At 42.1% G+C, this 72,089-nt stretch overlaps 1 long non-coding RNA gene across 1 annotated transcript; it reads left to right on the top strand.

Moving 5' to 3' along the window:
* The first annotated feature begins 24,028 nt into the window (after positions 1-24,028).
* On the top strand, positions 24,029-39,908 carry LOC125112855 (uncharacterized). The gene is made up of 6 exons (XR_007131274.1): positions 24,029-24,163; positions 26,110-26,341; positions 28,463-28,545; positions 30,846-31,513; positions 33,658-33,828; positions 39,782-39,908. It is a non-coding gene; the product is annotated as an uncharacterized LOC125112855 (long non-coding RNA).
* The last annotated feature ends 32,181 nt before the right edge of the window (positions 39,909-72,089 follow it).

Genomic DNA, 72,089 nt, shown 5'->3' with positions numbered 1-72,089 from the left:
CTAACATAGGAGCACCTCTATATATAAGGCACCTGCTGACAGCCATAAAAGGTCGACGGCAACACAATAATAGTGGGGACTTTAACTCCCCACTTACATCAAGAGACAGATCATCCAGACAGAGCATCAACAAGGAAACACTGGCCTTAAATGATAATCTAGATGGGATAGATTTAACTGGTATTTATAGCACATTCCATCCCAAAGCAGCAGAATATACATTCTTCTCAAGTTCACATTTTGGGCCATAGATCAACTTGGTAAATTAAAAAAATTTGAAATTATACCATGCATTTTCTCTACTACAATGTTATGAGTCTAGAAATCAACCACAAGAAAAGAAAAAAAAAAAACAGCATAGGAGTTCCCGTCGTGGTGCAGTGGTTAACGAATCCGACTAGGAACCATGAGGTTGCGGGTTCGGTCCCTGCCCTTGCTCAGTGGGTTAACCATCTGGCGTTGCCGTGAGCTGTGGTGTAGGTCGCAGATGTGGCTTGGATCCCGTGTTGCTGTGGCTCTGGCTATGGCTCCGATACGACCCCTAGCCTGGGAGCCTCCATATGCTGCGGGAGTGGCCCAAGAAATAGCAAAAAGACAAAAAACAAACAACAACAACAACAACAAAAACAGCATAAACCACAAACTCCTGGCAGCTAAACAATATGCTACTGAGCAACCAATAGGTCATTGAAGAAGTCAAAGAGGAAATCTAAAGACACCTATAGAGAAATGACAATGAAGATACAACAATCCAAAACCTATGGGCCACAGCAAAAGCAGTACTGAGAGGAAAGTTTATAGCAACACAATCTTACCTTAAGAAAGAAGAAAAAGCTCAAAAACAGCCTAACGCTATACCTAAAACAATTAGAGAAGGAAGAACAGACAAAGCCTCAAATTAGCAGAAGGAAAGAAATCATAAAGATCAGAGCAGAAATAAATGAAATAGAGACAAAGAAAACAATAGAGAAGATCAATGAAACCAAAAGTTGGTTCTTTGAAACGATCAACAAAATTGATAAATCTTTAGCTAAACTCATCAAGAAAAAAAGGGAGAGGGCTCAAATCAATAAAATTAAAAATGAAAAAGGAGAAATTACACTCAACTCCACAGAAATAAAAAGGATTATAAGAGACTACTATAAGCAATTCTATGCCAATAAAATGGACAACCTAAAAGAAATGGACAGATTCTTGCAAAGTTACAATCCACCAAGACTGAACCAGGAAGAAATTGAAAATATGAACAGACCAATCACAAGTATCAAAATTGAAAATGTGATTAAAAGCCTTCCAAAAAACAAATGTCAAGGACCTTATGGCTACACAGGTGAATTCTGCCAAACATTCAGGGAAAGTTAACACTTACTCTTCTGAAACTCTTTCAAAAAATAGTGGAGGAAGGAACACTCCCAGGCTCAGTCTATGAGGCCACCATCACCCTGGTACCAAAACCAGACAAGGAAACCACGAAAAAGAAAATTACAGACCAACATCACTGATGAACATAGATGCAAAAATCCTCAACAAAATACTAGCAAACTGATTCCAAATATATATTAAAAGGATCACACACCATGGTCAAATAGGATTTATCCCAGGGATGGAAAGATTCTTCAATATCCTCAAATCTATCAGTGTGATACACCACATCAACAAACTGAAGAATAAGAACCATATGATCATCTCAGTGGAGGCAAAAAAGGCTTTTGACAAAATTCAACACTCATTTCTGATAAAAACTCTCCAGAGAGTGGGCTTATAGGGGACCTACCTCAACATAATGAAAACCCTATTTGTTTTTCTTTTTCGAAGAAGCCTGGGTAGCTGCAGTCCAGAGGTTTGAAGGTTAGGCACTGTGTTGTCAGTGATACAGAATCTTCTAGAAGTCTACTTCGACTTTTGCCTCAACCCAAGTACTGTTTAAACACCGACTTGTGCCAAACCTCTTCTCCTGTACCACTGAGCTTTTGATTTTTTGAGTGTCCATCATCTAGAATATTTGTGGTGAATCTCATTTCAGAGGACCTTGATGCTTTCAGCCATTTCTCCAGGGATGCCCATTTCTGGGGCTTCTGGCATCTGGCAAGCATCACTAAGAGTTCCTCAGCTGCACAAACTTGCACAAACAGAAACCTGATCTTCAAACTAAATAGTTTTGTTGAAGGAAGGTAACATATTTCTTTTTCCCAGCTGGGGATTTGGGAGGAAATCCATTAGTTATTGCTCTTCTCAGAACTTTCTTGCATCATGCTTTTATTGAGAGTTTGAAAAATACTTTGTCTCCTTCTTGGTTTCCTTTGGAAAAGGCTGTTTTTTTTTTTCCTCCCGAGGTGTTAAACCTATGAAATAACAATGATGGGGGAGGCCCTGGGACTTGAAGAGGCTGGAGAAGCTAGAAAGAGAGTGGTTCTATTTCAGGACAACAGGGGCTCCATGAAGTGATGGGGTTGTCAGGGCAACTGGGTAGCGAAGCTGGGTGTGGACCTAGAAGGAGAGAAATCTAACACTAACAGAAAGTAAGAACTTGTAGCATGAAAAGTCAGGATGGAAAAGACCCAGGTTTAGAAAAAACTGCCCTCAGGGTGCTGGTCAGAGTTGTCCACCTGTGGCAGGAGCAAGTGGGTGTCATCTTCCTGATAATGGATCATGGAGGGAAAGTGTAGGAAGTGCCTTGATACAGGGATTTCTCTCCTGGAAATTGCTCTTAAAGAAATGATCCCATAAAGGGACAAAGCTTTATGCAGTGTGACATTTGTCATAGCATTGACTGTCTTGGAGAAAATCCGAAAATTGCCTAAAAGTCCAATATTAGGAAAGCATGAGGTAAGTTAAGCTCATCAAATCAATGGACTATTCTGTAACCATTAGGAGTTATAATTGAAGACTTGGCAGCGATAGTGGAAAAAATACTTGTGACAAAGTGAAAGAAAATTTACAAATACTGTATCAGAGCTATACCCAACTGAGTAGCATTTATTTTCAGGTATAGGCAAGGATTAGAAAAATGAAAATAGAAACTTTGTGAGGGTGATAGGAATGTAGATTATTTTATTTTATTTTTTGATGTTCTTTACTATAAAACCTGTGCAACTAGAGAATTTTTTTGGTCAATACTAAGGGAGAGGTGGGGATTGAATATGTGAATAAAGGCTTTTAGTGATTCTTACTTCCTGATAAAGGCAACCTAATGGAGATTTTGTTTACTCTGTTCAGTAACTCCTTGCTCTTTTCTTTTGCAAGAGGCTAGGGTCAGTTATTGGGGGGAATTCCAGAGAGTTAAAAACAAATCTCTTGAAAAGCCAAGGAAGTATTTGTGTTTAAATGCAATTGCAGCAGAAAGACACTGAATGTGGGTCAAGGAGCAATTTTCCAACAGAACAAGTTATTACTGTTCTTGGAGATGCTGAGGAAAATACCAGGTCTGCTGGATATCAGTTTTCTCTGGGGACAGTATCACACATGAGGTTGGAATATTTGATCTTGAATGTCCTTGGGAATGTATGGAGACCAAAGGCTGTCCCTGGCTTGATGTGAATGGGAGTTCTTGTGGAGATTTTGCAAAATTCTGGTCATTCCAGTTGTGAAGGGTCACGGTCAGATGTACCTGTGAGCTAAAAGAATATGCCAGCTCAAGGGCAAGATTAGGTGTTAAGGATCCTAAGAAGGGCTGGGCCCCAGCCCTACCAGGAAGTGTTGTAAAAGTCGAAGCATCTAGGGAGTTCCCATCATGGCTCAGTAGTTAGTGACCCCGACTAGTATCCGTGAGGTCACAGGTTCTATCCCTGGCCTCGCTCAGTGGGTTAAGGATCCAGTGTTGTCATGAGCTGTGGTGTAGGTCACAGACGCGGCTCAGATCCCGCGTTGCTATGGCTGTGGTGTAGGCCAGTGGCTATAGCTCTGATTTGACCTCTAGCCTGGGAACTTCCATATGTTCCAGGTGTGGCCCTAAAAAGACAGGAAAAAAAAAAAAAAAAAGGAAGCCTTTAGAAGAGGAAGTGAGAGAAGCTGCTCTGGAGGACAACAGTGGTCCCTTTCATTTAAACGGGTGTAAGTGGAGCAGGCTGAAGTGATCCCTCTTTAGGAAGAGGGTGTGGTAAGAACTCAGGAAAGCATGGAGGTAGCCTAATGGAGGAGGGCTGCTATAATTATTGTATTTCTTGAGGGTGCAATACATGCTCTCAAGGCCTTACATCTTCAGTCTGCACCTTCAGGGTCCCTGGATCAAAGATCTTTGTCTGTATACAGCCTGCACATATATAAGTACACATTTATCTAAATGAATTCCTTCCCCTTTATGTACTTTAATGTGTGTGCCCATTAGGGGAGCAAAGAGGAGGGGTAATTAGAGGTAATCTAACTTAATATCATCACTTCTTTATTTAACAACTTTTAAACTGTTAATTAATTAATTAATTAGGCTCTGCCTGTGGCATGCAGAAGTTCCAAGGCTAGGGATCAGACCTGAACTAAGCAGTGACAAGGCTGGATTCCCTAACACACTGAGCCACAAAGGAACTCCAATATCTTCACTTAAAAAAAAAAAACCACCAAAATCTAGTAAGACAAAACAAAAAGCCCATTTTCTTACTGCCTTGGGTCTCAGGCAAGCCAATCCCCAATCCTTCACCCACCGGCTGTTTGCCTTTGCCAGTTCTGGTGCCAGCCTGACAGCTACCAGTAGGGGCTGGCATCTCTAGTTGTGTTTTCTGATTAAAAATATGGCTTAGCCAGAGTTCTCTTGTGGTGCAGTGGGTGAGGGATCTGGTTTGGGTCACTGCTGTGATGAGGGTTTGATCACTGCCTGGGAACTTCCATATGCTGTGGGTGAGACTCCCAAAAATATGGCTTAGGGAAGACTGGCAGAGGTCTTATGTACTGGGATGAGCTTTGACCAGGGTTTTGGACAGAATGGGATTGTGAAGATTTGTGTTGTCTGGGATGAAGCACAGTGGAGTTCTGGGAGGCAGGCAAATGATCTGGGTTGGGGGACATGGGAGAAATTGAAAGCCTGGTGAATGGGGTTGAGGGTGCTGTGGGGTCAAAGCCTCTATGGGCACATAACGTACTAAAATACTGATTGCTCAGGTTCAGAGAAAATGTAATGATTCTAAAAAGCAAACCTCATATCTCATAGTACAGCCAGATTGTGGTTCTAGAAGCCTGCTTTATAATCCTGAAGACTTCCTCTCTTCATCTGAATTCCTAGGGCCTGGGGTTCTTTTGGGCCCTAGTGATGTATACTGGTCTTCAAAGTGAGAAACATTTCAGGAGTTCCCCTTGTGGCTCATCAGGTTATGATAAGCCCAACTAGTATCCATGAGGAGGATGCGAGTTTGATCCCTGGCCTCGCTCAGTGGGTTAAGGATCCGGCATTGCCACAAGCTGTGGCAGGGGTCACAGACTCGGCTCAAATCTGGCATTGCTGTGGCTGTGGCATAGGTCAGCAGTAACAGCTCTGATGCAGTCCTTAGCCCAGGAACTTCCATATGTTGTATGTTCAGCCCAAAAAAGAAAATTAAAAAAAAAAAAAAAGGAAACATTTCAGACATAGGATCTGATCTTCTTTGTCTTTTAAAAGGAAAACTTTTTCTTTTTCTTTCTTCCTTCCTTCCTTCCTTCCTTCCTTCCTTCCTTCCTTCCTTCCTTCCTTTCTCTTTCTTTCTTTCTTTCTTTCTTTCTTTCTCTCTTTCTTTCTTTCTTTCTTTCTTTCTTTCTTTCTTTCTTTCTTTCTTTCTTTCTTTCTTTCTTTCTTTTCTTTTCTTTTCTTTTTATTCTTAGCCTTGCACCTATTTGTAATTCAGTTGGAGACAGCTACAGACTAGACCAAGATCTGTTGGAGGGAGGAGGCCGGAGTGAATGCAGGGGACCAGGACGGACCTTCTGTGGGAAATGGGGAGCCAGGAAACACAGGCTATGTGTAGCTGGGGTCCCATATCCTGAGTTAGGCCACGGAAAAACATGAAAAGCTAAGTTGCAGACTTAGTGAGAGCCCTTAAAGCCTGGGCTTTTTTAGTTAGGGCAGGACTGAGTTGGCTGTTGGCATAGTTGAAGGGCAGCCTCTAGGAAGTTGATTTTGACAGCAGGAGAGAGAAGGCAGAATGTATTTTGGAGAAGAGAGTAGCTCCTTGAGCTTTGCTCAGAAGGTCTCCTGTGTCTTGAGAAAGCACTTGAATTTTCCCTGGAAATTGATGTGGACCGTCTGGCATCAGCCCGCTGTGTGGGATGGGCAGTGTATTGTATGCCTAAGACAGAGCATAGGGAAGCCAGAGCCAGAGGATGTTGTTAGCAGGCTTAGCAGAAACCTGGTGGGAAGTGCAAAAGCCTGACCTTGAAGTACAAGGCAGCAGAGGGCAAGGGCATCAAGGAGCTTGCTCCAGGGTAAAGGAAGGGAATTTTGGGGCTCACCCTCCCATTGGGGCTCACCCTCCCACAGGGACGAAAAGTTCCTCCAAAATAATTTATTTTTAAGAAACCAAAAACTGAAGAATGAGTAAATGTTATCCCTCTTTCCCAACCTGAAGTCCAGCTGAGTTGGAGGAGAGATGAGAAAGGAAAGCAGAATCAGCCAGGAGGAAGGGCTGTTATTTCTAAGCAACACCCAAGTCTTTGGTGACAAAACCCTTTTGGGATTATGACCACCTTCACCAGGGAGTGAGACCAGGGATGTGGCACAGATGTCCCCTTCCTTAACAAATCAGGTGAGATCTAAGTCTGGGATGCAGCTAAGATTTACTGCAGGCAAGACGGAAACAAAAGGGAAGTAAATACATGGTGACGTGTAAGCAGAGAGTCTGGTTTACATAGTATGTTTGCCTGCCGGGGACCTTGCACCAATCACCTCAATCCCACAGCATCCACATTTGACAGAAGGAGACCCCTAGAGAAAAAGAGGTTGGTCCTGAAGACAATCAGGGTCCTCTCTTTCCATCACCCACCTCTTCCTCTGTGACTGCCACACAGAATGGCGATTTTCTGTTGGGATGACTAGTTAGCTAGCTAGCTAGCTAGATGATGGATAGATGATGGATATATGATTGATAAGTAGATATAAGGGACCTGGAGGAGTTCCTTATGTTTCTTGGCCCTTCTGCGATCTTACCACCAATTCAGGGAAGACCAAAGTCTCAGGGAATAGGTCACTTTGGACAGGGTAAACATCTGTGATGTTTCCCAGTGTCTCAGTGACATCCACCAATTTCAGGAAACAATTTCTAGCATCACTTCTGATATTTGACTGGTTAGTAGAGGCTTGTGGACCAGGGATACTAAGTGACTAAAGGTGAGAAGTGGAAATTCTGCTGGTACCAGTGGGATAGGCTGTGATGGGACCTCATCTATGAGTAGGACATGTGGGGACAGTGAGGATATGGAGCAGCAGGAAGTGAAACACTGAGGGTTGGTCCCACTATGCTCTGCATCATGTCTGAACCCCACTCCTCCTTGTGAATGCAGCTGGCATAGACAGAGAAGTTCTCTAGCTTGCAGAGAAGCAGACCGGTTCCTGGCAGGAACTGAGTTCTCCTAAGGATATAAATCTAACACACCAGGAAAATTATGTTTATTTTCTCTTCTCACCAGCAGGGGAACAGGGAGAACAGCTTTCAATACAGATGGCTAGGACTCTGTTGGAAAGAAGAGACCAATAGTAAGCCATAAAAAGCAATATAGACCTTTTCTTCCCCCTCAGTCCAATCTGGCCCATGAACACTTTTGTAGTACTAACAATAATAATAGCTCCCAATAATTGTTCTCTTAATTTGTGCAATGCTTTTCACCTGTGGTACCTCACATCATTTCACGATAACCTGATAAGGAAGGCCTTATTATCCCAATTTTGCACATGATGCATCAGGCCGAGAAAGGTTCTGGAAGTTGTTCAAGGTCACAGAGGTAGGACATGACCAAGTCGTCTGGCCAGTCTGGCTCCAGAGTCCCTGTTATCTGCCCCAGTGCACAGCCCTGCCTCTCTTGGCCACAAGCAGAGAAGCTCAGTAGGAGCCCAGGGACAGCCAAAGCCCCACTGAGCACTGAGGTGATCGCATACCCCACTACTGGAGCACTGTCTGCACACTTGGTTGCCACACTTCTCAGGGGACCCGGAGACACCAGAGGATGTCCCCATCATTGCAGCTCAGGGATGAGAAAGAGCCCAGAAATCATTCCTAGTGAGGAGTGAGTGAATCAACCTGCAAGTGTTGATGTTGCCTGTGAGAACAGTCAAGAATGAAGCTTGCAAACAACAGAAGGACTTTCCAAGGAGACTAAGGGTTTGTCTCTAGTCTGCTGTCTGGATTTTGCTTCGCTGTTAGAACATACTGTCAAAGAGCTGAGTTGTCAGTGGGGGAGATGGGCGGCCTCTATTCCAGCATTCCGCTGAGCAGATGGAAGGATGATTTACATTATAGGTAAGAATTTTGGGTGGATGGCCTCCAAGGTCCCTCTTGATATTCAGATTCTAGGGTCCAAAGCTGTTGAAGGAGGATCTATGTTTTATGATCCATCTAGCTGAGTGCCTTGCTAGTTTGGTGGCTTGAGTGAATAGATGAGGCTGGCCTCGGGCAGGGGCCTCTACGGTAGCCTGGAGTGGGAGCGCATGCGCAGAGCACATTGTCCCCATCCTCTCCCTGCCGTCTGTGATCTCGCTTCTAAAAGACAGGGCTGAGACTCTCTTGCTCAGCGCAGCCCTGAAGGCCTGCAGGACAGAGGTTTCCTCAGGCATTCATGCAAACTGTGAGGAGAATATCAAAGCAGAAGGGCCAGGAGCGTCTTGCAGCTCCGGAGGGATACACTTTCCTTGTCGGAGGCAGGTTTCTCCCCTTGGGCGGAAGAGAGAAGTGACAGCCTCTAGGTGTCACAGCCAGACTGGCCTGGAAGGAACAGGTGTATGCAAAGACATGTGTATGATGGAAGGTGATGGAGGCGGGGTCAGGACCTTCTTGTCCTTGGGTGATGGCTCAGGTTCTGGAAAGTTCTTTATGGAAATCTTCCTCTCTCCAGCCTCCCAGGAGCTGAAGTAGGTTATGGATGGGAAAAATTGGGCAAAAGATGGGATGATTCTGTACTCTGAAAGGGAAGGGGACAGGCGGCAGGACGACAGGAGTAATTGAGGCTTCTGAGAACTAATTTTTTTCCCTCTTTTTTTTAATTACTCAAATGAATTTATCACATCTGTAGTTGTATAATGATCATAACGATCTGATTCTGAGAACTAATTTTTCTCTCTCACAGCATTGCCTCAGCTAGAGGGAGAGGTGGCAAAACTCCAGCTTGAAAAAGCTCCCATAGGAATGACTAAAGAAGGTAGAATTAAAAAAATACTTCATGTGTCGGGATTTTCTCTGAAATTTTGACACTGTAAACTGTGCCTGAGAGATTTTGGCCAACCCTCAAGCATCTCCTGAGGGATTCTCAAGGGCTCTGTACCCAGAGAGCATCTTCAGTGTTCTTTGCAAAAGCAATGCTCTTTGGCTTCCAAATGCATTCACAGCAGCGTAAGCCCATTTCTTCTGGCTAAGGAACCTCTAAAGCTTCCTGTTGGGTCCAGGTTCTCTCCCTGCTTCTGCTTCTCCCTTTGGAGCCTCTGAAGATGCCAGAGGGACCTTCCTCAAGAAGCACCTACCAAGTGCCAACGGTGGCCTTGCACTGCCCACCAAAGCAAGTTGATAAGCTTGGCCCTGCTGGAAATTTCGATTTCCTTGGAAACTAGAAGTGTTTCATGATAAATTTTCCCCCAAATTTTATTTTTTTGCTTTTTATGCATAGTGGAGTCACAATTTTGGTTTGTGTAGATATGAAAACTACACATAGTAAAAAGTATGATTATATATTTAACCAGTCCTTTTAAGTAACTGGATTTTCAGTTTCCAAATGCATTCACAGCAACGTAAGCCCATTTCTTCTGGCTAAGGAACCTCTAAAGTTTCCTGTTGTGTCCAGTGTTAAGCCCTTAGCTGCTCAGAGTGACAGAAGGCTTCCATTTCTATACTCTAATTCTGCCCTGCCTGAGTCCAGACTCTCCTTCAGATGGCTCTCCTCCACTCTGCTTGGCTTTTTCCTTTATCAAGAACATCATCTTGGAAGTTCCCATTGTGGTGCAGTGGAAACGAATCTGACTAGTATCCATGAGGATGTGGGTTCGATCCTTGGCCCTGCTCAGTGGGTTAAGTATCTGGTATTGCTGTGAGCTGTGTTGTTGGTTGCAGATGCGGTTCAGATCCTGCATTGCTGTGGCTGTGGCATAGGCTGGCAGCTGCGGCTCTGATTTGACCCCTAGCCTGGGAACTTCCATATACCACTTCCATATAGGTGTGACCCTAAAACAAAATAAAACAAAACAAAACACCCACAAAACCCAACTGAACAAAAAACAAACAAAAAAAGATATCATTTTGGAGTTTCTGCTGTGGTGCAATGGGATTGGTAGCATCTCAGCAGTGCCAGGACACAGGTTTGATCCCTGGCTCAGATCTGATCCCTGGCTCAGATCTATTCCCTGACCCAGAAGCTCCATATGATGTGGGGCAGCAAAAAAAAAAAATCAAATATCATCTCTTTCTCTTTTTGCCTTTTTAATTATTCTCATCCCTCTTATCCTGCCTGAGGTCTTCCCCATCTGAGAAGCCTGACTTGAGTTCTTACCATTCCTTCCCCTTTCCTCATTTTTCATCCTAGAGCACTTGCAGTTTTTACCACCCAGGTCAGCTTGACTTTATTTTTTTTTTCTTTCTGGATATTGAAAATTCTAATTGGTCTTCCTGCCTCGGTGGAGCAAGGGCACTTCTAAGCTGGAGCTCTGGACTTGGTACAGATGTAACATTTTCTTCAAAGGGAGGGAGATCTACCAGTCTAACTCCTACCCACCCCTCAGTCCCTTTATTCATCCAGATGTGGGGGATATGATGTGATTTGTCTGATTGCTAAGTTTGGGAAGAGTAAACCAGGTGCAAGGAGCCTAGCTCTCTCTGTACCCAAATCCTTCCTCTCCTCCTTGGGAAGCTTGGCTGCAGAGAATAGTAATTTTCCACTGTTCCTCCAGGAGAAAGTCTTCTCCACTTCTATTGGGAGGTGTGTGCAAATCGGCCTTATTCTCTTTCACTTTCCAGACTATGCGGCTTTGTCACGAAGCTACACCATTCCATTTGGTCTTTATCAATCATGTAAATGATATATATTTTTTTCTATTTTTTTTTTTAGGGCTGCACCTGCAGTGTATGGAAGTTCCCAGGCTAAGGGTCACCATATCTGAGCCGCATCTGTCACGTACATCACAGCTCATGGCAATACTGGATCCTTGACCCACTGAGCAAGGCCAGGGATTGAACCTGAATCCCCATAGGTATTACTCAGGTTTGTTTCCACTGAGCCATGATGAGATCACCCAGAAAGTGATATTTGAACCCCAATCTGCTATTCTTTGTTTTCTTTGGCTACACCCATGGAATTTAGCTATCAGACAGGTCAAAGAGCAACAGTGGCTACTGGGAAAATAGTTCAGCTTCATTCCCTCTGGTATTTCAGGCAGGATAGTAGATTGAATAACCACAGGCCAGCAGATGACTAAGAAAGCCTGGTACCTAGGTTTTGGGAGACTTCCTAGCAGACAGATGGGTCTGTAATTTAGAGTCTCAAGGATGGTTCTTTTAAGAGGTTGTATGGACAGACTCAACTTAGGCTCGCCCTGTGGGATTGTGCCCAAGAAAAGTGACTCTCAGAGGAAGTTTGCACTTGGTGTCTCCACATGTCTCCTGGGCTCAAGTTCTGCATCCCCAGTCTGGGCACAGGTACTAGAGTGACTGACTAATCCCAGTTTGCATGGAGTTTTCCCACTTTTAGACCTGAAAGTCTGGTATCCTGCTGAACCTCTCAGTCCTGGGCAAACCAAGATGACCAGTCACTCTATGGTGTGACATATGAATGAGTGGTCATAAAATGTTTCTTGAGTAGATGGAGTATATGAGTAAGTGCCAGGACACCAATGCAAGTATCATACAGAAGGAAAAGCATAAGCTTTATCCTATCATGGGCCTGGGTTAGAATTCTCACCCCCAGTGCCTCTGTGACCTTTATTCACAGGTACTGTATATAAAGATCTGAGTGAGTGTCTTCATATCAGGTGTTCAATAAATGGTAGTGATTGTATGATTCCAGGCATAAAAGTGATAATTGCAAGAAGGTTGTGATCAGATGCTCCTGATTCTGAAAGATACACAGAGACCTAAAGAGGGTTATAAAACCAGTGTCTTGATATTGAGTATAGTTTTGTGATCTGAGTCTTTCTAGGTGATGTTGATTTGGAGGTATATCTGTCTTGCTCTTCATGTCACTGTGAAGATATTTAGAAGAGAAGGAAAGATAGCAGGTCTCCTCCTACTCTTCCAAAACTTGTCCTTCATGAGTGCCTGTTTCTTGGGGCTCATTTGGTGTGATGTGAATGGGAGGTTAGCAGCCCAGGCTGTGGGAGACATAGTTCATAGGCTTGAAGAATCTTGGAGATTGGATAGGCCTCAATTTACCTAGTTCAATATCCTCATTTTATGTGTGAATTAACTGGGTAGGGCCCAGAGGGATAAAGTGATCTGTCCAACATCATACATGGAGTTAGTGGAGAGCCAGGACCAGAACTAAGGTCTGGTAGCTGGGGTCATGTCCTCCACTATGTGTATTTTTTTCTCTTCCACCATGGCCACATTTTCCTACTTTTTCTTTTTCTTTTCTTTTGCTTTTTGGGGCTGCACCTGTGACATATGGAAGTTCCTAGGCTAGGTGTTGAATCTGAGCTGCAGCTATAAGACTATGTCACAGCCACAGCAATGTAGGATCTGAGCCACCTCTGTGACCTGTACCACAGCTCATGGCAACACCAGATCCTTAACCCACTGAGTGAGGCCAGGGATCAAATCTGCATCCTCATGGATACTAGCCGGATTCATTACCACTGAGCCATGGTGGGAACTCCTTCCTTCATTTTCATTCTTTGTTGGTCGCATACTTTTAGACTGGAATTGGGCTTTGTACTAGTTTTCTATTTTTTATGTAACATTACCACAAATATAGTGGATTAAAATGACACACATTTGTTATCTCATGTTTTTTTTGTGGGTCCAGAGTCTTGGCACAGTGTGCCTAGATCCTCTTCTCAGGGTCCCCCAAGGATGCAGTCAAAGTATAGGATGGGTTATGTTCCTTTCTGGAGCTCAGGGTCCTCTTTCAAGTTCGCATGATCATCCAAAGTTTAGTTTTTTGCAGTTATGGGATTAAATTCTTTTCCCTTGCTGGTTGTCAGCCAGAAGCTGCTTTCTGCAACCCGTGGCTACTCACAGTTCCTTGCTGTATGACTCTCTCACAACATGGTAGCTTGCTTCTTCAAGCCCAGAAGGAGCTTCTTTCCCTTCACAAAGGGCCCAGTCCCTCTGTTCTATGGGCTTGCATCTGATTAATTTAGGCCCACCGAAGATAACTTTTTATTTTTTATTTTATTTTTTTTCCAAAAACCTCTTTTATTTTTTTATGACTGATTTACAATGTTCTGTTAATTTTTTGTACAGCAAAGTGACCCCATCATACATATATATGTATATATATACACACACATTCTTTTTCTCGTATTATCCTCCATCATGTCCCATTGCAAGTGATTAGATATATAGTTCCCTTTGCTATACAGCAGGATCTCATTACCCGTCCACTCCAAATGCAAGAGTTTTCATCTACTAACCTCAGATTTCCAATCCATCCCACTCCCTCCCCCTTCCCCTGGCAAACACGAGTCTGTCCTACATGTCCATCCATGATCTTTTCTGTTTTGTTGATAGATCATTTGTGCCATATTTTAGACTCCTCATATAGGTGATGTCATATGGTGTCTGTCTTTCTCTTTTTTACTTCACTCAGTCTGAGTCTCTAAGATCCATCCATGTTGCTGCAAGTGACATTATTTTGTTCTTTTTATGGCTGAGTAGTATTCCACATATATATGTACCACATCTTAATCCATTCATCCATCAGTGGGCATTTAGGTTGTTTCCATGTCTTGACTGTTGTGAATAGTGTTGCAGGGAACATATGGGTGCATATGTCTTTTTCAGTGAAAGTTTTGTCTGGATATATGCCCAGCTGTGGAATTGCTGGGTCATATGGTAATTCTATATTTTTTATTTCCATACTGTTTTCCTTAGTGGTTGTACCAGTTTACATTCCCACCAACAGTGTAGGAGGGTCCCCTTTTCTCCACTTCCTTTTCAGCATTTGTTATTTGTTGATCTGTTAATGATGGCCACTCTAACTGGTGTGAGGTGGTACCTCATTGTAGTTTTGATTTGCATTTCTCTAATAATGAGTGATGTTGAACATTTTTTCATGTGCCTGCTGGCCATCTGTATGTCTTCTTTAGTGAAATGTCTATTTAGGTTTTCTGCTCATTTTTCAATTGGGTTGTTTGTTTTTTTGTTGTTGAGTTGTATGAGTTCTTTGTATATTTTAGAGGTTAAACCTTTGTCAGTGGAGTCATTTGCAAAGATTTTCTCCCATTCTGTGGGTTGTCTTTTTGTTTTTTTAATAGTTTCCTTTGCTGTGCAGATGCCTTTGAGTTTAATTAGGTTCCATTGGTTTATTTGTGTCTTTATTGTCTTTATTCTAGGAAGTGGATCAAACAAGTTGTTGCTGTGATTTATGTCAAAGAGTGTTCTGCATGTGTTTTCCTCTAGGGGTTTTATAGTATCTGGCTTTATATTTAGGTCTTTAATGCATTTTGAGTTTATTTTTGTGTATGGTCTTAGTGTTCTAATTTCATTCTCTTACATGTAGCTTTCCAGTTTTCCCAGCAATATTTATTTATTTTCAGTGAAAAATTAGTTCTTTAATTCAGGATACTAAAAAATAAGAGATATGGAAAAGAGAATACCTTTGTGCTAATTCACTAAGTAACCATTGAAATATTGACATCTGAAGGTATGCAACAACAGTATCTAATGCTTCATTCAGGGCCTGTGTCTCCTTATTGATTTTCTGTCTGGATGATCTGTCCATTGCTATAAGTGGGGTGTTAAAAGTCCCCTGCTATTATTGTGTTATCGTCAATTTCTCCTTTTAAGGTTGTTTGCAGTTGCCTTATATATTGTGGCAATCCTATGTTGGGTATGTAGATATTTAAAATTGTTATATCTTCTTGGACTGATCCTTTGATCATTATATAATGTCCTTCCTTCTCTCTTAAAATACTCTTTATTTTAAGGTCTTTTTTTGTCTGATACAAATATTGCTACTCCAACTTTCTTTTGATTCCCATTTCTGTGTGGAATATTTTCTTCCATCTTCTCACTTTCAATTTGTATGTGTCCCTAGAAGTGAAATGGGCCTCTTAAAGAAAGCTATACATGGATCTTGTTGTTTTTTTTTTTTTTTTTGGCTTTTCTAGGGCCGCTCCTGTGGCATATGGAGGTTCCCAGGCTAGGGGTCTAATTGGAGCTGTAGCCACCGGCCTATGCCAGAGCCATAGTAACATGGGATCTGAGCCATGTCTGTGACCTATAACACAGCTCCCAGCAATACTGGATCCTCAACCCACTAAGCAAGGCCAGGAATTGAACCTGAAACCTCATGGTTCCTAGTTGGATTTGTTAACCACTGCACTACGATGGGAACTCCTGGATCTTGTTTTTGTATCCATTCAGCCAGTCTATGTCTTTTGGTTGGCGCATTTAGTCCATTTACATTTAAGGTAATTATGGATATGTATATTCTTATTGCCATTTTATTAACTGTTTTTGGATTTGTTTTTGTTGCTCTTTTTTCTTCCCTTCTCTTATTCTTTCCTCTTTTGGTTTGATGACTCTTTTAGTATTGTATTTGAGTTGATTTTTATTATTTGTTTGTGTATCAATTGTAGATTTTTGGTTTGCAGTTACTCTGAAATTTTGATATAAGAGTTTCTCTTTCTATATATACATGAGATTGTTTTAAATTGTTGGTCTCTTAATTGCAAGTACATCTCCAGTGTCCTGCTTTCATACCCTCCTCTTCTCATGATTTCTTATTTGGGTAGCATATTTGTGCATGAATTATTTCCTACATTTACTGTATATATGCCTTTACTGGTGAGCCTTGTCATTTGTGGTATTTTTGTTTTTGGTTGCGGCCTTTTCTTTTCTACCTAGAAAAGTTCCTTTAGTATTTGTTGTAAAGCTGGTTTAGTGTTGCTGAATTCTCTTAGCTTTTGCTTATCTGTAAAGCTTTTGATTTCTCCCTCAAATCTGAATGAGAGCCTTGCTGGATAAAGTAATCTTGGTTGGAGGTTTTTTCCTTTTGTCATGTTAAGTATATTGTGCCACTCCCTTCTGGCCTGCAGAGTTTCTGCTGAAAAATCTGTGATAACCTTATTGGGGTTCCCTTGTATGTTATTTGTTTCTTTTCCCTAGCTGCTTTCAATATTTTCTCTTTGTCTTTCATTTTGGTCAGTTTGATTAATATGTGTCTCAGTGTATTCCTCCTTGGGTTTATTTTATATGGTACTTGTTGCACTTCCTGGATTTGAGTGAGTGGTTCCTCTCCCATGTTAGGGAAGTTTTCGGCTATTATCTCTTCAAATATTTTTCCTGTCCCCTTCTCTCTCTCTTCTCCTTCTGGTACCCCTATAATGCAGATATTGGTGCATTTAATGTTGTCCTAGAGTTCTCTGAGACTCCATTTCTTTTCAATCTTTTTTCTCTTTTCTATTCTGCCTCAGTGATTTCCACTATTCTGTCCTTTACCTTGCTTATTTGTTCTTCTGCCTCCTGTATTCTGCTCTTGGTTGCTTCTAATGAATTTTTTTATTTCAGTTATTATATTTTGTACCTCTTCTTGCTTAAGTTTTAAATCTTGCCTTTCTTTGCTCAGTGTTTCCTGTAAATTATCAGTCTTCGCCTCCAGTTTATTTCCAATGTCTTGCATCATCTTCAGCATCAACAGTCTAAAGTCTTTTTCCTGGAGGCTGATAATCTCTAGATCACTTAGCTGTTTTTCTGGGTTTTTTTCTTTCTCCCTTATCTGAGTTATAGTTCTCTGCCTTTTCATTTTTATAGGTTTTTGGTGTGGTGTCCTTTTTGCAGACAATAGAGTTGTAGCCTTTCTTATTTCTGATGTCTGCCCCCCTTGCTGCTGAAGTTGGTACCAGGGCTTGCTGTAAGCTTCTTGATGGAAGGGACTGGTGCCTGCCACTGGTAGGTGGGGCTGATTCCTATCCCTCTGGTTGATGGGGCTTTGTCTCTGGGTGAGATTAGAGGCAGCTGTATGCATGGGGGGGGCTTTATGCGCCTGTTGACTGATGGGTGGGCTGTGATCCCACCTGGATTATTGTTTGGCCTGGGGCTTCTCAGCACTGTTTGGTGCGGCCAGATTTTCCCAAAATGGCCGCCTCCAGAGAAACACACACTGATGAATATTCCTGAGAGCTTCACCTCCAATGTCCTTCCCCCACAACAAGCCACAATCCCGCACCCCCCGCCCCATCCTGTTTTCATAGGAGATCTTCCAAGAACTGCAGTCAGGTTTGACCCAGATTCCTATGGAGCCTCCACTTTGCCCTGGGACTCAGGGCACATGAAAGCCTGTGTGTGCCTCTCAAGAATGGAGTCTCTGTTCTCCCAGTCCCATGGAGCTCCTGCACATAAGCCCCACTGGCCTTCAATGCCAGATGCTCTGGGGGCTCTTTCTCCCAATGCCAGATCTCCAGGCCTGGGGACTTGACATGGGGCTCAGAACTCTCATTCCTGTAGGTGAGTCTCTGTGATACAGTTATTTTGCAGTCTGTGGGCTTCCCACCCAGCAGGTGTGGGGTTGCTTAGGTCATGTAATTGTGCCTCCTACTTCTTGATGTGGCTTCCTCTTTGTCTTCTGGAGTAGGATATCTTTTTGAAAGTTTCCAGTCTGTTTGGTTGAATGTTGTTCAGCATTTGGTTGTAATTTTGTTGTTTTTATGAGAGAAGTGGAGCTCCAGTCCTTCTATTCTGCCATCTCAATCCCATCCCCAAAGATAACTTTTTAAAAAATTAATTCATAATCAACTCACTTGGGACCTTAATTACATCTGCAGTAACCCTTCACCTTTGCCACATAATAATAATCTAATTACAAGAGTGAGATGCTATCATATTCATGATCTGGGAGGGTGTCCTGCCCACGCTCAAGGAAAAGGGCTTATCCAAGGTGTGTGCACCAGGGGGCTGGGATCTTGGAGGCCACTAAGAATTCTGCCTATCCTGGGGGTTACAGGTCAAGGAAGACTTCTCAGGAGAGGTGATGTCCTAGCCGCTCCCTGGAGGATGGCCTGGAGATTCCTAGTTTCCCCACTAACTTGTGCATTATTGTGGATACATTATATCATTTAAATCCCTGATGCTTAGCACAGTGCCTGGTACATCATTAGGGACTAAGTTTTTGTTGTAGAATTAAATATACATACAAAAGGACCAGCATGAGCATCTCTTGGAGATTTGATAAAGTACTTCATGTTCTAGGAACTACCATAGGGTCAGGTTCAGGAGAAAGCATGAGAGTGATTATAAAGCCTCTAGGGCAGTTTGGCTCACATGATTGTTCCTGGGTTAAGAGACTCAAGTTTCCAGATCTCTTTACTTTATAATGGTAAATAGTATCACTGTTACCATTATATTATTCTTATTGTTTTTTTTTTTTGGTGAGATTACAGTCCACTTTTGCCATATTTCAACACACAGACACACAGACACACACACACACTTATACTCATAGTGTTGAATTGTACAGATATACTCCCCCTAACTCCCTCCCTCCTGCCCCCCCCCCCACCAGGGGGCATTTATTTTCCCTTTGTTGTGGTCTGTCAGTCATGCTGAAATCCATGTTCATATGACCTGACCACAAGGGCATTTGCCCCACGCAGCCATTTGTTTTCTTTGGACTTTGTCTCAGTCTGTGCAGAGATAGGTTTTCGATGGGTCTATGCAGAGATAGGTTTTCTTTCTTTCGTCCTTTCTTTCTGTTTTCTTTCTTCCTTGCTTGCTTGCTTGCTTGCTTGCTTTTTAGGACCATACCCGTGGCATACAGAGGTTCCTAGGCTAGGGGTCCAATTGGAGCCACAGATGCCAGCCTACGCCACAGCAATGTAGGAGCCAAGCTGTTTCTGTGACCTATACCACAGCTCACAGCAACACCAAATCCTCAACCTACTGAGAGAGGCCAGGGATTGAACCTGCAACCTCATGGTTCCTAGTTGGATTTGTTTCTGCTGTGCCACAATGGGAACTCCACCATTATATTATAAATGGCATAAAATATCACTTTATCATGCAACCTGGATACAGTGTTTCCTGCAATCCTTTGGTGAAAGAACCCAAGGTGTCTACTGCTGACCCACTCATTTGTTTGCTGCATGGCCACTGGGTTTTCTTGGTGCCCAGAAGCCTCTGTATCTACTGATGGCTTGGGACATATGGAGTATTATCCCAAGAATCAAATGATGCTGTTTTTATCATTTTCAGAGTGCTTGAAGGAGAGTTAGGATTACAGTTACTATTCTTTAAGTTTAAAATGAGCTTTAATCAAGAGGAGGAAGGAAAATTGCTCAAGTCAGACCCTACAGCTAAAGGTGAAAAAACGCCTGGAGACTCTGCAAACTTTAGTTTGAAAGCATTTCTAAAATGTGTTCAGCTCAGCTAAAGGGAAGGGTGCTTTGTTACAGAATACAATGACAGCTCTGCAAAATAGCAGCCTCTATGGCTTGCTGACACTGGGAACATATATGTAGGAGGAGGAATAGTTTTGTGAAAAGCTACCTTATATGGAAAAAGTCTTGGTTTAAGTAACATAAAAAGGGGCCTTGAGCTTTGTATGTTTAGAAATAAATGGAAATAGATATTCCTCGGCAAATCTATCTAGTGTGTATATGTGGCCAAAGTAAGAAGGCTGAGTGGTACTGTTTTTTTTTCTATAGAGAGTTAAAAATGTCCAATTCTGATGGATATTTAGTTTAGCTGTTTATCCACCTTCCATTTTTTTCTGTGTCCCTTACTCCAAATTCTCTCTTTTTTGGGCCATTTTTCTAGTAACAACTTAGATAAAAATATAATTATAAATGTTGTACTCTCTTAAAACTAGCAACAAAAACATATACACACATCCCACCACCACTATGGCATCACCATCATTTAGGACACTTTTCAAATGTGTGTGTGTGTGTGTATGTGTGTAAACTCATGTGCACATGTACACATACATGTGCACATGTGTATATGTGTTTAGTGGACAGAATATCAGTTATGTCTAGAATTTCATTGGCAGAATCCGTCCCAAATAGGGTTCACTCTGACAAACTGAAGACCTAGAAAATTTTTCTAGACCTAAGATTACACCCACTCAGTCTAGTAAACTAACCTATTGAGATACTCTGTTTCTTTAACTGTTTTGTAGCTGATATTTATTCCAGTTGGAGCTAAAGGACCAAGGGAATCTGGATTTCCCTTCAAATATTGGGGGCTCTGAGTTTCTGGAAGATCAGGGATTTTTTTCATATGATGTTCCTGAAACTTGAATGTGTCAAGGGATCCCATGAATTGCTTGTTGAAAACATAATGAGTAGATCTCTCTGGTCTATAATGATCCATATTTTTAAGAAACACCCCAAAGATTCTGATTCAGGAGATGCATATGGAGAGAAATATGACAGGAACATAATTTACGGGTGCAGACCATTTTTTTAAAGGAAAAAAGAAAAATTAGGGAAGGGTAGTTATGCATAAATAAATAAATATGCATTAGGTTCATTGTGAGAACTTGTATCTGCATGATTATGGAATTACTGCTGCCCATGTTGTTTTTAGATACATGCTATTTTTCTCTATAACTTCAAAAGCAAATGCTCTGAACTTATATTATCAGAAGCCTTTGAAACACCCAGTAAGCTCTAAAACTTTGCTTCAATAATTCTTGACCTTCTTCATTTCCATCTCTGCTGTGCTTTTTCACTTATCCCCCTTTTTTTTGTAGGTCAAATAGTGCTGACTTGAAAGGTCCATTTGCCTAAAGAACAAGGAACTTCCTTTTAGCCTTCTAAACACTTAACTGTCTTTAGGTCAAAACCAAGAGCACTAAGTGAAGTTTTTAGCTTCTTCTAAAGGCACTTTTTTTAATTTTTTTATTTTTTGGGTGGAAGATGCAAAACTTGCCCAGGGCTCTAAATTTAAAGATTTCTTCCTTGGTCCTCCTGCAGTTTTGATCAGATCATCGTTGTCCCCTGAACAGGTGCTCTAGATATCCAAAACTATTTCCACATGAAGAGGAATGAAAAATCTCCTAAGCCTCACCATGGTGTTTGATGACAACCCTTTTTTGAGAAAGAAGAAAGAATGAATTCTTCAAGGACGCTAATGCTGCTAAGGAGTGTATTAACTTCCCCTCCTGGCCCTGGAGAGCTTACCCATCCCATTGACTTCAGTTGACCCACATGGACGCTTCCCAAGCCCATAGCTCTGACCCCACTTTCCTTCTCAACTTCAATCCCCTCTTCCATCTGAGTGCTGGCCATTTCCACTGGCCCCACCTGCCTTAGCTGGGAACCTCAACAAGAATAAAGCACATTTATTGTCTCCCTTTGTGCAAACCAGTCACTCTTCCCTCTGTACTTTTGTTATTCATTCTTACCTCCGAGGCTAAGAAATACAAAGTCATATTTCCCTCTCATTCTTCCAGAATTCTACAGATGGTCACTCACAAAGTTCTGTTTTCCTTCATAACATTTTTGATATACACCTCCCTGTGGCAGCATCCTAACTCAGGCTCTTAATATCGCACATCTGAAATATTACCAGATACCATTAGACCCCTAACATCAATTTCTGCTTTTTTTTTCCTTATTAAGGCTGTACCTGCAGCATATGGAAGTTCCTAGGCTAGGGGTCATATTGGAGCTGCAGCTGCCAGCCTACACTACAGCTGCAGCAATGCCAGATCTGAGCTGTGACTGTGATTTATACCATAGCTCATGACAAGGCTAAATCCTTAAACCATTGAGTGAGGCCAGGGATCGAACCCGCATCCTCATAGATACCAGTCAGATTGTTACTGCTGAGCCACAGTGGGAACTCCCATCAATTTCTACTTGTTAATGACTCTTCTGACACAAGTGCACAAGCCCACATGGGATGAGTGGGCAAAGATCTGGATCTTATTTAGTTCTTGGGAAAAGAATCTCCCCTGAGATTTTGTTAGATTTAAAAAATTCTGACTTGCCAGTTGTGCACATCAGGCTCACCTGTTTACTATATATAACACAGTAAGTATTTCCGCATTTTGAAAAGCTTTCCTTGGCTGCAGCAGCCTCGGCTGCAGTTAGTTTAGCTGTCAGAGGTCATTAGTGTACAAGTCTCCCTGTTCCGAACTTTCCTGCTTTGGGCAAACCCAGCCATTGTTCCTGCCAACGCTGTGGTGGTCCGTGTCCTGGACCAGATCCATCAGACCTCTAGGCAGGAGAGACAAGCAAGTTGGGACTTTTTTTCTTTTTGTAGATAACTTAAAAAAAAATTACACTTGATTTACAATGTTGTATCAATTTCTGCTGTACAGCAAAGCGATCAAATCATATGCATGTGTCATATATATATATATGTATGTGTGTGTCACACACACACACACACACACACACACACATCCCTTTTCTTATATTATCTTCCATCATGGCCTATCCCAAGAGATTGGATATAGTTCCCTATGCGGTACAGTAGGACTTCATTGCTTATCTATTCTAAATGTAATAGTTTGCGTCTACCACCCCCAAACTCCCAGTCCATCCCATTCCCTCCCCCACCCCCTCTTGGCAACCACAAATCTGTTCACTGTGTCTGTCAGACTTTATGTCCTATAGATAGGTTCATTTGTGCCATATTTTAGATTCCATGTGTAAGTGATATCATATGGTATTTGTCTTTCTCTTTCTGACTTATTTCACTTAGTATGTGACTCTCTAGTTGCATCCATGTTGCTGCCAATGACAATATTTCATTCTTTTTTTATGGATGACTAGTCTTTCATTGTGTATATGTACCACATCTTCTGGATCTACTCCTCTGTCGATGAACATTTAGGTTGTTTCCACGTCTTGGCTGTTGTAAATAGTGCTGCTATGAATATAGGGGTGCATGTATCTTTTTTGAATGCAGTTTTGCAGAATGGTCTCTAGAATCTCTGGGAAGCCTTATGAGGGCACATGGTCAAACAGCCATCAACCACTGCACACTGGGGGATGAGAGCCTATAAAACCTGACAAAATTGTATCATCTCAGCCCCATGTAACTCAGATGTTATTGGGGTTCCTGTAACCTTTGTGATCAGAATTAAATTGTCTTGAATCTCTCAATGCCATAGACTGTAGAAGTCCTAATTTCTGCCATATCTTGAGTGGCATCTTGTTTTCCTGGCTGCCATCCTTTGTATTCTGGCCCCTTTGCCTACTGCCTGTGTCATATTCTACATAGAACATCATTGAAACATGCTTCAACCCTCCTCATGTGATGCCTCAGTGATTGGGGGCCAGTTTTCAAGACAGCCCAGTGGGCACAAAGGCATATTTATGCTGTTGAGAACACAAGGTTTGAATCCAAACAGATAGGGATCTGTATTTCAGGATTGGCCCTTGCTGGCTTACAACTTTGGACAAGGGCTTAATCTCTTGAACCTCAGTTTCCATGGCTATAAATGGAGGTAGTGATGCCTACCTCATTGATTAGTGAGTGGGATTAAATGGGACAGCCTATTTACATGAATGCATCTTGCATCCTTAGCTGTCATTTCTTTCTCCCTATGGAACAGAGCTTTTCTAAATGTGCCCTTGGGTTTAGATTTGTGACCTTGGCCCCCTGGGCAGCCCCAGCCACGTGGCCCAGATGATCACTAAGCCACCCATTGTGTCAGATGCATTTCCTATTTTGAAGCATTTTTGTCATGATATTATGTTTGTATTTACCCGCACGAGGCAAAAATTACATATTGGATCATTGTCTTCCCACTCTGATGCAGAAGCAGAAGCTGCCCATATGCCACGGTGTCAACTATGCAGATAGGCCCAGATCAGCCAACATGACACACATCACGTTGAACAGAAACGCCCACAGGAGCCTGGGAGAAGATGCCGTCAGGAATTGACAAGAAGCATTTCGTATGTTTCCAATCATGACTTTCCTACTTCTCCCTCCATCTCAAAACTTAGACCTTAAGTTTTAGACTCATCGGAAAGGGAGCTAAAAAAAAAGGCTGTTAAAGATATTCCAGTTTTGGCCTTCATGTAGGTGAGAGTTCCAAAGTGAGTGGACTTCATGCTCAAATGCTAAAGCAGAGAAAGACCACATTGCTGTAAAAATGATGCAGGAAAAACCAGCAGGTGGCGCTGCTGCTCCGTGCGTCTTTTCTGAGGCCCACAAAATGGCTTGGAAAAGAAAGTTGCCTTTCAAATGAGGGAGAGGGGTTTTAATGACGCCCATGCAAGCGTCTGCTGAAAAGAGTAGCCTCTTATCGTGTCAGTCAGAAGTAAGCTCCTCTGGAAGGGGCTTAGCTCATCTGACCTTGGAAACCAAAGGCTTACTGCCACTAAAAAGAATGGAAATCAGAGGGAGATTTGCAAAGAACAGAGCTTTCCATTCCCCCATAGAGAAATAAGGTTAGTGGTCTGGAGACAGCAAGCAAAAAGCACCACAACTAAAGATATTAGCCTTGGAGAGCCCTGGGGTTAATGTGGTTGATAAGAGCCACAAAACCCGACTACATGCTAATTTGGTTGGTTAACTTATTACATCCTTGAGAGGATTTTTTTTCTCCCTCCTCTGGACTGGATGAAGAATTCCCTTGAGCCACAGAGGTTTTTGTATCAGGCGATTAAGTAGCATAGAAAATTACAGCCCTGCATTTGTGCTGTTGGAGTAAAGGTGGTGTCAGCATTCCTATTTTAAGCCGTTATTTTCAAGGGTGTGAGTTTGCCTGGGACTAGAGATCCAGCCTGGGGAACACTCCAGCACAGGACACATAGGGTGTGGGGCTGGCTCATGCAGATGAGCAGGCTCTCTGCAGGGGAGATGGGTTATCAGAGTTGACTCATTCTTGCTCTTAAACAAACAAATAAACAAAAGGCCACAGAAGGAAGTTAAAAATCCACTGCAGAAATATGTAATGAGTTAGGGGGAAAAAAAAACAAAAACAAAAACCCCCAAACGTTGCAAGATTTGTAGTGCAAAGATGTAGTACTCATGCATGACAACAGAACTGACAAAACACACTCTTATTAGCTTTTAATGATTACTTGGGCCAATGGTCTGTGAACTGAGATAGATTTCTGTGAGACTGTAATGGCCCTAGAGGGTGTCTGGGTAATAAATACATATTTTAAAAATTGGTTACCACACAGCCATGAGCATTCCTCTGGAAGTCCAGCTTGCTGGGTTATGTAATAACATAGTCAAAGTGTCTGACAGTATCTATATCTATTTATCCGTATTCTCATATTCTTTATGTGTGCTCATGTCAGTCATAAAAGAGGAGAGGTAAGAGTTCCCATTGTGGCTCTGCAGAAACAGATCTGACTAGTATCCATGAGGACACAGGTTCGATCCCTGGCCTTACTCAGTGGGTTGAGGATCTGGCATTGCCATGAACTGTGGTGTAGGTTGCTCGGATCTGGCATTGCTGTGGCTGTGGTATGGGCTGGTGGCTACAGCTCCGATTGGACCCCTAGCCTGGGAACGTCTATGTGCTGTGGGTGCTCCCCTAAAAAAGACAAAAGTAAATAAAGAAAGAAAGGAAGGTAGAAAGAAAGCAGGGAGGTAGTACACACTTGCAGAGATTTTTATTATGGTCCCGACTCTGTTACTCCCAGGATGACTCCCACAGTACCCCTTGTATAATAGAATTTATTGTTCCCATTTTAGAGCTGAGAAAACTGAGGCTTCAGTTTCAGGTGAAGCAGCTTCCCTCAAGTATTCCATTGATGGGTACCTGGAATTTAAACTCACGATTATCTGTTCTGAGGCCCATGATCTTTCCACCGTAATACCTTATGTATCTGCTCCTTGGAAGATATTTCATTCCAATTCAATTTATATTTGTTTTCAACAGGGCAGCTTAGTCTCCCTTCTCCTCCTCTCAAGAATAAGGGTGATGTTGTCAGCCTCTCAGATGGTTGAGAAAACGACTTAGCCCAGTGCCTGACACCCAGAAACCACTCCATATAAGCGCCCCATCCCCGTTGCTGTTCCACTGGAGAGAAATGGAAACAAGGCTGTGGTAAACGACATGCTTGGATTGCAGCTAGACCTTGCAGCTTTTCAGGGAATTGCGCCACAGAAATGTGAGTTCCCTCAATTTTCTCAGATTCATGAGGTGCAAGAATAGAGTGCATACATTGATTTTGCAGCCAATAAATAGACAAAGACCAGGAAAGGAAAACAGGCATGGAAAATTGCACGTCGATCGTTGGAGAAACAAGGTGCTGGCAGTAATTGGGTGGAACCAGAGGAAGTCATGTCTGTGATTACCGGCTGCCCTCCGGGTATCAGTACCTCTCCGGTCTTCGTGAGCTTTGAATGGGCCAGGAGGGGTCATGTAGGATGACACCTCATCTCAAATCAGTAGCCTCCATTCTTAAATGGGCTGTTACACACATGCGAGGAAGTGGTTTCAGAGAAACAAAACTGCTACTAAGCATTTTGATACTAAGTCTACGTAGTAACGGTGGTCCAGCCTTCCAGAAGGCCAATCTCCCTCTCGGGGCTGTCATCATGACAGGAGGTCCTTCAGGCTCTGGACTGTGGAGGTCACCAAGATACTTTGGGGACAGAGAGTCTCTGACTGGGGGCTTCTTTGTCCCCAAAGCATCTTTGTCTGAAAGGAGGAAGCATTTGGTGGGGAGAGGAGGAAAGGAGAACAGAGATGAGGAGAGAGAAAAGGACAGGGAAGGAAGATAGAAGATCCAGGAGAGAAACAGGTGTTCCAAAGTGGATGCTTTCAGAGAATGAAGAGGGGCCCAAAGAAAACCTGCTCAGGTCTTATGCTTTTGGTCAGTCATGGATGAGAATTTTGTGCATAGTAGTTTCCAGCTCATGTGTACTGTGTGCATGCCTACACAGCCTGAGAGTTCTAGAGAGATCATTGAGAAAGGAACACATGGGCCTGACTACGTGCTTCTGCATTGGTGAGCCACACTAATCCTCCTGCAGCGCCTCTTCCATTTTTCCATGTTAGTCTGAAGGAAACATACTCTTGGCCTTAGGTCCTGTGGCAAGTGAGAGGCAGAGCAAGATTTAAGTGCGACCCACAACTTGTACTCTTTCTAGCTAGCTCAGTGATAGGTAATGGCTTTCATTGTGCTGCAAGATGCTGCTGGCAGCTCCCTTCTCTGAGGCTGGCTAGGAAAATAAAAATGGACAAGGGTTTATACACACACACACTGAAATCCAGGGATGCTCAAGTTCCTTATATAAGATGCATAGTATAGTTGGCCCTCCAACCCTCCATAGCCACAGGTTCTGCATCTCGCAGAACTTACCTGAACTCCACTTTGCTTCCTTCCTTCCTTTCTGCTTTTTAGGGCCACACCCATGGCCTATGGAAGTTCCCAGGCTAAGGGTTGAATCAGAGCTGCAGCTGCGGACCTACACCACAGCCACAGCAACACCAGATCTGAGCCACGTCTGTGACCTACACCACTGCTCATGGCAGTGCTGGATCCTTAACCCACTGAGAAATGCCAGGGAATGAGCCTGTATCCTCATGGATGCTAGTTGGATTCGTTTTTGCCATGCCACAACGAGAACTCCTAGTTTTCATCTTAGAGTCTGCTTCTTGGGGAATCCACTTGATAGCAAGTGTGAAATAATAGAAAACCATGTGTAAAAAATACATAGGTATATATACCACACATGTATATATACATACTACATATATACTGGTATATGTGTGTATGTGTGTGTGTATATGTATGTGTGTGTGTATACACAGACTACATGTATGTATAGCTCCCAGTACAGGGATTTGTACCTAGTAAGTGCTCAAGAAATGGTAGTTTATCTTCCCTCCCTCATCAAGCAGTCAGAACCCATGTAAGCCCACCCAGTACCTCCCAGTCTGTCACCAGGCCTGGCATGATTCAAACCCTTGCACTTTGGGAGAAGAAGTTTTCATAGGAGAAGAACTTTAATTTTATGAAATTGCCTCTGAGAGACCAGGGAGGTTGTTGAGAATCGAGTTCTCAGTTTCATTATAGATAAAAACAATAGAAGCTGCTGGACAAGGCTGGGTAATCAATTACAGGTGACTGTCAGGGGCTGTATTTACCAGGAAGCAGTCTGGAAGCACAGCAATATCGAAACACAGTGTGAGTTGTGCGTTCCTTAATGGGCTCTGGCCCTCTGGATACAGGCAGATGTGTGGGCTGCGGGCTTCTTTCAACTCCATTATTCTGCTTCCTCAGGGATCTCAGCTCATCTCCACGAGCTCATCTGCATACCACGCAGGTCGTCGCTGGGAGAAAGCGTGTCTTCAGAGCGGACCGTGGTAAGACTTGGAATAAGGAGTCAACCCCTGTTTCATGCAAAGGAAACATTGAAGCTAAGTAGGGAACTGGGCACATTAACACCATCTGGGTTAATAAGGCCACTGTGGACAGAGTTTAAAATTGCTTCCACAATTAAAGAGCCCGAGGAAATCTATATGTTTGGGTCTGAATGAGGACGCATCCAATAGTGATGAGGATTCTCTGTTTCTCTAAAAAATAAAAAAAAAACAGGGTGGGTGATGTGAACTAACCTGGCCCAACTGATGCCCCTTCCAGTGTGCCCAGCAGCGTGGTGTCTGTGGACCAGCCAGGTCACACTAGCGCTTTCTCAGAGGATTCAACCAAGCCTTGGCACCTTCCCTGGCATGGAAAGAAGGCAATATTTTTTTCCCCCCTCCAGGGCTCTGTGCCTTGTATTGAATAAATACTTGTTGTTATAAGGTCCCTGTAATTGCATTTTACAGCATAGAAAAATTGAGGCACAGGACAATTCACGATCACATCTTCTGAGTGGCAGAGTTTGCATCAGAGGCGCTTTGCTGCTCTATCTCCAGGGAAGGTGCACATGGGCTCTCGATTTTGGAATTGGGCTTGGTGGCATCCTTTGTTCTGTATTGGCTAGCAACTCTTGCAAGGTGGCCAGGGTGACCTGAGTGGAGTGGCAGAATTACATCAAAGACATGGCTGCGCTTGACCCAGACTCCTCTCTTCTCACTTCTAACACATCTTAGCAAAGAGTTTATTTGAGTTGACTTATTGAACTTTTACCGTTAAAGTAATCATCGAATCAGCAATTTGATAAGGAAGCAGAACCCCCCCATGCTACTAATGTGCTAGCCTGGGATGTCCTTCCTTGGTTTGTGTGGTTGGAAGGCTGGACCTCTTGGGGTCAGGCTTGCCCCGGGTGCACCAGCCATGGTGCTTTTAATATCCTGGTTCCTCAGCATCATCACTGCAGGTGACGTGAACTCGGAGAGGGCTTATATTCCTGAAACCATCTCAAAACCAGCTGTTCACGCCTTTCTTTGTGAGGAGAAGCAGAAGAATCTGCAGTTCCTTTCCTCTGTGTTGCATCTTTTTCTGTTTTTTTTTTTCTTTTCATGGCATATGGAAGTTCTTGGGCTAGGGTTCGAATTGGAGCTGCTGCTGCTGGCTTACACCTCAGCCACAGCAACAGGTAACAGGGATGGAAGCTGCCTCTGGGACCTATGCTGAGCCATATCTGCCACCTACACCACAGCTTGTGGCAATACTGGATCCTTAACCCACTGAGTAAGGCCTGGCATTGAACCCACATTCTCATAGTCACTATGTTGGGTTCTTAACCCTCTGACCCACAACAGGAACTCCCCAAATTGCATTTTTAATAGTTATTGAGATACAGTGGATGTACATATTTAACTTCTACAATCTGATAAGTTATATGAATAACCTGTAAAACCGTCATTACAATTAGGTTAATCAACATATCCATCTCTTCCCAGAGTTTCCTTATGTCCCTTTCTAAGTCCCTCCTTGCCCCACACCCACGCCTGGTCTCAAGCAACCACTGATCTGCTTTCTGTCACTGTGGATTCACTTGCATTTTTGAGAGTTTTATGTAAATAGAATGATTCACTGTGGAATTTTTTTTTAAAATTTGGCTTCTTTCACTCAGCATAATTATTTTGACACTCATCAGTGTTGCATATCTCAGGGTTTTATTACTTTTTATCAGTGAGTATTCCATTGTATGGGTATGCTATAATTTGTTTATCTAGTCACCTGTTACTGGACATTTGTACTGTTTCTATTCTATTACAAATGAAGCTGCCATGAACATTCATGTACAAGTTAAAAGAATGATAAGACAGGCCATAGACAAGAAGATAATTGCAAAGCATAGATCTGAAAAAGGACTTTCATCCAGAATATATAAAGATCCCTGAGAAGCCAGTCATAAGAAAACAAACCAATAGAGACATGGAGAGATTTGAACAGACACTTCATAAAGTAAGATATGGAGATGTCAGATAAGCATCCGGAAAAGCACATGAAAAGATGCTCAGCATTAGAGAAAAGTTAAGTCAAAACAAGATATCCTTACCCAGCTATTAGAGTAGTTTAGATGTTTTTCAAAAATTTTAATAGACCTCTATCATGTGATTCAGCTCTTCCACTTCTAGATATTTACTCAGACTGAATTTTGATTTTCTGATTATTTGACTCTTTCTTTCATCAGAGTGTATGCGTAAACACCTTAAGATTAGGAACATTTTTTTTTAAATCTTATCTTTAAATTTAATGTTTATATTCCTAGAATCAAGCATCCTGTCTGGAGTCTAATATCTGCTCAGGAAAGGTAATCCTATGACGCTTATGATTGAAAGGTGAGCAATGGAAAGCATTCTGGAATTTGAAGGATGATTTTCATTTTGAAAAACAAAGGTGAGAACATCGAACTTCACTCTTCAGGCTCTGCTGTGATTTCCTTGGCGTTTCGAGCAAGAGATTTCCCAGGGTCCCCTGAGAGTGGCTACCACCTGTCTAGACACTTCCCAAATCACAGTGAACACCTGTAGTCTCCTTTCCTCCCTGGTGATTCTGACACTTAGTTTCATAGTTATTAATGTGTATGAGACTGTTAAATTATTTAAGTGTTGAATTCAGTTCTGATATATTTTTGTGTCCCCCACAGCTGCTCATTTAGCAATTTGTACATATATTTGCTCAAGTAAGTATGGTGATTGGATGAATTATGCACAGCTTGACATCCCAACCATGATCTTTGAGGAAATATGGGAGCTATAAACGAAGGAGACAATTATACTGCTCTTATTCAGTTGATCTAAGTATTGGTGCTATCTCTAAGACTGGACTCAAGAAGTTTTAAAGCAAAATCTAAAAGCGATTTCTCCCTGTGTAGGCATTATCTGTGTACACTGTTGAACACGTAGAGAGTACGGAAAGTACAGCGTCAATGGAAAAGTAAGTGTGATGCACACTTTTTTGGAGGGCAGTCTGGCACCCTACCAGTATTTTTAATTTACTTCATTTTTTAAATCTAGTGCCTCTCTTTCTAGAAAATTACCCTAGCTTTCCAGGCTTTCTGCCATGAGCTTTTAAGTTGCAGTGGGACATGATTTTGTCTCTACTTTTTGTCATTTAATACAAGATTATTTTAAAATAACTATTTCTTTGTGTTGTTTCTAAGTCTTTTGCATAACATTTTTTTTTTTTTTGTCTTTTAAGGGCTGTACCAGTGGCATATGGAGGTTGCCACGCTCGGGGTCCAATCGGAGCTATGGCCACTGGCCTCTGTGACAGCCACAGCAATGTGAGATCTGAGCCATGTCTGTGACCTACACCCTAGCTCACAGCAGTGCCAGATCCTTAACCCACTGAGCGAGGCTAGGGATCAAACCCGCATCCTGATGGGTACTAGTTGGGTTTGTTAAGTGCTGAGCCATGATGGGAACTCCTGCATAGCCTTCTTAATGCCTGTATCATGAGATGGTACCACATTTCTCCTCTTGTTAGTCATTTGGTTTCTTTGCTGGGATGAGGGTGGTTTATAAATATTGTGTGGCGGGTATCTTTAGAATAAAGCTTTTTCTATATATCGGATTATTCCCTTATTTATGCATTTTGTTTAATTGTTCCTTGGAAAGGTTTCCAAAAGCGGTGTGCCATAAATTGCACCCCCCGAGATACATGAGTATGTTTAAGCAAAGTTAATTGCTTTCAGAAATTCACTTGCTTCTGAGTCAAGCACTTGATTGGATAGAAAGGAGAAACTGGAATTGATGGTTATTTATTCAGTCCCTGACACCAGCTAAAGAGCATCTTCCTGTTATGTGCATTTTATTTTCACTGTTTGCTTATTAAATAAAGCAGAAGTTTAAACACAGCAGAAGACTAATGATTCTTTGCCACAGTTGATGTTCCACAGAAGTTACAAGCCCTGATGAAGGATCAAAAGAATCTCGCAATTCTGTGCTCTAATTTTTGCATCAAAGCTTTCATTTGGCACTCGCACATCCTTAATGATATGAAAGTGTGACAAGCAATATCCTGATTAATTTATTTTCTCTGGTTGATACTTTCTCACTGCTTGCAAATAGCTACCAGTATCTCCTGAAAAGTGGGATCGAAAGGATTTAATGATCATCTTGCAGATAAACAAAGCCACCAGATTTCTAATCTAAGATTTGCCTTTGTCCAAGTTACACGGCTTTTCAGATTTATGGAGAGAGAGGTACAACTCTAATAGGGGAAGGTGAAATGGCCATCATCAGTATGGTGGAGGCTTTGAATTGTGACTAGCGAAAAAGGAGTAATAAGACATGCAGTAAAAGCAAGTGAATTTCAAGCTTTCATCTTTCCTTTAGAGCATACTGTTGCTTCTCACATTTGTGAAAGGTTTTACATTTTCTTTGTTTTCACTGGAGATATTTATACCTTTGTATTTCTAGGTATCTATTTATAAATAACAGTGCTAGTTATCAAATGATTACGTCTCTGCTCCAAATCTGCGGCTCTTTGTGATTTGGGGTGAACCCTATAAACACTTCCCCTTTGAGAGCTGGTTCAATGTTAGGTTTCGTCAATAGAGGGCGCTAGAGAGACCTTGCAGGCAGAGCAAAGTAAGACGCTCTGAACTTCTTTCAGCTGCCCAGCCGCTGGCCAGTGAGTGGGTGGCCTAGTGGATTTTAATTTCCAGTGAAATTCTCCAGCACCCCAGTCCAAGTCTTCCTGCAGACCAGCTACAATTTGTTGGCACCCCATGGGTGGGCAGCTTCCAGCGGGCCAGCTTCACCCTGTGGCACCCCAATGACTTTCACCAGTACCCCACCACTTGCCCCCTGCAGATTAGCTCCAGCCCAGGACACCCAATGAAGTTTCTTGCTCTTCAGCAGCTTGCAGCTGTACCTCTTCTATGAGGTCAACCTCTCAGCCTCAAGAGTGAGTTGGTGCTCTTCCATGCTTTTTGTTTCATTCTTGGGTACTCTCTTTTCACCTAGGGGTGTAACTGCTCCCAACATTTGCTATGAGTTCTCTTCAACCCATTTAACAGTCACTTTTCACTAGTTATGAATTTTTGTATGTAAAGTTTTTTTTTTCCTGTCTAGATTCCTGGTGTGGTTTCTTGTTCCTGACCGACTCAATAACAAAGAATTACTGAGCTCCCGTTGTGTACTGGACACCATGCTAGGTCCTGGAGACAGAGCAGTAAAGGAGACAGACAAGGTTCCTGATGCCAGTGCCCTGCCGGTTTCCATGATGGACAAGTAAGGTGTCAGGTATGGCAGCAAAACCTGTTTTAGGATGAGGGTCATGGGGTGAGGGCAGAATGTACTTAAGGAGGCGACACGTCAACCCAAACGGAAGAGGTGGGGCAAGAGTATTCCAGCAGAGGAACTCGACGCTTGTCCAAGAGCAGCATCAGAACTGAATGCAGGCAAGGGCACTGCTGAGGGGCTGGGAAGAGGGGGTGAGATAGAAGCAGAGACCAGACCTCTGGGGGTGCTGACAACCACGTTCGGGATTCTGACCTTTACTCAGTGGCCACGAGGGTGGTTGCATCATACGGTAGAGTGCTGGTTCTCATTCCGGGCTGCAGGTTGGAAACCCGTAGGGTACTTAAAATCAGGGCTGACCCCAAATCAATTGAATCAGTCTCTTTAGGAGGGAACATGAGATATCAGTAGCTTTTAAAGTTTTCAGGTGATTCCAAAGCACAGGCAAGGCCTGAGAGCCAGGGATCTTGAGGAACAACAGCAACAACTACAATAAAAAAAAAAAACAAAAAACAAAAAACAAAAACAACCTAGTATGCTGTGATGAGGATTAAATTACCAATTTAAGGACAAAGCCCTTAGTTGGAGGAAAAAAGCCCTTTCATCGTAGTTGGTGAAAGTTTTCCAGCCTAAAGATTCACATAATCTATAATGTTGCCTCACTATGCCAAAGTCACCTAGCATATTCCAAAGGCACGGGTTTGGCATTGTCGCTAAACAGAAAGTGGTCACGAGTGGCAAATAATTTTGAGGTAAATTTCTTCAAATACACAAGGCAAGGGCGGGATCACTGGGAATTAGGTAAATGTTTAAAATTAAGAAAGTTAATACAACTCAGAATTCGCTAGGGAATTTTGCTTTAGTTAAAAAAAAAAAGGGCTTTTGATAGTTAAACAAATATTTGCTAAGTAAATGAACGTATGACCTCCTGGTAATATGATTCTAATTAAACATAGAAAAAAAGGAGCCTATCTGCCACCTCTTAACTTGACTGAAATTAATTAAACATGGATTTCTCATCGGAGGTTAACCTCAAGATAAACTAGCTCTTAGAGCTATGTTTGACGAGCTTATGAAAATCTATATTTAGCACATGGGTGAGGACTACCAGTGCCTTTGATTTTTTTTTTTTTTTCTGGTACTGAAAACTAAAGTCAGTTTCAGAAGAATCTTAAGCACTTTGTTTGGCTGCACAGCTGCTTCTGTTGCTTTCTAACCTGCTGTGCTGACCTCCAAACCACACTGCTTACCTTACGTTAGAGACTGAATCAGATGCACCACTTCTGGAGATGATGCAGGTTAAAGAAGAAAAAAATCATTAGGTTTTGCATTATAGAGGCATTACAGGGAACGAGGATTAAAATCATAACGTAGCCACAGTCGATCAGCTAATCTCATTCAGACGGACATGGTTCTTGTGTCCCAATTATGTGGCATGACAACAGAGGCACATATGGGTGGCTGTCAAGAGAGGAGAAATTAATTGATTATCAGGGGTAGTGTGGGCAATTGGTAACGTGGCTGAAACATGAAAATTAATGTTATTAAAACCCCTGTTCAGTATGGAATCTCCCTCTTGTGGTCCTCATTATCTATTCTACATCTTTTGGCCCTCTATTTTAGATGCTGCGGTTTTCTCTAGCACTGTGTTGCATGCTTGCAAATCTCCCTGAGTGTAAACCCCCCTGAGATTATAGTACCAAACTCATTATTTTATACTTTTCTTTTACTCACATGCCTGGTGGGGAACTAGGCTCAGAGTTGGGATGCATAGTAAGTGCTTCTTAAATTACATTGCGTAGTGCCTTGAGTTAATAGGTGATTCGGTAAAGACAACATGTGACTGTATCCATGATATTGTAAAACATTACAATATGCTGTAGAATAAAAGACCACATTATCCCCTGGGGTTTCACTGTATCTTGTTTTTATACTCACTCTGCTTCCTCATACATATTCCATCGCTAAATTACTGTGATAGAGGAAGCTGTGTTTAATGGTATTGGAATTAGAAAAAAAAAGAAAGAGCAGTGAAATATGGCCCAAGCATAATGCAAGCTATTTGAGTGGTACCTGAAATAATGTCCTCAAGAACAGGTCTAACTGGATCAAAACAGTAACCAGAGAATGTTACCTTAGTGACTGAGAGGATGTGGAAATCTCCCAGTTGCTCAAATGAGGCTCAGTCAGGCCCTCACAGGGTTCTACTGAGAATTATGACTATTTACATATTCTTGTCTGTCCTGACCTCCAGTCCACTCCTGGGAATACAATGCTACCTTCTTCATCAAGCATCCCATCCTTTACACCTGATATTAATAGCCCCACTGGAGAGGGAGGTAGAGGAAGGAACTGGGAGTTGTATGTTCTAGCCTTGGTGGAGCCACTGAATAAATCTGTGGCCTTGGGAAAGGCCTTGACCTTTTGGGAAGAGATGGGAAGGAGTTGGGGATTCAAGAAGCCATACATTCTGACTTCTCAGCCAACACAAAGCAATCTCTGCTGCAGAACCTCTTGTAGCATCAGTATAGGCACGTTTCCCTTAAAGAGAAAGAGAGCTGCCATTATTATTATTTTTTTTTCTGGACAGCTCCGAAGAATATTTGAAAGATTTTAATACATTGCACTAAAATCTGTTTGTATGTAACATCCAATAATCTATTCTATGTAACATCTGTTGGTGCTAGCTCTTTGAATGATGGAGTTTGGCACATAGAAACCATGCATTTTGGAGACCAAGCCCTTGTTGCTTACATAATTTGCAAATCTTTTCTCCCAGTCTGTAGGTTGTCTTTTCGTTTTGTTTATGGTTTCCTTTCTTGTGCAAAAGCTTGTACATTTGATTAGGTCCCATTGGTTTCTTTTTGCTTTTATTTCTGTTACTTTGGGAGACTGACCTAATAAAACATTTGTACGATTTATGTCAGAGAATGTTTTCCTTACCATTTGTCTCTTCTAGGAGTTTTATGGTATCATGTCTTATGTTTAAGTCTTGAAGCCATTTTGAATTTATTTTTGTGCATGGTGTGAGGGTGTGTTCTAGTTTTATTGGTTTACATGTAGCTGTCCAATTTTCCTAGCACTACTTGCTGAAAAGGCTTTTTTCCCATTTTATATTCTTGCCTTCTTTGTCAAAGATTAATTGACTGTAGGAGCCTGGGTTTATTTCTGGGATCTCTAGAAAACATGTATAAATGTTTGTCTTCTTCTTCATCATAACTGACATTATAATCCCACATTACCCTTGGGGAAAAAAAATCATCATTGAAAAGCTAATGTAGTAGTGGAAAGAACCAATGTTTGGAGTTATAAGACTTCAGTATGGATTCGACCTTCAGTCATCAATCTGTATTATTTCTGAGCCTCAATTTTCTTATTTCCAACATGAGGAGAATTTCTACCGCATAAGAACATTCTCTGTACACTGCTACGATGGACTTTATTTTTTTTCCTTTCAGATTCTGGTTCCGTTACCATTTTTGTGGTAACCATCTTCTCATTTCTTATAAGCTCCTCGCTCAATTTAAAGATCTGTAAGGTGGAGTTCTGAGGCAGCTTGGAGATTAAGAATCTGCTGTTGTCACTGCGGTGGCTCAGATCACTGCCCTGGCATGGGTTCGGTCCCTGTCGTGGGAACTTCTGCATGCCATGAGTGTGGCCAAAAAGCAAAAGAGCAACAACAACAACAAAAAATAAAGATCCATAAGGCAAATTCTGAAATGGCAGTCCCTGCAGCCCAGGCTTTTCTCTGAACCATATATCTTTTATTAGCATTTCTTACACCATGTTGATGCTTATTTCCATGACTGTCTGATTGTGCACTCTTTGAGAGAAGACTTTACACCATTGCTTCCTTGCATCAAAGTGAATTGGTTTACTTGTAAGGAGGATTAGTATGAAAAGCACATTTTTTTTTCTGCTTGTTTTTGCTTTTTTAAGGGCTGCGCATGCAGCATATGGGAGTTCCCAGGCTAGGGGTCAAATCGGAGCTGAAGTTGCCGGCCTACACCACAGCCACAGCAATGCCAGATCTGAGCCATATCTGCAACCTATGCCACAGTTCGCGGCAACACTGGATCCTTAACCCACTGAGCAAGGCTAGGGATCGAACCCATGTCCTCATGGATACTAGTTGGTTTTGTTACTGCTGAGCTACAATGGAAACTCCAAGAGCACATGTTATATTGCAAGTGAAATTAATTTTGCAAAGATGCTGTGTCAGATGAAATTAAGACCGGATTGTTGGTATCACTTCCCTCCGAGCAGCTAAAAAACCCATGATGAACTATGTTTTATGCCTGAAATTAAAATATTGTAAGCCAACTATACTTCAATAAAAAGGGCAACCCCCCCAACCCCCTGATGAAGTAGTGGAGAGGAGAAACGTGTTATTTTCAACTGAACTAAGAAGGCTTCACAAACTTCTCTGCTTCTGAACTTAATTGATGATCAACTTCAGACAACACACAAGATTTTATTTGTTCTGCTGTTCAGTCTCATAGACTCTTTCTAAAGGACCAGAGTGTTTCCTCTAGACCCGTGTAATTCTGGAATTTTTTTTCTTTCAATTTTCTTTACAGACGATGAACCCCCTCTATGTCTCCATCAAGATGATTGTTTTGGTTGTCAAAGTGAGAACTTTTATTTGTTGAAATCCATAATACAAGTTCCTTCAGCCCAATACAACCCCATCTCCCCTTTTTTTCTTAGTTTTAAGACCAGTATCCTCTTGCACAAAGGTCTTCTTCTTCTTGGACAACCATCTTCCTATAAAGGGCTAGAGGGTGAATATCTTGTAGGCTTTATGGGCCATAAGTTCTGGATCATGACTACTTGCCTCTGTCATTGTGGTGCAAGACTAACTCTGGACAATACCTAAATGATTGGGGGTGGCTGTGTTTGGATCACAGTTCATTTACAAAGCAGGCAACTGGCCAGATCTGGCCCCCAGGCAGGAGTTTGCTACCCTTCATTCAGTCCACAGCCATTGAAATTGTACTCTCTGGCAGACTTAGTGTCAGCATCACGTGGGTGGGAGCTAAGTAGAGATGCAGACTCTCAGGCACCACCCCAGACCTACTGCATCAGGATCTGCATTTCCACAAGATTTCCAGGTGAATCCTGTGCGTGTACAAGTTTGAGAACTAAGGCCACGGATGAATAGCACAAAGGAGACATCTGGGAGCATATTGTAGTGTGCCTAGTGGGGTGGGCTGCCTTCTCAGAATGTAACTTGTGGGCCTTTTTCAGTCTCTCCTTCCTGTGCCAGCTTTCTTCCCCTGGTTCGTTCTCACCCACCAACCGCATGCTCTCCTGCGACTGTCAGCTTGCCTTGCCACCTCCTCAGCCTAGCAGCTGCTCATTCCCCAGGTTCTCTGTGTCCTCCAGGGAGGGCAGTGGGAGCCTGTCAGATGGAAAAGGTTTAGCTTGCTTGAAGTGCTGCTCACTGTAGGATAGGATTGTGTCTTGCCTGTTCAGACAGTGCCCCTGCCTGCCCCACTCCCATTTTATGTGCCCACCTCTTCTTTCAAGTGTTGATATAAATGGAAAAGGAAGCTCCAGGAACTGAGGCGGTTTCCCTTCCATATTGTGATGCCTAAGAGCCTCCACTAATGATTAACATGTCTCAGCAAAATAATTATGGCAATAGCAAGAAAAAAAATTCTGAGTGTACCAGGGAGCAGAGCAATGGAGCTGTTCCAGCATTTTCTTAAATGGAACCCAGAGGCCTTAATTATGATGTATATGTCTTCAGGTAAGACTTTCAAGCAATTTGGAATAGGCAATTATGTCATTTTCCAGCTGTTCTCCCCTCCCCCTTTGCTCTTATCCTTCTTTATTAATATAGACACCTGTCAGAATGAAGGGACCCGCATGCAACTTTGCATCGATTCAAGTGGGTGCAAGTTGATTATTCAGCCTTTAAAGTTTGATTAACACTCTCCTTTCCCTTTAGGACCTGACTGGACTGTATTTGCTTTTCTGGGGTAGAAGATGCTCCTGCTCTCACAAAGTGGTTGCCCATCTCACATGCAAGCATATCCAGTGACAGATGACATATCTACCTGGAGCTTGCTATCTCTTACATGGTAGGTCCTTGATACCTCATCTCCCAGGGAAGTGCTTGACTCCTGATAAGGGACACCTTACTGAGGTCTCTTTCCCTGTAATTTCCACCTGTTAAATCTTTCTAGCCTTTTAGGAAACCCTAGCATGGGTTCTATTAAAAAAAAAGGGGGGTAAAAATAGATATAATTTATTGTGCCTACCACTGTACACTCATTTTTTTTTTCATTTAATCTTCACCATTAGTAGTTTCTATTATTATTTCTATTTTATTTTAGTCTTTTTTTGGTGGGGGAGGGCACAGCTGCAGCATTTGGAAGTTCCCAGGCTAGGGGTCAAATCAGAGCTGCAGTTGCTGGCCTACACCACAGCCACCGCCACAGCAATGCAGGATCTGAGCCATGACTGTGACCTACACCACAGTTCAGGCAATGCCGGATCCTTAACCCACTGAGCAAGGCCAGGGATCAAATCCATGTCCTCATGGATACTAGTCAGGTTTGTTACATGGAGCCATGATAAGAACCCCTATTATCCCTGTTTTAAAGCTGAGGAGTCTGAGGCTTTGCGAAGGTATCTTGTCTGAAGTAACATTTAGAAAGTGGAGGAGCCGAGAGTTGAACTGTAAGGAGACATTATAACTGGAAGGGAAATGCTATTAACTGCTAACAATATCATAGGGTTCATGATGGAAATTTAAGACGTATAGGGTTCTCCAGTGACTAGCATTTTCAGAAACTGTGAGTATCGGTTGCAAAGTGAGTGATGGATGCTTGAGGCCTATGCATAGGAATTATTATGCATGGGTCATCTGGAAAGGCATGAAAGCCTAGGCTGACATCCTATTAGAGTGACTAATGTGCAGTAATGCAAAAACCCCTCCATTTGACAGGGGCCCCGTTACACTCAGAAGTGTGACTCTGGTGATCCCATAAACAGTGGTGGCTCCCTGCAGAGTTAGCAGGTAGAGTCCCAGTAATCACCTTTCACTTTCTCCTTGATAAGAGGTCTCCAGGCTTCTCACTGAAGCCTCTACTGCAACCCCAGGATTGCCTGCTGTGTGCCTTGGTGTAAGCAGTGCATTAATGGTGTGAAAAATTGCAGCTCACAAGCCCTTCCTTGAGCAGCTGTGGTGACACACAGGCTGCTTTTTGCTGCCATGGGGGCAGGTCTCCTGGTAGGATATAACATTCCTGAGAAGTGCGGTAGCCAGCTTCACCTCAAATGCATGGAAATTGGCATTCTGTTCCGATTTCTGTGGTCATATGCCTGGATATTTGCCTGGAGCCCTGATGTTTCCGGCAGAAAATGAGGCCAGTAGAGCTGGGAAAGAGAGGGGATTGAACAGCTTCTCAGCCGCTCTGCAAAATCAAACCTGAAAGAGAGGTGGAGAAACAGCACACTATGTTTTCTCTTCCTCTGATGGATAATGACCACGCATCATTATTTAAGTGTTGAGGTCACACAAGTTGCCTTTCTGGATGGTGGAGTAAGAAACATGAAATCATTTTATGAAGTTCCAGTGTTATACAAATGCAAGATGGATGCTATTGTAGTGAAAGCTGGACTGGCTTCTGGCACACCAGCAGGGTCTAGGCCAACAGGAAAAAGAAATGGCATTTTGGAGAGACCAGAGTGAATGTACATGTAAGCTGACAGCAGGTTCTGTCCTGAATGTCATGTGGGAGCATTGGAATGGAGGAAGTTACGAGGGTGGTTTAAATCCATTTCAAACCAGGCTGCAACTTGCGGCATCTGCCTCTCCCAGGAGACATAACCTGTCACTGAACTAGGGTGTTTTTTTCATTCCGTCGACCTCCCTCTAACTTCCCTAATTCTCCTATGCTCCCATTGCTAGTCAACCACCCTTCTCTTGATACCTTTTAATTCAGATCCATTCAATTACTCAATAAATGTTTACTAAACCCCTACCATGTGCCAGGCACTGGTCTCTACACCTGTGTACAGATAAATAATATGTGACACTGCCCTCAAGGTCTAGTAGGATGAGAGACCAACACAGGCAAGAAAAAGGTGTTTCAGGTCCTGGGAACTTAACTTGACAGTTCGGAGAAAAGTGTTAGAGACAGAAGGGAGAAGGGATCAGTCTTTTCTGAGAGAGTGTGGGATGGAGGTAGATCAGGAAGTTCTTTAAGCAGGTCCTGTTTTGACCCAGAGGTGGTGATGACGCTTCCAGGAATTCGGGGTATATCTAATCTGATCTCTTGTATCTGATCCAGTAGGCAATCTTGTTTTCCTTATTTACACATTATTGGGCACCTATTTTGGGCCAGGCACTGTGCTAGGATGTATGGATGTCAGAACCTGCAGTCTAGTCAGTAGGCAGACATTACAGTTAATTGTCTCTCCAGAAGAGAAGAGCGTGCACTCCAGGAAAAAAATTAGGTGGCCTTCATACATGTTACTGCCTGGGAAGACGTCTGGAATTCTTTTCCTCCAGCCCCTGACCTCTCCTTCTAGTTCATGGGACTGGCTAGTACCCTGCTTTCCTGGTTAGGCTGAGTTGTAACTGGCTATGCAAGTCATTATGGAGCCTTTGGGAGGACGGCCGGTCAGCGGTGGCAGGGTCACGTGATTTGTCTCGGCCAATGAGAAGTGAGCTGAGTGATGCTTGCTGTACAGGTGGGCTGCTCCAGTGCTACCACCTGGCCCTCAGAACTCTTTTTTTTTTTTTAAACAGCTGCTGGCCTACACCAGAGCGACACCATGTCTGTGACCTATACCACAGCTCACTGCAAATCCGGCTCTATAACTCACTGAGCAAGGTCAGGGATCAAACCTGCAACCTGATTCCTAGTTGGATTCGTTTCCACTGTGCCAGGATGAGAACTCCCGTCAGAGCTGTCTTTATCCCTGTGGCCTAGCATTTACACCCATTGGATGTGATGGTTGTCCTGTCACCTGGGACCCTGCGCCACCAGGACTAGCAGAGGCCCCTGGTTAGCGAGATGCAGTGGACATCTTGGGTTAGCAAGAAATAAACTTTTGTTGAGATTGTGCGTTGTTAAATACCACAGCATAACCTAGGTGACTGGTAATCCATTTTTTGGGGGGAGGAGGCCACCACATTCCACCAAATAGTTTAGGTCTCTCATCTATATGTGTGCATTGCTCCCTGCACATACATACTCTTCTATTTAAAAAAATCACATTTTATTATGTGTTTAATGTGTTAGGCTATAAAAGGAGAGGAGCCATAATTGTCTTGTTTATTACCATATCTCTAGGGCCTAGCACCCTGATTAGCACATGGAAGATAAATATGTGTTGAAGGAATTAATGAATGAACTGGGGATTACTGCATGGAATCATACATTTTTGAAGAGACTCAGTTCTTCATATGAAAACTAAACAGCTTAAAGAGCTTGTCTATGACTTTAAAGCATTTTTCTCCTCTACCCGCTCTCCACCCCTCAATGCTTTTCCTTGGCTTTAAACAAACTTAAGGTCAACTAATCCTGATTCCAATGGGACAAACTGTAGTTCCCAAAGGAATCAGTTTTGCATGACTTCTTTGGTGGGAACAAAATATTTTCCCTTTACTGATGTGGCATATGCTCCGTTACCTTTGCCTGTGTTTGAGGAAGCGCTCTTCCTGCAGCATGTCACCCTGGGGCATCTGGTGAGACTGTGAGCCTCCGATGTGGACAGTAGCCCACAGAGTCTGGACTAACACACATCTCTGAAAAACATCTTTGATGAAGTGACTCCCCTCCCTGCACAAACACAACAATTAACTACAGCAGGTAAAATTGTGTCTTGGGAAGATAATGAGGTTGACTTCTCTGCTGGTATAATTTTGCCTGTGTGTGTCTGGGATCCTGGCTTGGATCTCATCCAGCTCACCCCAGGGAAAACATAGCTGGTAGGCACCATGGTGCTTTAATGAAGCGCCTGCCTGTGTTAAGGAAACATCAAAGTTGCTCCAGCTTCAAAACAAGTTAAATTTTGGCAGCTGCACTTGGCGGGGGCGGGGTGGGGGTGCAGCGTGGGGACCTCTCTTAACCTCTCTGGTAGGTGAACTAATGACAACGATGTAAGAACCACTGCCGTTGTGTGTCATGTGTATCCCTGAGTCCCAAGTCTTAGCACATCTATTTCATATGTGATCCCTGCATTGTATCTAGGACACGGGCGGCACAGGGGAGAGGCCAGCCAGAATCCTTTCACACTGGCTCATGGTCAAGAGCGTCGTGTTCCTTGAAGAGACTAGACAGCCTGGGACATGGTGCAGCAAAGGCCATGTTGCTCCTGCCAATCACTTCCATGTCTCTCTCGTCTCTTCTTCTGCTGGCCTCAAGTTGACTTGACAGTCTATTCTGCCTCGGGTATAAATTTATTTCCAGCTCTCCCTCTGAAGCCTGCTGAGCATTTATGCACAGAGGCGCTGGCTGTGTGGCTGAAGCAATGGCCCGTGCTCACTGCCACTTCTTTTGTTATGCTTGCTTCCAGTACATTCATCTTGTTGCTAGTTTTTGTTGCCCTGACTATTTGTGATTGCCTATGTGCTGCCATTGTCTGACCACTCATCCTTATTTTCCAGTGACAAGGACAGTTTCCTTTGGACAATGAGGGGCAAACAAAGATAAATAGCATGGTTTAGAGAACAAAGTGCCCAGAGGGGAAAAACAAACTCTATAACCTCCATAATGTTAATCTAGAGATACACTCACAAAATCAGGATATGCAGAAGGTAGGTTGTCCAATTCAATACTGATTGCCTTCAATTCGGAAGACAATTCTATGTTATGTTGAAGAACTTACGGTAAAGCTGTGTCAACATGATAGCCAATCCATTTTGACACATCTGCAGTATGTAGGTGCAGCTGGTAAAAGCACAATGCCAGTGAAAGATGTCAATTCAAGCCCTGTGTAGACCTGTGCTTCTCTAGATTGTGTGGCCAGAGACAGAAGGCTTCATCCTGGACTTTACTGCTGAGAAAGCAGCCTTGTGGTTATAGGAACAAGTAAGTCAACATAGGTGTTTTAAGACAGTGCACACAGTGTGCTTACAAAACTCAAGGCACATGCCTGGTTAATATCCTTTGGTTATATCTCAAATCAGTTTTTGATTAGGTTGGTTGAAGGCTTCTATTCAGAGTTTATTTAGGGTTCTGAGGCTGATCCCATTGAACTACTCAGTCAACAATTCAGTTCATTTGTAAGCCAGTGGCAAGCAAAGGACCAGTGTGTCATATTTTTTCCACCAGTCCTTGGAAGGATGTTGGGCTCATAAGCACTCTATAGGTGTTTGTTGAAATTGTGCTATATGGAGAAGGAGGACTAATACATAGTGGGTACCTGACAGGCTAGGCGCTAATAACAATGATGAATAGAACCATCACTGCCTTCAGGAATCCATATTCAGGTATTTTCTCATGCACCGTGAGTATAGAAGATGATCTGGAAAATTTAGCCCTGATCTCAGGTGCTCTAAGGGCAGCTTTGGAATTGCCTGGGTTCATAGTTAATGGCTTTAAGGAGGTTTGTGGTACCTTTTTGGCCATCTTTTCTTCTTTACATATCCTTAATCTTCTGGGAAAAAGGAGAGTATAGACCTCTAGCATGGGCTTGGGTGTGGCATGGAAACCTGAAAACCTACACCTCATTTTCCCTTCCCTTGACTGATAGATGGATCAGAACAAAAAGCTCATGGATCAAGTTGGTATCTCTTAGAGAAGTGCTGATTCCCTGCACTGTGTTTAATGGCTGGGAGCATCTCACAAACACTCTGGGTCAGGCATGTGGTCTAGCCATTGTTCAATAGCTCTCACATCTTAACTCTGTCAACTACCTGAGAACAGGTCTATAACTGAAGGCACGTGGGAAGCTCTGACTGGTCCCTTCTTGTGCTGTAGCATCTGTATGCCCCTTTCCCATAGAAGTTATCACTGTAGGCCAATCATTTATTGCTGTGTCATCTTGTCTGTGAGTCCCTTGAGGAACCAGACCACTGTGTTTATAGCTGGTCCAGAATCACCTGTAGGGGGAGCTCAGAGCTGTGATGCTAAGGGCTGAAGCTTCCCTTGGGAGAGTTAAGAAGTTAAAAACCTCTTAACTTTCACTTTCTCTTTTTGGGTTGCTTCAAGCTTAAAGGACAGCTCTATTTTAATCACATCTTCTGTGCTGCTAATTTGCTGAGATAAGCCCCAGAGTCCTCCCTACTCTTCTCTTTTGAAAAAGTCAAACAGGAACCAGAGTGGGTCCTGGGAAAATCATGTAGGAAGACAGGTTCATGCAGGGCCACTCATTACAATGGCAGGGGTGCCAGTCACATCGAAAGTAATGTGAACTGGAGTTCCCGTCGTGGCTCAGTGGTTAACGAATCCGACTAGGAACCATGAAGTTTCAGATTCAATCCCTGGCCTTGCTCAGTGGGTTAAGGATCCGGCGTTGCCGTGAGCTGTGGTGTAGGTCGCAGATGTGGCTCGGATCCCGTGTTGCTGTGGCTCTGGTGTAGGCTGGCAGCTACAGCTCCGATTAGACCCCCTAGCCTGGGAATCTCCATATGCCACAAGTGCGGCCCTAGAAAAGACAAAAAAAAAAAAAATAGAAAAGAAAAGAATGTGAATGGTGCACCCTGGAGCTGCTTCTGTGAACACTTGCCTCCTCCCTCCTCAGTGGTCCCTTCTGCATGAAGGGGCAAAGGGAGCAGCTAGGATAAGAGAGATAATGGATAAGAGAGGGTATGGAAATTTAAAACCACAGCTTTAGCAGTATTTGCATCAGTCTGCAGTGTGCTGGAGCAGTGCTGGGCTCTGCAGTAGGGACACTCACCAGGAAGAACACAATCCTAGCCATACTTTACCATCACTTATGATCATTGTCTTAATCTCTTATTTATCTCGTTATCAGATTTTGTAGGCATCCAGCACGTGGTCAGTGTTCAACAAGTGATAGGTGGGACTCAGTGGATGACTATAGCGCCACCTATATGGTTCCTCCTACATAATTACACACAGTAGGAATCATTGAGGTAAGAAGGCTTAAGGCTGAAAGATTTGTGTAGCTATCTGTTGCTGGGTTTACTATTCTTGCTCTCAAATATCATATCTTGAGCACTTTAAAAAGAGTATAAACTTAATGGAGTCATTTTCAGATTCTGGCTTTCCTACTTAAAACATGTATGACCTTTTGCAAGTTCTGAGCCAAATTTTCCTCATTGGAAAAACAAGGGTAGTATTCCCTAGTGCATGTGCTCCGTAGTTATTATATGCTTATTATTGTCTGTCCCGAATACCTGGATCTTTGCCTCTTATGTGTCCAACACCTATCTTTTTCTATCATGTTTGGCTTCTTTTCCATAGACTTTTGATATGACCATGGCATGCCACTGAATTTCTAGCTTTCACTCTGACATTCTGGATCTGTACTGTACAGTATGGTAGCCACTAACCAGATATAGGTGTTTACAGTGTTTAATTTACAATTTAAATTAATTAAATCAAGTTAAGAATTTATTTTCTCAGTAGCACTTTAGCCCCGTGTGGTTAGTCACTACCATATTGGACAGCACAGCACAGCTCTGAAATATTCCATCACTGCAGAAAGTTCTGTAGGTCTGTGCTGCCCTAGATATTGTCAGATATCTCTGACATCTGGACAGATTGAGTCCCCCAGGGAACAGACTCTGAGGCAGAGGTTTATATTCAGGACATTGACTGGGAGTGGTCTTAGGAACAAATCTGGAAGTGGGTAAGAAAAGTAAGATGAAGCAAAGGAGAGATTGAAGCAGTCACAAAAGGGGCCTCAGTATATTGCGGGGGTGGGGGATCTGAGGCTAGGATGGCTCTTCAGAAATATCTGGAATAGGAATTCCCATCATGGCTCAGTAGTTAACAAACCCGACTAGTATCCATGAGGACGTGGGTTTGATCCCTGGCCTCTCTCAGTGGGTTAAGGATCCGGCCTTGCTGTGAGCTGTGGCATAGGTCACAGACACAACTCAGATCCCACGCTGCTGTGGCAAAGGATGGCAGCTACAGCTCTAATTTGACACCTAGCCTGGGAACCTCCATGTGCTCTGGGTGCAGCCCCAAAAAGACCAAAAAAAAAAAATCTGGAATTGAGCAAGGGGGTGGGGCAGATCTCTGTACCCCTCCTCAAAAGTCATTGGTTATTGACCAATGTTCTCTTGAGGAAGGGGCATATCCTTGGGGAAAGCCGCTGTAAGCTGTCAGATGCCAGCAATACCAGCAGCTGAGGAATAAAAGTCTCCATCCTGAAGGAGCAAGAGGGTGGCTCACCAGCGTCCCCTGCAGGAACCTGTTGGGGCTCTGATGTGCTCTCACATAGCAGCCTCCTGACACCCAGGGCTTCTGTCTTACCCACTCTTTTCTGCAGCTGTTCCTGTCCAATGTAACACAACTGATGGGCCAAAAGTGAGTTTTTCTGGGAGTCAGCATTACTTCCATGTTTCAAATAAAGCCCATAGCAAGTGATGTTGGAGCCATGTATAGGTTATCTATGCAAGTCTTCTCCTCTCACCTTGAAAATGAAAACAAAAGGTGGAACGAATAGAATTCACTCTGCAGCTATGCTAGGCTTGACATTATCCTTCTGCAGACCAGCGTGGCGTGTGTGCTGAGCTCAAACTATTATCTTTGGATGATTTTGATTTTAAGGGATAGAAATCAAGTTAATCTAAGCAAAAGATTCCCTGGGATTCCATGATCTCTCACTAGGATACTAGGATACCTGGTATCCTTCAGGATATCTCATAGAATCCCGGGGAAGCCCAGCTGGAATCCAATCCATGCTTCGTTGCAACTGTCATCATGTTATGCATCACCAGTTTTCCCCAACCAGTATGTTCCCACACGGAAAGACTTCTGTTAGTGTAGGACTTCTGGCTACTTTCCAACCCTCACTCACTCCTCCTAGGGGAAGGGTGACTTTTCTGACTGGTAAATTCGGAAGAATAGACTGGGCTTATTTGCCTCATCTTTTTCCTTCTTTTGGGGATCTGTCTGCTTGCCCAGAACATGCATTTTTCTCTGCTCCTTCAACCCTTATGTTTTCAGATGCCTGAAAGGTGCCTGTAGGGAAAAGCTTGGTGGTGCAGTACTGACTGTGACAGTAGGCAGGGTAGGTCCGCCTACTCTGACGTTATGAACTGGGAAGCCAACTTTGCCATATACCTAAGGTTAGGATCGCCAAACTGGATCACAAATACAGGGGGAATTTTGATTTCCACATATATCCCGTGTCTCCCACTTGGTTCAGAGCTTGGGCAGGGAAGGGGAATCTTCATATTGGCTCTTCTTCAACTTCACACCTCTCTTCTCTCCACATTTACGTCGGTTCAGCTTTTCCTGATTTTTTGTGCACCTGGAAGATGACTGTATTCACATCTTTCAGTGGTAAGGCCACTTGCAGCAACTGACAGCTTGCCTTTTAACCTCATTTCCAAATTGATAAGAGTATCTGATTGACTTAATTTCGGTTGGGTGTCCATCTTTGGTTGAAGAAACTGGGCAGAACTGGAGGAAGATAAGTTGACACATTCTAGAAATGACCTTTCTGGGTGGCGAAGTAGTTGTCAGAAAGTGAGGTGGTTGTGACTGCCAAAAGTAGCCTTTTATACAGCCATGGAAGGGGCTAGGTGTATTCTCATTAAATTGATTAAGAGGTGACTTTTAATCAGTTTTGTTAAAGTCTGCTCTTGTCATGGTGGCCTTCATGTTTCTTGTGAACCTATATTCTTTTTTTTCTTTATGTAATGATTTTTATATATTTTTTTCATTATAGCTGGTTTACAGTGTTCTGTCAATTTTCTACTATACGGTGTGGTGACCCAGTTACACATACATGTATACATTCTTTTTTCTCATATTATCAGGCTCCATCATAAGTGACTAGATACAGTTCCCAGTGCTACACAGTGGGATCTCATTGCTTATCCATTCCAAAGGCAATAGTCTGCATCTATTAACCCCAAGTTCCCAATTCATCCTGCTCCCTCCCCCTCCTCCCTGGCAACCAGGAGTCTATTCTCCAAGTCCATGATTTTCTTCGCTGTGGAAAGGTTCATTAGATTCCAGATATAAGTGATATCATATGGTATTTGTTTTCCTCTTTCTGACTTCACTTAGTATGACAGTCTCTAGTTCCATCCATGGAGAGTCTCTAGTTCCATCCATGCCTATATTCTTTTTAAATTGAACTTTCAGCTCAGAGCTGTTTACATGCCCAACTCTAGATGGAGCCCTGAGTATCATTTGATTAAATAATCTCTTTAATCCATGTCCTTCAAAGGTCACAAGCTACTGGAAATTTTGCCTGGCCTTTTTGTGCAAAGGAAAAGTTAAAGAGGGAGTGTTGATATTTCATGGGACATAGGTCAAGCCAACAGGTAGTACTGCCAACTGCTATCCAGAAAGATTTTCCTATATTTAGAATCAGCTGTCACCACACTTCATACAAATAGTAGCTCTCAATGGCATTTTGGACCTTCAGACAATCTCTTACTTGGATTGTGATGCTCCATAGTAAAGTGTGTTATCAAACCAGAGCATCCTCTCTGCTTTTACTTCAGGATAACTCATGGTCTTTGGAAACCCAGAGCCAGCTCAAAGTAGGTTTCTTTAATAATCATTAAGGTCATCTGACCTATGTCACACCAAAGGCAGGATATTGATGATGAGCCACCTTGCTGAGAAATTAATCTTCAATCAACATGTGTATATGTGTCCTCTAGAAGTCACCATTGATATTGCGTGGTTTCTTTTATTGTGGAACTGAGGGGCATGTTACATGTCAAGATGAAATCAATGTGAAATTGATGGGCTGAGAGGAATTGGGTCTTAAGGGCTTTGTGATGGTGTAACAATCAAGTTATTCTTTCCCCTGCCTTACTGAACCATTTTATTTGCAGTAGCAAATTCTCCACATAAAAATCTATGTATGCTTCCAACATAATTCCTTTTTTTTAAGTGCTCTTAACTTCATCATTATATTTATTTCTGTTTTTAGTATAACATTGATATAGGCTCACTTTATAAAGCTGGTAAAATAAAAATAAGGAAGGAGAAAAATTATTCATAATCCTACCACTATAACATTTTAGACTGTTTCCTACCAGTTTATTTAGGCTTTCAAAAAAAAAAAAAACCAAAATTGAGTTTATTTTGTATGCATAATTTTGTTTCTGCTTTTTCCCTCATTACTCTTATAGCAGGCTTTCATCGTATTGTTATAACTATCCTTGATAGCCATAATTTTTAATGTCTGCTAACCATTCTCCTTTTGTTGGATATTTTGTTTGGTTTCAATTTTTCATATTTATAAAAGGTTTCATAACTTAAGAACTGGACTGATGATACTACAATTTGTATATTAGATATCAAATATATATATATATATGTATGTATGTATTTTTCCCTTCCGAATAATTCCCAGAAGTGGAATTGGAATTACTGAGTCAATGTTTCTTTTTAATTTTCTCTTCCCTTTGATTCAGGCCCCAGAAGACTTGCTGGATGCTTGAGAAAGATACTCTGTCTTGGTCTGAGATTCCTTGAGACAAATCAAAACAGGTTCTCTTCATTTCAGTGATGATGATCATGTCTGTTTTTGCTTTAGACTGTTTTGAGATGCTTTCATTCTTCCCACCCCTCTCCCCCACCAACACTCACAAAAATGCACAGCCCTCAATCATGGAAAATGGAAAGTTTCTGCTTCTCTTGTCCTGGCTGAGAAAGAAATCTCCTGGCAATTTTGAACAATATAGTTGAAAGTAAAGGAGTTCTAAGTGATTTTAAGGTGTTTCTTTTTTTCTTTTTCCTTAGGCATGCTGCACACATTTGCTACTGAAATCAGTGACCTCAAATGCCTGTGGAGTTATAAACACATGGTGGGCCCTTGTGAGATGGAGGAAATAACAGTGGGTTTGAAATCAGAATATCTGGCTCAGGCTCTGTCTGCTCGTCCAACTTTGTGCCTATTTCACCTTACATGAAATGCTTTCTTTGACATCCATGGCCTCACTCCGTCCTGATGGTTACCCCCTGAACTACTGGTCATCACTCCCATACAGCTTGGAAAGCTGAGGGTTAGCAGTGACACATGATTGCCCAATGGCAGACTTGAGGGATATCAGAATTCTGGTCCCAAACATTTGTTTTTCTCATTCTCCCATGCTTTTCTTATTACCCATGTTTCATTGAACGAGTACTTAACCCCTCTGAATCTTACTCTGTCCCTTTAAGTTGTAGATAATAATATGTACCCCATAGGTCTTTTGTGACAATCAGGTGAGGTAACTGAGTGGTCTATATAAAGTGGAATTGGGAGTTCCTATTGTGGCTCAGCAGGTTATAAACCCGACTAGTATCCATGAGGATGCAGGGTTGATCCTTGGCCTTGCTCAATGGGTTAAGGATCTGGTGTTGCCATGACCTATGGTGTGGGTCACAGACGTGGCTTGGATCCCGTGTTGGTGGCTGTGGTGTAGGCCAGCAGCTACAGCTCTGATTCAGTCCCTAACCTGGAAACATCCATATGCCACAGATGATGTGGCCCTAAAAAAGCCCCCAAACCAAAAAATAAAATAAAGTGGAATATAAGTGTTAGGAATTATGAGTATGCTAATGAAAAAGGTGACTAAAATCAGGTTGTTCCCCCCTCCCCAGGGGATATTGCTTTATTTGTTTATTTTATTTAATTCTTAAAAAATTCTTTAATTCTTAAAATTGAAGTATAGTTTATTTACAATGTTGTGTTAGTTTCAGGTATATAGGAAAGTGATTTGGTTATACATATCTATCTACCTATTCTTTTTCAGATTCCTTTCCCTTATAAATTATTGCAAAATATTGAGTATAGTTATAATGCTTACTTACATTGGCTCATATCAACTTCTAAAAAGTTTGAGATTTAATTTTTTAGTTCCTATTTTATAAATTTTCATTTTCTGTCTTCTTTTAAAAAATGTGCTCAGAATTCCCACTGTGGTGCAACAGGATCAGGGGTATCTTGGGACTGCTGAGATGCAGGTTCAATCCCTGGCCCAGCACAGTAGGTTAAGACTCCAGCATTGCTACAGCTGTGGCATAGGCTGCAACCACGGATAGGATCTGATCTCTGACCTGGGAACTCCATATACTGCAGGGCAGCCAAAAAATAAAAATAAAAAAGTGGTCTAATAAGTCCCAAGGGGATAAGATGAAAAAACATTTAATAATTAGATGTTAAGGCATTGGACTTAAGCAAAGCAAGAAGTTTGAGTTCTTTGGACAGAAGTTTCTCTCTCATCACTGTTGACGTTTTTGGGTGGGCTATTTCTTTGTTGTGGGTTCCTAGCCTGCATTTTCTAGGATGCTGATCAGCTTTCCTGACCTCTGCCCACTAGATGCCAGTGGCACCTCCATTCCAATTGTGACAATGATAAATATCTCCAGATATTGCCAAATGTCCATGGTAGGTGGAGGGTGCAAGTTGATTCCTGTTTGAGAATTATTGCTTTAACAGAATGTTTTTCTCATGAGATGCAAATTTTCTTCACTGGGATCTTGGTTTGGGGGTTATTATTCCTTAATATGTCAAAAGTATAATGTAGGAGAGTTAATTCTGCAAAGGAAATTATCTTTAGCATTTGTTGCCTTGGTCTATTCAAATTTTATAACTTTGTTACTAGTTGAGCATCACTGTGGTCCTGACTGCCCAGACAGTTTTGACTGACTGCCGGTACCAAGATCTGAACACAAGATGATAAAAAACAAGAAAAAAAGAAAAACAAATATCCACGCATTTGCAGTGAGAAGGCTTCTCTGGGGATAACAGCTCCTGTAAAATTTCCCATTTTTATTACAGTTTTGGTCTAAAGAATGGATTTTTGTTGTGCCATTTTCAGTTCTTATTACCATCATTGTTGTAACAAGGAATGAGCCAAATTGCAATGCTGGCGATAGTCTGTCACTTGCAATAGTGTGGGAGCCCTGCTCTGACCTTCAGTTATTCCAGAGCAATGAGGAGGCACAGTCGCTGGCCAGGGAATATGAAGCACTCCGGAGAGATCAAAGGCCACTGAGGCCCGAGTGGCTGCACACTTTAGCACCAGGCATTCTATTTAGCAGTCTAAACTGCAGATGGTCCATCTGTCTGCAGAACCATGTGGCACACAGGTATGTGTATGATGCCACTCAGCTTAGCAAAAGGGAATCTTTGTCAAAGAGAAGGGGAGGTTAGAGGTCTAGGATTTCCTAACACTTACTATGTGTCAGTGGGCTAAGAACTTTACATGTGTTTACATAATCTTCATACTAGACATATGATGTAAGTATTAGTATATCCAGTTTTTTACTCCAGAAAGTAGAGTAACTTGTCTAAGATCAGATAGAACTTGGAGATTCAGATCATGGCTGGCAAGTCTCTAGTTTTGTTAAATCTGGGCACTTCCCGCCAAATGTATCCACATATGACCTAATCATCTAATAATAGGCCATCGTATTATATTATAAACTTGAGTCATATATTTAAAACATAACACATTATTTTAAAAAGTGGCTTATTAATTGTGGGGTGAGGAGGGAGCCCCATCACCACTTCCAGATTAGTTAATGAGCAAAGGGAAACCCCTGGGGAGTCATAGAAATTCAGAACTTCTCCCCTTCCTGAGATCTAAGATGTTATAGATTGTTTGCTTTTCAAAGAACTCTAAGCCTTTGCCACGTTGCCACGTAAGTCAGTGTTGCTCTTTGTTCTTCCTGAAGCAAGGTTTATATATATTTAATCATTCTTCTTCTACAAACATTTATGAAGCTTTGTTGTATGAAGGGAACTGAGCTAGGTGCTAGGAATAGGTATATAACATAGTCCCTTCCCTCAGGGCAGCTCACAGACTTGTAGAGGGTATAAGAAATGTGTATTAATTTCTATACCACATGAGTTAATTGGAAGTGATTAAGAAACGTTCAAAGGAAAGAAATGGCATAGTTCGGAGACGAGACATCGCTCTTTGACCTGGCCATCACCCCCAGACTTTGAAACAGTCAGCAGAGCAGCTGCTGAACTGTGAAGCACTGATGTATAAAATAAACTTCAGGTAAAGATGAAGGTCCATGACTCATCTCACTTTTCTAACCTCCCACCCTAAGCAACATAAGTCTTCCTTCTCTAGCCTCTGTGGGTGTCTTTGTTGCCTACAAACTAGCAGGAATATTTGCCCCTGACCACATGCTGTGTTTCCTCCTGCAATGGCCTGGCTGCATGTCTCTGTGCTTATTGAAATCAAATCCTCCCCTCTTTCATGAAATCATGCTTAGCTCCTTCCCTAACAACACACCTTTGTCTTTGGACTTGTTCTCTCCTCCTGTTTCTGTTGAAGGGATTGTCTGAGTTTGCCCTGTGAACTATGATATCCTCTCCCTGCCGGGTGATGGAATGAGGGTATTTTTCCCTGGCTACAGAGAAACCAGTTGAGCCAAGCAGATTCTGTCTCTCAATAACCTGAACGTGGTGACACTGAGCCCTTCCAATGGTGGGAGAGATGGATCTGGTCTTTGACACTGACAATCATGTGAGACTAAGCAGAGGAGTACATTTGGGAAGTAGAAGCAGAAAAGCTCAGAGAAAGAGAGACAGTACATGCAATCTGTGAGAAAACAACCAGAATTACGGAGTTTTCAGGTTTGCTTTTAGCTCACAGGAGGCTCAGTTGTTCTTTTTTTATATTTTATTTTTATTAGAGTGTAGTTGATTTATAGTGTTGTGTCCATTTCTGCTGTACAGCCTAGTGACCCAGTCATATATATGTATATAAATATATATATATATAAATCATATATATATATAAATATATTTTTTACTTTCCTCATACTATCTTTCATCATGTTCTATCCCAAGAGATTGGATATAGTTCCCTGTGCTGTATAGGACCTCATTGCTTATCCATTCTAAATGTAAACATGTGCATCAGTTGTTCTTATCTTCTTGCTTTAGAATCCAAGATACTTAAAACCTAACACTAAATTCCTCTTATGAATCTAGTTAAAATTTGAATGAGTTTCTCATCCTTCCAATCCCATGGGCTTGGACCAAAACATCTGGCTCCATTGATGTTCCCATCCTCAGAATTTCCCATTTACTTACTCTGTGCTATTTTCTGAATCAATCAGGTGCTACTTAGCCCTCTCATTTGGCTCACAGTGTGTACCTGTTTCCTCAACACGTTATAAGTTCTATAAGGGTAGAGGCAATACCTCATACTTGGGAGGCATTAGCACATACCGGTTTAGAGCATGGACTCTGGAGATAGACCACCTGGCTTCAGATACCAGCGTCTCTACTGTATCCATCTGGATAAGCTGGAGTGTGCTCTGTTAACAGACAACCCTCAAATGTGCAGAGACTTGACGCAGCAAAGGTGTGTTTTTTGCTCCTGCTTAAATGTTCTACTCAGGTTAGCAGGAGGCCTATAATCATTATTCTGAAAACCTGGGCTGATGGAGGCTCCATGCCATCACCTACTCAGTGATAACCAAGCCAGGGCAAAGGGAACATGGTGGATCCAACACTGGATCTTAGAGGTTCTACCCAAGTACAATTCTATCACGGGCTTCCGAGGAGGACAGAAATATTTACAAACAGCTCTTAAATTGTCCGTAATTTCTTGCCAGCTGTTATTAACCTGAAGCATGTTGCTTAACCTCTTTGTGCTCCAGTTTCCTCCTCTTTAAAAGGGAGGTCCTGGAGTTCCTGTTGTGGCTCAGCAGAAGTGAAACTGATTAGCATCCGTGAGGACACAGGTTCGATCCCTGGCTTTACTCAGTGGGTTAAGGATCCGGCATTGCTGTGTGAGCTGTGGTGTAGGTTGCAGATGTGGCTCAGATCCTGAGTTGCTGTGGCTGTGGTGTAGGCCAGCAGCTATAGCTCTGATTCAGCCCCTAGTCTGGGAGCCTCCATATGCCGAGGGTTTGGCCCTAAAAGGACAGAAAAGGGAGGGGTAGTACCTATTGTGGGAATTAAATGCAGTGATATGGGGGGAGGTGCTTAATGGGTATCCAGCCCATTGTTTATGCCATGTGAATGTTAGCTGGTGCTACTTGTAAATATCTAAAGTCAGAGCTACTTGCTTGATTCTTTTTATTCACATCTCTACCTGGGAATCAGAACTCCGGAAGGGACCAGAGTTGCAGGCTTCAGGGGTGAATTACTTACTGATATTCCTTCATCTCTTATTCATGTAGGGACAGAAATTATATCATTATAAATTATTTCATTATATCAACCTGTGATTGTGCTGTTCTCTTGCCTTATAGCTTAGCTTTCTTCTAAAAAGTCAGTTATACTGCAAAGGCTGGGCCATCACTTTTCCATCACAGCCCCTATCTGCCTTTTGCAAAAAATGGCATTCTAAACAAAATTGTTGATAATTCAAAAAAAAAAAAAACAAAAAGGGATACAGGAATACACATGTTAGTTATTCATTGGTCCGTAATTGCCTGGAGAAAATAAACTTCACCGCAGGGCCACATTAAATACCTGCTGAAGTTTTAGAGATTTTTATTATTTTATTTAGATTTATTTTTATTAGAGTGTTTTTTTTTTGTTTGTTTTCCCCTGGGTAGACTCCCCTGAATAACTTACCACATCTTTGGCATTATTGGCAAGGAGTTCTCTGTTGGCTCAAATTGCTGTGCTTATCATTGCTTCACAGAGGGAAGCCTAGGGTTATCAGCTGCAGAGGCCTACATTCCTTTCAGAGTTTATATCAGAAAGTGTTCTGCTCAAACTGAGCACTAGTTAGGAAAAAAAAAAAAAAAAAACTTTGGGAAGAGCTGCCTAGAATAATAAAAAATGGCTTCTATTCTAATAGAGAAGAAATGTGGTTTGGCATGAACCAGGGAGTGGATAAGATTCAGTGTAACCAGAAAAATGCAGCTTCCAGCCTCATTGTGGGATCAAAGCAAACATATTCTTCTGAATAGTTAGTTGCTCAGATATTTGCTTTAGCACACCCACCAGGGGGCCTCAGTGATTTTTTTTTTTTTTTGTCTCTCCAGGAAGGATGATTAAACAGGACTTTGATCCATGAAGAGAGTGTCTGTTTACATGGCTTCTCCAGCTTTGTCTCTCTGCGCACACAGAGCCTCCTTCCCTTTTCTTTAGGGCTCTGCCAAGCCCGTGGGAAGTGGGCCACATGCCTGGTCGTTTTTGCCCTTCCTCTCTGCTTTGAACTAAACCTCCACCTGGTGCAACTGGTGGTTTTTCCTCTATTGTGCTTCTGAGTCTTCTGGATGTTGCCTCTCTGTTCTCTTTCCTTCCAGGCGTCTTTTGTAATCTTTCCTCTCCCACCATGTCTCTTGTCTCTGCTGGTCTAGCTAGGATCTCATACTTTGCTTGCATGTCACTCAGCTCAGCAGGCCTGGCATTATTCGTTCTGATTCTTGATGGAGGAAAATAAGGTCAAACTAAACCCCAAGGTGAGGGTGTCTCAGCGTATCTTCTGTGAGTGGCGCTCTCCCAAGTCCTATAACGATGTGGTGGGTCTGGGCTGGACGTTAAGATGAACTCGTGGGTTGGATGGACAAGGTCGCCAGTCTTGCTGCTACCTGTTTACATAGGACAGTTTAATTAATTAGCACAACAACCCAATGAAATGCTTACATTATGATGTCCACTTAGAGATGTGAAAGAGGAAACTCGGAGAAGTGAAGGGACTTGCCAAGGTCATACAGATAGAACTCCAGAAATTCTGATTCCAGAGCCTGAGAGTGATAAATAAGCTGAATGTCAAATGAAACCTAATCTCCAGGGTGAGAGTGTTTGGAGGTGGGGCCTTTGGTATGATTAGGTCATGAAGGCGGAGCCCTCGAAGGGGGTTAGTGCCCTTATAAAAGAGCCATGAAAATGCTCCCTTCATCCTGTGAGGACACAGTGAAAGAGATGGCCATGGATGAACCAGGAAGAAGGTTCTAACAGACACCAAATGTCTAGGCACCTTGATCTTGCACTTCCCAGCCTCCAGAACTGTGAGAAATAACTTTCTGTCAGTTTATAGAACTTCATTATATCAACTCCAGCAGCCTAAGACAGAGGCCAAGCTGTAAATTTTTATGTGAGACTTTAGCCTCTTTGGATCTCAGTGTTTTCCTATGTAACATAAAAGAATTCACTTGCATTGGGGTTTCGCAACCTCAGCATTACTGATAATGTGGCCAGATAATTCTTTGTTGTGGGGTTTGTCTTGTATATTGTTAGGATGTTTAGCAGCCTCCTTCGCCTGTACCTGCCAAACACCAACAACTTTGCCCGGTTTTGACAAAGAAAAATGTCTCCAGTTTTTGCCCAATGTTCTAGCCAAGGGTGGGGTCGGAGATGGTGCAAACTTGCCCCTGCTGAGAACCACTGATCTAAACACTTTCCTTGTTACTTTCTGGAATTAATAGTCAATAGTTCAATGTGTGCTTCTCTGGTTTCTTAGTTCTTCTCTGGCTTTTTTACTCCTTCACATTGCTGAGTTTATCCTTCTGTCAATTAGGGATTAGTGTCCATCTTCACCTAAAATTGAAGTAATGGCACCAAATCCTAAGGACAGCCTTTGGCGCATGTAAAGTGCTCAGTAAAAACCATCTGTGTTGTTAAAATCCTCGTCTCTGAAGCAGATTAACCGTGGCCCCATCCCATCTGGGACAAGCTCTATCCGGGCTCCCTCTGAGAGGAGAGGAGAAAGGAACACAGCTGCTCTGGAGACCCTAAAGGAAGCCCTCCATGGCCAGCAGCCCATTTGTAAATGGCAGGCTAGATTGTGGTTTGGGGGAAATTAGAACAGACTTTAAGCATCATCAATTAATCGATGCAAATCACTTTCCTTTCAGTCAGATTTAGGTAATGGCATATCTCAAATGACAAAGCCTACTATTTGTCATCTCCACTAAGAAAAACCCTCAGCTTCTTTCCATCTGTAAATTCTCAAGAGAGGCTGATAGGTTTCCCTCATTTAAATATAGCACAGATGCATTTTTTAAGAACCCATTCTCTCTGAAGGGAGTGGAATTGACAGACCTGGACCTTGAATACTCATTTGATATACTGATGCTCTATGGAGCTTGGCAAGACCGTTTTTCAACCCACCCTGGAGCATTTTCTATTTCCTTCCTTGGTTCTATTTTAGATTCTTACTTTGCATACTACCTGCAACCAATGCCAGTGATTAACTTCCCCAGAGAGAAAACTAAGAATATTTTTCTTCTGCAAAGTTTTAGGATCCTTCTCCTTTCCCAACCCCATATCCAGACCTACCCAGTGTCCCCATTTGCCTGGAATATGTTTGCAGCTTCGCCTTCCACTCATCTTCCATACTCCAACCATTGGGTCAACTCCACAGATGCTCATTGGATCTTGGCATGGAATTAAGATTGAGTATTGGGGGCTAAATCAAATGTGTTGGGTTAAACATTAGCAATTAAAAAACATTAAAGGATTTCTCAAACTTTTGAACATGCTAATATGAGTTGTGAATTTCAAAGAAGAAATAACAAATATAGGTTTCTCAAACTTATATGATTGCATATCTTTTTTTTTATGAAGGAGCATCTTAGATTTCTGTGTAACATATTTTGGGAAGCACTGTTCTAGGATATTTTATGTGTATGCCAAATGCTTCTTAGAGCTCTGTATTTTTGATATCTCAAATCTCCTTGCTTTGAAATTAAACAGTGGATCTTCTGATGGCTACAGAGAACATGAATTTACAAAAGGACAGAACACCTAGCCTAGGTAGCATTCTTTCTTGAAAATTATTAAAACACATAATGCTTTGTGTTACTGATGTAATAAATGAGATGAACTCAGTGGGGATACACTCATGGAAAACATTTACTTCCTAATCATGACTTTAAAAAGGCAAGAGCACTGCTAGCTTGCCCACCTTTGTGTCTGGCATATACCTTATAGCTTACCAGGGACTTTCCGTTAGAAAATACAGTAGTTCTCCCTGACCTGCAATTTTTGCTTTCTGTGGCTTCAGTTACCTGTGGTTTCCCACCATCTGAAAATATTAAGTGGAAAATTCCAGAAATGCACAATTCACGAGTTATAAGTTGTGTGACATTTTGAGGAATGTGATGTACCTCCCTCTCTCCTGGTCCATCCTGCCCAGGATGTGAATCATCCTTTTGTCCAGGGCATCCTGCCCACTAGTCACTTAGTAGCCATCTTGGTTGTCAGATTGACTGTCCTGGTACCCCAGTGCTTGTGTTCAACTCTTGTTTTCATTAATAATGGCTCCAAAGCACAAGAGTAGTGATGCTGGCAATTTGGATATTCTCTTACTGTGCCTAATTTATAAATTAAACTCTACCATTGGCATGTATATTATAGGAAAAAAAATCATAGTATATGTAGGGTTGGGTACTATCTGCAGTTTCAGGCTTCCATTAGGGGTCTTGGAATGTATCCCCTGTGGGTGGACCACAAGTTCAATCTCATATCTAGTTCGGCTTTCTCTCCTCTCTCTAGCAAGCTCAACTGGAGTGGTGGCTTGGGGACTTGGAATGGGGCCCAAGGTATGATTATTCTTCCTTACACTCCCCCATGTTCTTTGATTTCTCTTGTATATTCTTCCTTCTAAATCTTGTAGATTTGGAGGAAAGAGAAGACTAGAGAAAAAAAAGACCTTTGTCCTTTTTTTTTTTTTTTTTTGCTTTGTCCTTATTATTGCTTGCACAAGTCTTGATGTTTTCCATGAAAGGTGTCTGCCTGCTGGCTTTTTGGTCTTGGGCATTAATGGATTCTTTGGAGGCTGACTAGACCACCAAACTGCACCCAGTAAGGACAATGCACTTTCCAGCTAATCTCTTATATCTACTTCTGCTGGTGGTGAACCCCAGGTCTTGTACGGCTGGCCAGAGTACTTACAAGATGGCCCATTTATCTTCCAAGGCCACTCTTAGGTCTCAAGAAATTCATGCATCCGTCCTGAGCAGTCTGTCTTTGCTTTGCCGTTAGGCTGGTCCAGCTGGACTTCTGCTTTCAGAGTTTTCCAGATGAGAGGCAGATCCAATGTTTAGGATTGTGTAAGTGAAGTTTCAGTGAATACATATCGAACTCTCCTGAAAACTCCTCTATCCCCCTTCACTTGGGTGGGTCCACTGTCTTAGTTCTACAACTGTCTGCAGCTCAGCAAACATCCAGGTGAAGTGAGTAATACCAGCCTCCTTTCACACCTCTTTGGACCCTTCTCTATTAATTTTTGAGGGGGAGGCACACTCTCTCCTCCTCAAATAGAGGAGGGAAAAAAATCCATTGTGCTTTTCCCCTCAGAAAAATCTCTTACTAATTCTATTCTATCGCCTTTTGGAATTTCTAGTTTTCCCTTATTGAGGCTTTTAGGTAGGAGGTGAGGATTGATAATCATTGGTCTGTTATGCCTACCATGGATGAAACTAGCATTTTTCCTTAATGTTACTTATCATCTATTGAATTGCAGAAGACAATAGGAAGAGACCGATTTAAAGTCATGGAACACAAGGAAATTGGTTCCAAAATGCAAATAATCTTCATAATGTTTTCTTTGGTTGGTAGTATATAATTTCTGGAAGAAATTTCCATTGTTTGAAAATCCTTTGTTAGTCAGAATTCGTAGGAGGCGAATACCTGCCTCACTCATATGCTCTTTTCTCGGGCTCTCTTCCCAGGAGTGGCACATCTAGGTCAAAGGACATTATCAGCTCCCCAGCTCTTGCCACTTTATGGCTAAAGCCCAGAGAAAATGGTTGCTAAGTGTTTAGAGGTGAGTTTATTAAACTTTCGAATAACACCACAGTGTACACACACAGGAGTTAAAACAGTAAGCGCTTAGTGGATTTTATATTTAATTTCGGTAAATGTAATGGTCTAATTAGAAAATTCTAGCTAATCATTTTTAATTTTAGCTACCTAGAGCTGTATCCCCTTACCAGCTCTGTGACCTGGCTGGGCTGGTTTCCCACGCATTCATTCTCTCTCTCTCTCCCTTTCGGTTTTCCCCTGCTGTTTGCTTGGTTTCCAGACTCCCATAATGTCCTCTCCTGCTGGTTTCTCCACCTATAAGTAACTCCTTTGTCTCCCTTCTCCCACCCCCCATTCTCCAGCTATCTTTATGGGCAACATCAAACTGCTGATTTGGTTAGCACTGAGCTGGGGCCAGGGACTGGGGTTAACTTCTCAAATGTGTTTATGATGCAAAGATACATTTTGTTCCTAATTAGGCCTCTCACTAAGGGGAAAAGCAAAAGGATATAGAGGTTGGGGATTTTTAAACAGTCATCATCCCCCAAAAAGGGCATAAATCAGTCAAATAAGTCATATAAGAGTTCAAAGGAACCCGAAATTCACAGCTGTTTCTCATGAGTCAGGAGCTAACCTTGTCTTGCTTTCACCGAGGCTGGGCTGTCTACTGGGAAAGCAGTAGAAATACCTGTTAGGCAGGAACCCCTGAAGTGGACAACACAAGAAACTCTTCTTATGAAGGCACCCATTTTCAAGTGTTCCAGGATCCTGGAGGTATGTCGTCTTTTTTGAAGCATTCACAACATGCAGTGGCAAGAAAGAGACTCTTTGTTAGCTCTATTTAAGGAGGAAAATTGAGATGCAGCTGGGAGAAGCAAGAAGCATCCAGTCAGCAAGATAGCAAGGAGAATTTATATTACATGGCAGCTTGTGAGCATGTTTGCTTTAGGACAGACACAGGGATGCTATAAGCAAGGCAGGATGTAAATGATTTTTTTTTTTAAAACAAGTGTTAGCTCAGATTTTGACTCAAGATGGTGCCCCATGAACCTTGGAAAAGTATTCTGGATGAATGGCAAAGGCTCAAGCCCAGAGCTTGATACAGAGTAAACCCTCAATACAGTTCACTGATTCTCTTTCTTGCAATTTTGTAGCATTCTTAACTTGGTATACAAGTGTGATAGAAAAGCTTTTCCATTATCCAGACAGCAATACCACCTCTAGTAGGATTTAAGGAAAATCCACAGTGTTCCATTATTCCTGGTAAACCAGTTCATCCCTGATCATAACATGTCCATGACATTCAAGAAGCCTTCAGAGCTCTGTGAGTTCCCTGTAAAATCCAGCACACTTTATCTGAGCTCTGTAGCCTCCTCACTGGGTGTGTCCTTTCATGTCTTCTTAGAAGCAGATGACAAGACAGTTATAAGTGTAAAAGATTTATTTTTGGAAATGTCCAGGAAAGATAATAGGAAAGGAGGCAGATATAGGCAAGGGAAGCCTCAGACCTAGACAGGTTTGACCACTGTGAGAAAAGAAGGGGGAAGGGAGAACTGGAGCCTCAGATGGTAGGGTGGCCCTAAGACCATCTTGACCATTGGCCGGACCTAAGATGGCCTTGATGAGGCCAACGTGGAGGCTCATAGGAGGAAGAGTCCTGCATTTGGCAGGAATGGTCTTTGTCCAGTATTTTCACTTTGCTCAGTCTGGCTAGGAGTAGCCCACCAAAGGCATGGCCTTGGTTGTGAACACTGCGAGGGATAAATAATGTGGGGCAGCTGGTGGCTATGAACTAAAATAAGGTTCTCTTGAGCAGGGAGATCTGATCAGTGCAGCCCAGGCTGGCATCCTATGACACCATCCTTCACTTCACCAACAGTGAGATGGATCCTAAATAGTATCCTGAAAAGAACCAACATTCTATCAGATGGATCCTAAATAGTATCCTGAAAAGAACCAACATTCTATCAGACCTAATCCTATTATGCCTTATATTCCTGTTTGCCTCATACAAAATCAAAAGCTCAAGACTCTCGTGGCATCTATTATTATTATTTTTCTTATGACCACAACGGCAGCACATGGAAATTCCCAGGCTAGGGGTCCAACTGGACCCACACACCTACAGGCCTATACCACAGCCACAGCCATAGCAACACCAGATCCCAGCCACATCTATGACCTACACTGTATCTTGTGGCAATGCTCAATCCTTAACCCACTGAGTGAGGCCAGGGATCAAACTCACATCCTCACGGACACTATGTTGAGTTCTTAACCCACTGAGCCACAATGGGGATGCCTATTATTATTTTTTTTAAATTGATGTATAGTGCAGTTGATGTACCACATTATATAAGTTTCAGGTGCACAATATACTGATTCACAGTTTTTAAATGTTATATTCCATTTATAATTTTTATAAAATTTTGGCTATATCCCTGTGTTGTACATTATATCCTGTGGCTTATTTCATATCTAGTAGTTTGTACCTCTCACTTACCTACCCTTATATTGCCCCCACCCCTATCCCTCTTTCCACTAGGAACCACTCATTTGTTCTCTATGTCCGTGAGTCTGTTTCTTTTTTTGCTATATTCACTAGTTTGCTGTATTTTTTAGATTCCACATATTTGTGATATTATATAGTATTTGTCTTTCTCTGTCTTAGTTCCCTAAGTATAATACCCTCCAAGTCTGTCCATGTTGTTTCAAATGGCAAAATGTCATTCTTTCTCATGGATGAGCAGTCTTCCTTTATATATATATGTATATCCCATCTCCTATTGTCCAAATGTAACACCCATTCAGTGTTCTAAATCTCCTAATGAGACTCAATCTCACACCATTCCCTGTCCGTTAAACCTTTCCACCTGCTTTTTTGACCTCTCAGAGTGTCCTTTGCCCATGTCCTCTGCTCTCCTAAGAATGTTCTCTTGGAGTTCCTGTCGTGGCGCAGTGGTTAATGAATCCGACTAGGAACCATGAGGTTGCGGGTTCAGTCCCTGCCCTTGCTCAGTGGGTTAACGATCTGGTGCTGCTGTGAGCTGTGGTGTAGGTTGCAGACATGGCTCGGATCCAGCGTTGCTGTGGCTCTGGCCTAGGTTGGCAGCTATAGCTCTGATTAGACCCCTAACCTGGGAACCTCCATATGCCGTGGGAGCAGCCCAAGAAATGGCAAAAAAAAAAAAAGACAAAAAAAAAAAGAATGTTCTCTTCTCCCTATTCTAACCGAACCTGGCTTACCTTAAAGTTTCTTCCTTCTCAAGTGGTGATCACTTTTTTTTTTTTTTATTCACTTTTTGTTTCATATGAAAATATACTGGGTATGGAGGAGAGTGGAGTGGACTTACTACTTACTTGTTATTTGTGTGTGTGTGTTTAGGGCTGTACACACATGTGGAAGTGGGGCATGTGGAAGTTCCTGGAGCAAGGGGTTGAATTGGAGCTGTAGCTGCCAGCCTACACCACAGCCACAGCAACATGGGATCTGACCCATGTCTGTGACTATACCGCAGCTCACGACAATGCCGGATCCTTAAGCCACTGAGTGAGACCAGTGATTGAACCGAGTCCTCATGGATAATAGTTGAGCCACTACAGGAACTCCTGTTATTTCTTTTTAAAGTACCTTTTCCCTCCTTCCTTTCTCAATATAGCATCTCCTTTAAAGAACCCATCAGGCAGGGGAGTTCCTGTCATGGCTCAGTGGTCACAAACCCAAACGATATCCATGAGGACACAGGTTCAATCCCTGGCCTTGCTCAGTGGGTTAAGGATCAGCATTGCCATAACTTGTGATGTAGATCATGGACACGGCTCAGATCCCTGCTGCTGTAGCTGTGGCTGTGGCTGGCATCTACAATTCCGATTCATCCCCTACCCTGGGAACTTTATATGCTGCAAGTGCAGCCCTGAAAAAGAAAAGACCAAAAAAAAAAAAAAAGTACCCATCAGACTATATTCCCTACTCACCTTCCATATTATCATCATCTCTCAACTTCTTGGTCACCCTTCTCATTCGTAGAGGATTTAGTGCTTTCTTTCTCTTCACCACTACTTCTGTTCGTACTTTGGAAACTTTTATCATTCATTTGGCTCATCTATCCAGTCTTCTGGCTGATCAGTTGGATGCAATATTCCTGTGTAGCTGAGGCCAGCCTCTGTACTCAGCACTGGGTCCTTCCCCCATCTACTCATGGAAGTGGCTCTTACAATGATCTCTTCTTTTCTGCATTCAAAATGTGCCTCCGATTGGATTATTTCTATCAGCTGGTATATTTCCCATCTTAATAAAATAAGAAACAATGTTAAAATAAATATTTTTTCATTCTAAAATAAAGCTGCCGACAATTTAATATTCCTCCTACCTATCACTCTATTTTTCTGTTCCCCTTTAAAGCAAAATGTCAGGTTTATGTCTTTATGTCCCTACTTCTCTGGGTCTTGGTAGCCCTTTCAATAAAGCTTTCATCACCTCTACTTTACTAATTACTAATACTGATTTTTTCCAAGACTACCAAGGATCTCCATGTTGCCAGACTCCGTGATGGCTTCTCTCTCTTCATTGGAATTGGTAGTTCTTGCTGAGCTTCTTAGAAAAATTTGATGTAGTTTATTATGCACTTAGCTTTGCAATATTTCCTTTACTTGAGTTCAGAATCACCATACTTACTGGCTTTCCCTGCTCAGTCACTTTTGTTGCCTCTTCCTTCATTCCCCCTCCCACTTTATTGAGTTATAATTGACAACATTGTGTAAGTTTCAGGTATACAATGTAATGATCTGATATATGCATATATTGAAAAGTGATTACCACAGTAAGGTCAATGAACACATCCATCACCTCACATAGTTATCATTTGTGTGTGTGTTGGGGGGGGGTTAGTATATTTAAGATCTATTCTCCTAGCAAAGGTCAAGCATAAAGTACAGTATTATTAACTATTGTCATGTTACTGTATATTAAATTCTCAGAACTTATTCATCTTACGAGTGACAGTTTGTATCTTGTGACCAATTTCTCCCCATTTTTTTCTGCCCTTGAGCTCCTGGAAATCACCCATTTATCTGTTTCTATGAATTCAACATTTTGGAGATTCCACATATAGGTAAGATCATACAGTATTTGTCTTTCTCTCTCTGGCTTATTTCATTTAACATAATGCCTTCAGGATTCATCCATGTTGTTGCAAATGGCAAGATTTTCTTCTTGTTTATGGCTGAATAATATTCTATTGTATATACAGTCAACCCTCTATATTTGTGGGTTCCACATCTAAAGATTCAACCAATCATAGATCTAAATATTTGAAAAAAAAATCCAGCAAGTTCCAAGAAGCAAACCTTGCATTTGCTAGCAATTATTTACAGAGCATTAACATTGTATTTTAAAACTATTTATAGAGCATTAATATTGTATTAAGTATTATAAGTAACCTAGAGATGCTTTAAAGTATACAGGAGAATTGGAGTAGGTTATATGCAAATACCATGCCATTTTATCTAAGGGGCTTAAGCATTCTCAGATTTTGGTGTTTATGGGAATCTGGAGCCAATCCTCAACAGATACTGAGCGACAGCTATGTATCGTCTTCATTTTTTTTTAACTTTGAATTTTAGAAAGCCTTGGGTTCAGTTCTTGACCCTCATATTTCTCTAATTAAAGTAACTCAATTAGATTCTCCACTGATCACTACACTCTTATGGACAACTGCCTAATGACAGCTCTCCCAAATGCATCTGAAACTCACCATAGCCAAATGGCATCTTTGATTTTCTTCTGCCTTAACACGTGTGAATATGTACATACACCTCCTGTGTTCCTCCTTCCTTTAGGAAATGGCACTGTATTCCATCAGCTGCCTAACCAAGGGGCATGTTTCATTCCTCTCTGCCCTTCACAAGCCATATCCTTATGCTTCATCAGTAAATCCTGTTATATATAGCTTCAAATCATATCCTGAATCTGACCTCTTCTAGCTATCACCACTGCCACCATCATGTCTCTCCTAGACTATTGCAATAATTTCCTTAATGGTCTTCCTTTCTCACTTTTTCCTCACTACTGCTTATTCTGCACATCATAGACAGATTTTTGTAGAGATAAGATCACTGTGCCCCTATGGGGGTTGCCATAATCACTCCAGGTAGGTTTTTCAATTTACTTGAAAGAGAAAAATATTACATTTAATGAAAACTTACATTGAACTTTCTGTCATTTCTCTCTTTTCATGTGTCTGCACCTCTGTGCACATGTCTGTCTTTGAAGTTGACACAGATCTTCCCACTGCCACACCCACCCAGCCTTCGTTTCACCTTTCAGATGTCTGGCAAGAAATACCTGCTTCTTCAAATCTAATATGATTCTCCCCAGCAGAGTTAGTTGGATCATTTGTATCTCATGGAATGTGGTTTTCACCTCTTCATGGCATCTGCCTTTCTATTTGTGAATTCTTTTTATCTATCAGTTTTCTTCCATTGGACTATTAGCTCCTTATATCCTCATGGTTTACCATGGTGCCTGGCACATAGTAGAATACAATATGTGTGAAGGATAGTTGAATAAACAAATTGGTGTACAAATTTTCTGCCTCTATTATAGGAAGAATATAATCAGTCAGCACGATGTTGAATATTTTCCTGAAAATAAGAACAAAAACACTCCATTTAGGACCAGTCCCTGACAGTGCCAAACATTTTTGTCTTTTCATTAAGGGAATCAGTAAGAATGTGTGAGGAAAAATTACCCATTGATGAATAATCAAAGGGAATGTAACCAGGTCTACCTAATGAGAAAACCCTAAGGTTGGTCATATGTACCTTGGTTATAAAGAAATAACTATAACTTTTCCAGCCTTTGAAAATAAAGAATATGCATCTGTTTGCTGACTTTTAAGAGACACTTTCTTCCATTCTGTGGTTCCATTAATAACTTCAGTCTTGGTTCAGGGTGAAAGTAAACCAAAAACCAAAAACCATATGCTTGAAACGACCTTTCATTTAAAACTTTTTGCTCAACTATAGACTCATTTTCAATTCATTTTTAAAAAACAATGTCTGCTATGTGTAGTAAATAGTATTTTAATCTTTTCTGCAGAAGTGTGAGTGGTGTGCACACTAAGGGGTAATTCTGTAGGAATAGACTTTTAAATTCAATTCAGCACTTTTATCGAGAATGGAGAAGCTTAAAAATTAAGCCAGCAGGCATCCAAAGCCTGAGAGAACACTACTGGATGCATTCTTAATTAGAGCCAATAAAGTGTGTTTTTAGGCAAAGCTTTCCCACAGAAAGCTCAATGGCAAAACTCAGAAGAAGCAAACAAATTAAATTCTCTATATTAACTGCTTGGCACACTGCTTCTCAAGGAGTTATTTAGCCCGACATGATAGTTGACAAAATTTCACTCTCAAAACTCCAAATAACCCTAAGATAAAGTACCAACTACTTGCATATTTTCCCCGAATACAAAACAATCCATAATAATTTCAAGTCTTCCTAGGATACTAGAAGTAAAAAGAATGCTGGAATATAATGTGTTAATTGATGGATGAAGTGTCAAAAATGTTGAATTTTGTTTCCACCACTAATTTTTTTTTTCTTTTCTCAAAAAAAAATCTCAGTAGGCATATTTAGGTTATGACCTAGAGTATTTGTAGACACACTGTATGACACCTTTGCAATCACACAGGTACTGTTCACAGGAGGTGGAATTTCTGAGAGAGGCTGAGTACTGTATTTCAAGTATGGTGTAATAAGTAACATTTTCATCTTTTTTGAAGATGTGTTAGTGGCATACACTCAGAAAACTGGTTACCAAAGGATTAAATCAATCTGAGCATTTCTTTTCCTCAGCTGTGCCATGGAGATATTTTCAACTCATAAAACATAAATATACCTAATGATTTAAATGTATAATCTTATAGGCCATTGGGTGATAGTTCAGAATATTTTAGAAAGTGTAAAAGGTATTAAGAAATAGATTGAGGAGTTCCCGTTGTGGCCCAGTGGAAATGAATCTGACTAGTGACCATGAGGTTGTGGGTTTGATCCCTGGCCTTGCTCACAGGGTTAAGGATCCAATGCTTCTGTGCGCTGTGGTGTAGGTCACAGACACCAGATCCGGTTAGGATCTGGTTAGGATCTGGTGTTGCTGTGGCTGTGGTGTAGGCCAGTGGCTACAGCTCCGATTCAACCCCTAGCCTGGGAACCTCCACATGCCATGGGTGCAGCCCTAAAAAGCAATAAATAAATAAATAAATAGATAGAAATAGATTGAACTGATATTCACTAGACTGTGAGTTTCTGAGGAGATGTGCTTTGTCTTATCCACCCATTGATTCACTCATTTACTCATCCAAAAAGTGCTTTTAAAAAATCTTATTTCTGAATTCTTAATACCTTGGGAAGAGTCTGGCATGTAATAGGTGCTTTCCTATCTTGTTGAACGTATAAATGAGTGAATGACTACTAGTCACTCATTAATCCTTATTTTCCTCTAAAAAGGCTTTCTCAACTTCCTTTAGGGGGAGGTATACGGAGAAAATTATTTAGATGTGCCTCTGCACCTAACAGAGTACTTTATACTTCAGTGACACCAAATAAATATTTATTTGGGGAAAAACTCAAAACTGTAAGGGATGGGGACTATTCAGAGACAAGAAACCTCAAGTTCAACAGCATGGAGGGTCTTCAAATGTCTAAAATCTTACCATATGAGGGAGGAAGTTTAGACTTATTTTATATCATTGGAAGGTTTTTAAAGAGGACTGAGGAGTGAAAGCTCCAGGGAGATTTCAGCTTATGATCTAAGGATGGCCTAAACTGCTTTGGGATGCATCAATTTCTATTATTCATTAGAAGTACGTAACAGGAGTTCCTGTTGTGGCTTAGTGGTTAATGAATCTGACTAGCATCCATGAGGACAAAGGTTCAATTCCTGGCCTTACCCAATGGGTTAAGGATCCGGCATTGCCGTGAGCTTTGGTGTAGGTCACAGAGTGGCTTGGATCTGGTGTTGCTGTGGCTGTGATGTAGCCTGGCAGCTACAGCTCTGATTCGACTCCTTGCCTGGGAACCTCCATATGCCATGGGTGCATCCTTAAAAAGCAAAAAAAAAAAAAAAAAAAAAAAAAGAAGTACTACCTAACAACAGCAGAATAACCTGTGGAACAAGCTGAGGAGACCATTTTAGCTCCCGATGGGTATTTGAAGTGGAAGACCTGTAAGGTCTCTCTCTTTTTTCTTTTTAGGGCCACACCCAAGGCATATGTAAGTTCCCAGGGTAGGGGTTGAATTGGCCTACGCCACAGCAATGTGGGATCCAAACCACCTTTGTGACCTACACCACAGCTCATGGTAATGGTGGATCCCCAACCCACTGAGTGAGGCTAGGGATGGAACCCTCATCCTCAGGTATACTAGGTGGGTTCATTACCGCTGAGCCATGACAGGAACTCCCATAAAG

Source organism: Phacochoerus africanus, chromosome 12 (assembly GCF_016906955.1).
Source record: "Phacochoerus africanus isolate WHEZ1 chromosome 12, ROS_Pafr_v1, whole genome shotgun sequence".
Lineage (NCBI taxonomy): Eukaryota > Metazoa > Chordata > Mammalia > Artiodactyla > Suidae > Phacochoerus > Phacochoerus africanus.
Note: the sequence above shows the minus strand (reverse complement) of the source record. Positions and strands in the feature narration are given on the sequence as shown.